Source organism: Ruditapes philippinarum, unplaced genomic scaffold (assembly GCF_026571515.1).
Source record: "Ruditapes philippinarum isolate M1 unplaced genomic scaffold, ASM2657151v2 ctg2663_1_1_1_1, whole genome shotgun sequence".
In the NCBI taxonomy this organism is placed as follows: domain Eukaryota; kingdom Metazoa; phylum Mollusca; class Bivalvia; order Venerida; family Veneridae; genus Ruditapes; species Ruditapes philippinarum.
Window position 1 is genome coordinate 51,072 of NW_026852429.1, and position 72,089 is coordinate 123,160.

General features: G+C 33.0%; 4 protein-coding genes and 1 non-coding gene across 5 annotated transcripts in view; 2 read left to right on the forward strand and 3 right to left on the reverse strand.

The window, feature by feature from the left end:
* The first annotated feature begins 18,468 nt into the window (after positions 1–18,468).
* On the forward strand, positions 18,469–18,540 carry Trnae-uuc (transfer RNA glutamic acid (anticodon UUC)). The gene has a single exon. It is a non-coding gene; the product is annotated as a tRNA-Glu (tRNA).
* Positions 18,541–30,138: 11,598 nt separating this feature from the next.
* Positions 30,139–33,574, reverse strand: LOC132760195 (hairy/enhancer-of-split related with YRPW motif protein 1-like). The gene is made up of 4 exons (XM_060752115.1): positions 33,065–33,574; positions 32,587–32,682; positions 32,272–32,359; positions 30,139–31,988 (listed from the first exon to the last, which is right to left on the reverse strand). The coding sequence occupies exons 1-4, from the start codon at positions 33,113–33,115 to the stop codon at positions 31,219–31,221; spliced, it is 1,005 nt and encodes a 334-aa protein (XP_060608098.1). The 5' UTR covers positions 33,116–33,574; the 3' UTR covers positions 30,139–31,218.
* Positions 33,575–43,234: 9,660 nt separating this feature from the next.
* On the reverse strand, positions 43,235–45,912 carry LOC132760159 (uncharacterized). Its single transcript, XM_060752073.1, has 2 exons — positions 45,816–45,912; positions 43,235–45,567 (listed from the first exon to the last, which is right to left on the reverse strand). Exon 2 carries the CDS (start codon positions 45,559–45,561, stop codon positions 43,699–43,701), a length of 1,863 nt encoding a protein of 620 aa, XP_060608056.1. The 5' UTR covers positions 45,562–45,567; positions 45,816–45,912; the 3' UTR covers positions 43,235–43,698.
* Positions 45,913–62,422: 16,510 nt separating this feature from the next.
* On the forward strand, positions 62,423–70,260 carry LOC132760217 (uncharacterized). Its single transcript, XM_060752142.1, has 6 exons — positions 62,423–62,443; positions 64,556–64,883; positions 65,473–65,653; positions 68,549–68,790; positions 69,110–69,350; positions 70,056–70,260. Exons 1-6 carry the CDS (start codon positions 62,423–62,425, stop codon positions 70,258–70,260), a joined length of 1,218 nt encoding a protein of 405 aa, XP_060608125.1.
* Positions 70,261–71,142: 882 nt separating this feature from the next.
* Positions 71,143–72,089, reverse strand: part of LOC132760165 (uncharacterized) — a 7,710-nt gene continuing 6,763 nt past the window's right edge. The window contains exons 7-8 of the mRNA XM_060752085.1: positions 71,969–72,089; positions 71,143–71,389 (exon numbers count right to left, since the gene is read on the reverse strand). The exon at positions 71,969–72,089 is cut by the window's right edge and continues 99 nt beyond it. Of these exons, the coding sequence (XP_060608068.1) occupies positions 71,185–71,389; positions 71,969–72,089 (326 nt within the window). The 3' untranslated portion in view covers positions 71,143–71,184. The remainder of the gene's footprint in view (positions 71,390–71,968) is intronic.

Below are 72,089 nucleotides of genomic sequence, written 5' to 3' on the forward strand. Positions count from 1 at the left end.
CGCGAGATCGACCGATAAGTCGCAATTTCCGCTGTCAGTCAACGGGTAATGAAAGCGGACTCACGTGCCCATGTTATTGTGCACTGGCCTGCTATCAGTATGGGAAAACCACGCCTCCAATACGTTTTTGTTGGTCGTGATCTCATTCCGTTCCACTTGGGCTAGTCACTAAATAATCTAACTGATACAACCGTGGTTTAACAAAAGCTCTGATTACCGCCCGTGACTAGCTTATCGCAAGATGTCTATCGGTATGTGAACACTATTGTATAGCAGCGTGGGAAATTCGTCCAAAACTGTTCAAAATGCCTAAAGTGTCTTCATTTAGCGGTGAAGAGTCAAACCGATTGTCATCAAATACGGTCACGTGAGCTAAGCAACCTGTTGGAATACAAACAGCGCATTGTGGCGTCTAATCCCGGAAACGGTATCTTTAGTCGCTGGCTATAGACGGTACGGTTAATTATACCGAGTGGCACTTTATTGATTAGGTTTCTCTAAATATTTGTAAAAATTGTGAAAAATGATTCTGGTTTATGGGAATCACAACCATTGTTAAAACCATTTAAATGGCTTTAAACCTCCGGGCTTAAAGAGCTCTTTAATACTGCGTAGAATGTTTATAAGGGTGCATAATGATATGTTCCTAACATAGATAGATAGATATACCTAATCAAGGAGATATATTTTATATCTGTTATATGACCTTATATAATGAATTTCTTGAGCAGTAGTTCACTTGTGCTCTTCAAGATTTTACACCTTCATAAACTCAGACCTGCAACATCGGTCCACGCTCTTGTGGCAATATTTTCTGCCACTATGCATCCCTGGCCTTGAGAAATTCAATAGTTTGGCAAAGTATAAGCCGGACCAGAGTTGGTGGCACCATTTCTGTCAATCCGTTCAATCAAAAATATTCAATTAATTTACGTTGAAACAATAACAAGTGTAAACTATTAATCAAGCTATCACATGCAATTTTTGTAGACTTTCCCACAGTTGAAACTGGCGCATGCGTCACAAACATTTACATATGTTGTCACTATCGAATGTTTAAATCTATGCTGTCTTGCGTAATTGCCTGTCATTGATATAAACATGTCAACGGGCGGCTTTTAATTGATCAATGTCTTAGATCAATATTTATTCGGCGCACTTCAAAATCGATTTTTGATATCTTTACCCCAGGAGATTTAACGCTGAAGTAACGGAATATTCTTATCGCGTAAAATCACGTCTGGGATTGATTATCTCGTGTGTAGGTCACATGATAGTGTCAAAGGCGCGTGCGGGAACGAACGCTCGTTGGCAGTATTCATGTATTTGTGACAAAACTAATGCTCTGCGAGAGAGATTTTTAGTCATCAATGCTTCGTCAGAAAACTGTAATATGTGTTGTATTGAGGGTAATTTATAATACAGAAACTATAAAATAAAATTATTATAAAAGTTCATAAATTTATGAAAATACTAGTATTTACGGTTTTTAAGGTCAAAGATTTGAGTATGTTATTGCATACTAAATGTCTACCACCCTATGGCATAACTATGCAATGCTTTAGAAATCAGTTCACTTAATTAATCAATATAATTTTCATTAAATTGAAATAAACGCCTGGGTCCGTCTTGTCGGGGCAGTGTGATATATGAGATTATATTTAAGTAAATTTAACAAGTGTGTCAAAAATGCACATACAAACATCATGCTCTTCAATTCTGGAGGAAATAAAAGTATCTATCTACGTGTTTTTTTTTACATACAAAGCTTTTAATGCTATAAACCTGAAAGAAATAAATGGTAAGCACGGAGATTTTGAGCAATGTTTATCGTATTGTTATTTAATTATATGTTTGCATGATATACATAGAATATAAACTGGCGCTCTTTGTACCATCATATATTATACCGCTTTAAAGCCTACTGTAGGATCATAAATGGTAAATTATATTTTATACGTGGTTTATTAGTTTTTCATTTCAACATTATTTGAATAGATAAAATCTGATGAGTTCGTGGATCTATGAAGCGTGGCCCTGAGAAAATCTACCTCGCCGAAAACTAAACTTCAAACAGGTGCCCCGCGTATCAGACCAAGCGATAAACGATAGGATAAAAAGAAATGAAAATATTTTATCATAATATTGTGTAATAAAGTAATAATGATAATTAAAAAATACTTGAATCATGAAAATAGAATTCCCCTTTAAAACTATTATTAATATAGCAGGAAGAGAAAGTTAATGTTAATAAATGGAAATGTATATTGTATTATTCTGGTATATTGTGACTAATTATTCATTTTTGTATAACTTATAGCTTCTAAGTTTAGTTTTTCAGAAATATGAAATGCATAATCCGTAAGGTTAATTGACAGATACGTTTGACGGAACTTTATGTTATCACTATTTTAGTAAAGTATTATAATTATGCTGATTGAATAAAATATTTCATTTTACCAGGAACATAACATTATTGACTATATCTCCGATTTTTGTTTCTATAGCCTTTAATGGGACAGTACTTTACTGTGAAATATGTAAGATTTTATAGGCATTTTATAATTTAACAGACTAAAAAAATGTTTCTTTTTACAGTAAGTTACACCCCGCATATATCTCATCTAATTAAACGTATACGTACCCGGTAAATTACAGGGAAAATTAGTGGAGACATGGGTTTAAGACTATTTAAATGAACCAAATAATGTTGCGGTTTTCAAAAAAAATCAGTTTAAATCCATACAAACCAATTTTCTCACGTCTCAATCGTTATAAATATTACTGTAACAGGTGATCAATTGAACGGTCCATATTTAGAAAAAGAAAAGAAAAAAAATGACAGAAAAGAATAATCAGAGGAAAGATTATTTTTTACTGACTTCCGGCATTTATAATGGCACGGCACTGTACGGCTTTTATCATACTCCACGTGCGTTACGCAAACCAAAGTTCGTATCAAAAGCTCAAGTGCTGTTAACATTCCTTATAGCACGTGCGCATGTAGAACCAAGGTCCGAGAAATACACTCAAGTATCATTGAAATACTTTGTAATCATGTCAGATGATAAAGAAGCTGAGAGTTATATCGAATTCGTCACGTCAACAGATTTCTGTATGCTTGTGAACTTGCAAAAAGAAAAAAAAACTGGTTTGAAAATGTTCAGATTCTATGGTTATTTAAGATAACATTTAAATGATCGTTTAAATATAAGTTGTGGGAATGTCCACAATTTATTTTTGTAACTTTATATGGACAAAATTGGATATACGTACACTGGGGAAAGAGACATTATAAAGTATTAAAATCCATACAATAAAATACATAAATGTTCATTGTTTCTCATATAATAAACGATAACGTTTTCTTTTACTGATACATGTAATTAAAGTACTTAAAAACTTCGGACAGTTCCTTTTACAATGATCCATGTTAACTTCTAACTTGAGATATAATCATATATGGAGCACATGCAGTCAAGACTTTAGATTAGATTTACGCAAATAACAATTCATTTCGCAATAGCATCGCTCAATTCAGAATCAAATTTATTACGAACACGTGCACACGTGCAAATGTTACCACCTCTGCGAAGACACTAATAGCCACTTTCATTTTTTTTCACTCGGATGCGACTTCCTTGGCAATAATTTTGAAATGCTCCGCTCAGTCGGATTATCCTGGTTGTTCTATTGTTCTTTTATTTAAAGAGGACGTCCCTGTAACACTTGGAATTTCCTGAATGGACCTCACATGGCTACGGTAGCGTTAATTATGGCAAACCTCTCGCGAAAATTAATGACCTAACAAGTAAAATGTCAGCTCGAACCTTATGGTCAACCGATCGGACAGTATTTGTATTGCAGTAAAAATGCAATTAAACTTCTAATTGTGAGAATAAATTTGCAATGAATTTTGCATTACTGCCCTTCAATAGAGAATAAAGTACACTGGTATTTCATGAGACAAGAAGTTTAAATGAAACTAGTTTTTATAGCATACAGTATATGTTTGATGTATATCAACAATTCTCTTTCCCTTTTAGTAAATATGTGCTTTGCACGTGCGGTATGCCAATAGTTAAATATAATACTATAAAAATGTCTTAGAGTTTGCCACATAACGGGTAATTATTTGAATTTTCTTCCTAATTCGTTTTTAAAATGATTTCAGCTCTTTCATACACTAAAGCACAGCTATAAAAGAATATATTTATTCGCCTTTGCAACATTGGCACTACTTTTACACTTAAATATAAAACCTTGAAGAATATATACATCTCCAATATGGCTTCATGAACCTCGTGCTGAGCAAATAACCAATAATACTTACAATACAGTCTGGTCAAGCCGACATTGACCATACTTTATATTACGGCAATAAAAACCGTAGCATGAAAATTACATAAATATAAAACAGTGAAAGACCACCAAGCGGGCATGTCTCACAACTAGCCGTTAACGTGATATTTATGTCTTTCAAATGACCACATGTAAAACTTGCCTTATAATCAAAACATGGAATTCTTCGATGTTAATATTCTCCCTAGCAAATGATGAGTAACTTCGGACTTTGATCCAAAACTTTTATCATCGCGTTTTATTATTTTTATTTCATTTTTATTGGGCGATCACACTTTCACATCTTCGCTCGTTAACGGTCAGTGATTATCTTTATCTGGACAAAGGCTGGTACTTGGCGTGATAGGTCACCGTAAGACCTTGCCTGGGAATGTGGTCAAACATTAAAGACTCCGGCGGAATGCGTAGTCCACTAGCTGGAATACTGAACATCTGTAGTGATAAATCTGATATAAATCTGATATAAATCTGATATATGTTCCATTAATTCAACATAACAAAATAGATATCCGTCAAAAACTATCAGAGAAAAATAGATAAAAATTTGCTATGCGAAGTCTCTGGTTATACCAAATGTACGTTTATCGTAACTTGCTGAAAATGTCTAAATGACAACAAAAACACAAAAGACTTTTAATTTCAAATAATTATATTTTAAATAAATGAGAGACTCGGCCAATAAGGAAGTTATTGGTTGATGATTGGGACGAAAGGTTCTGATTTTATAAGTCACATTATAAACAAGGATGTCATAGATACTTGATTTCTCTTCTTTTTTATTTATCACTTTTTGCTTTTCTATACACGACAATGAAACAAGTCATGAGGGAAACAATTATTTGAAAGGGTCGAATGTCATGCAACATGAAAACAAGCAACATGCCGACAGGAGGGCCCCGGCTGCAACAGGAGGGCCCGGTGCCTATACCGTATACCCATCTCACTCAAAAGGAAAATGTCTTCAGAATCATATAAAGGATTATCTCTAGTAGTAAAGCTTGAAAATAGCCAACTTAAATTGTTTGTGATAAAAAATAAATACATTTTTACATATAATAGTTGTAGTTTGTTACAGTTTAATACATGAATAACGTGAAAGCGAAATTCCAAAAGTTATTACAAAAGCGCAATTGCAAACCTTAAAGCGGCATGCCTCCAGACGAGCGAAATTTTTTCAAGAAAATCAAACTTGAGAAAACTATATTCAGATTTTAAGGAAAGTAAAAAGGTTCAAGATTCACATTATAATTTACATGTTATGTGCGATTAATAACTGATTTTGCAGTAATTTTGCACCATATTTCTACTGCGTAGTACTGTTTGCAATGTGTAAATTATTTTCTTTGTTCACATCACAATATTTTACCTTAAAAAACATTTGTAGAATTTTCATGAAAAATACCATGGCTATGGAGGCATGCTGCTTTAAAACAAAAAGCGGAACTGCAAAATCTTTAACAAACGTTACAGAGTTCCTTTCTTTGTTTTGTAAAACCAAGACATGTACATTGCATTGCAAAAATATATCTCTGTAAAAAGGTAACCCATTGGTCGTATCAGTGTAAGGAATCGAAGAAACAAAACCGTGTGTCATAGTTTGAAGTTAAGTCTAAAACTTAAGGTTTTAAGATCGAAAGATTTGTTAATGCCCCCTAGCATCCGTCCTGTATTTTAAACATTAACATTACACTATAATATATATATACGATACGATACTTTTTATTACAAAACTATTCGTGACAAGAAAAGATAACATAAATAAAAGTTTGCGCCACGCGATTACATAGATAACAAATATATTTATTTCAATTTAATTCAAAACTAAGATACTATCAATAAAGGGCATGGGTTATCATTTACTTTGTATGTTAATATGATATCATTATATACATAATTAATTTTGTTTATGTTATATAGGTTAAAGCCAGTGTCCGCTGGTGGTCCACACAATACCACAATATGTAATATACAGCCTAACATTACCCTTTTCTTGTTACGAGTTTACAAAGTCAACTTCACTAGCAATAAAACCCAGTTGAGCGGACTTCAAAAATATCTTTTATATACATTTTAGTACTAAATTAGTATAAAATGTATCTCAATTTTATTTGATACTGATTTTCAAGTGATATTAAAACGCTATAAATTGTAATTAATTAAAAAACGGTAGAGATAGTGGCACGAGATTCAGCTGTCCTCGAGAACGTTGATGTCAACATGATGAACAAAATAAAATAAAAATTATAGCTCTACATAGGCTATGATAATTTAATGATTTTAGTTTAAAAAAGTAATTATCACCACTGCTTAAGTCTGTCATTTTATTATACAATCATCTCAATATATGAAGGATAACGTTTAATATTGAAAACTTATATGCACTCATATTTGAATACAGTCATATTTTTTGTTCCTCATATTTTCCATATTACAAACAAAAAGATGTTTAACTGTACCTAATCATTGTGCATGATTTGAAATGATAAAGTAACATATTTTGATCGGTCTTCTTTAACCTGCAGAATTTGTTTAATGTATTTACCCTGCTTTGTATTTGTAACGGTCTATTCAAATATTAACTGATTTCGATCTGAAAATACAAAATTGAGCCGTCAACAGTATTAGAGCATGGTCAAACTGCCCGGATGTTAAGGCTGGCTGGAAGGATCTATACTGGTAGAGAAGGCTAAACACTTCCGGTTCTAGCTGGTAATGTGTTAAACAGATCAAGAGAAAACTAAAACTCTAGGCAAAAAGTAACTGTGTTCATGCTGTGTTTAGCTAAGATATTGTCTATAAACGCGTTTTGCTATATATATTCTTTTATTTAAATCAATATTGCGTGATCAATACTTTCAAAGACCAAGCCCAAAGTATATTAGGAATTTAGGAATACAAAAAAGACTAAACATGGGTCCTTAAAACAGATTGTCACCTTCTCCCCTTGCGAAATCTTGTCCAACAAACGTTTGTTTATACTCGTTTCATTTCGATATTGAACGTGCACCCTTCCTGTACAATAAATAAAACATTTAGAATAAAGTCGATGATTTGTGATTGCGTCTTGACCTTTCCTTCCTAGGAATATTTCACTTTTCGTAAAATACTGCTCCTAGTCTGCCAGCTGCTTGTTTTTCGCCGCCAACGCGTTTGACCTATTTCTAACGTGAAGAATAACAAATTTCCTTTTGTTCCCGATCTTCTCCATTCACATCCTCATGGTTGAGCAACATTTTTTCAAAATCTGAAATCAGAAGCATGAATGAAATAGTTTCGGTTTCATTATCCGAATAAATTGAAATACTTTATAAATTACGCATCCCTTTATGTGATCACTATCAACGTGTCAGCTGCGGGCTGCTTGAAAAACACACCAAAATACCCAAAAACAATCAACAGGGACCAATCCCAATGACGTTCATACCCTGAAAGATACCATCTAGTTATAGTTAGAAAATATTTTGAAATACTTTGTAAACAGGTTAATGAATATGTTGTTTTTTTATTTCATTTTTTTTCGAGTCACTGTGACTTTTAAGTAATAAAAAATATTTTGATATTTTTGTTCTATTATCGCAATGCGCTCATCTTAGGTTATTTTTGAAGTCTTGTCTATATAAATCCTCTTGTTTTTTGACAACTGTCAAATTTTATTCTCAGAAAATAAAAATATAAACCCAAAATGCATGACTTAAAAAAAGTGTTTTATTGGAAGTATAACTGTTAAGTGATGATTTGTTACGTTCAAAGAGGGGGGGGGGGGGGGGGTATTTTAAATAATCACCAGCTCCCATCCACATTTATTCTAAGACAATTGTGTAATGTTTTTTTATATAAAAACAGAACAGTATAAGATAAAAGCTTTAAAATTTTAAACAAAGTCAATATACATGTATATTATAAACAAATGATTGTGTTCTAACCCTTAGTGATTGAGACAGAAAAACTGTTGTAAAAAGTTTGTATTTGTTAAAAAAAGCGGCAAAAACCCAAATGAAATAGCAAATAATGTGTTCCTAAAATATTTTTAATAAAGTATTCCTACTTTTTAAATGTACAGTACAGATCACTTTTTCAATAAAAGTTCTAGAGTGAAATTAAGTATAAGAAAAGGAAATAGTATGAATGACTGACAAGTGGTGTAGATAGCTTTCGTTTAAAAGAAAGTCACGTAACTCTTGAAGATCAAATAAAAATTTTAACATTTTAATCAATTCTTTGGGTTTGAAGTAAACGCAATATTGCGCAGGGCAATGTTTCGCAAGGATGCCAATAGGGTACTTTTAAAGCGTCCCGTGAATGAATAAATGACGTTCTTCTAATCTTACGTGAAATTGTACAATACACGTTAATGGTGACCAAGTTTTAATCAAAATCTAAATAATGGGATAAACAGATTTGATGGACATAAAGTTAACGATTATACATCATTATCATCACCTCAAGTGTTGTCCGTGTCGGCTACTAAAGACGATGCCGCTATCGCCGCTTTGATGTCCATTTGCCCTGAAACAAAACACGACAAACATGTCCATCACGGCGTTAACACGGTGAACGTTATTACGTAAGACGTCAATTACGATTTTATTCAAATACAGCGTTCTGAAAAGTCGCTTGAATGTAACAAGTATGGTACTGATAGTTTAATTTTGGCGGTAATTTCTCCGTGAAAATACACTGATTGCTCCAGTTTTCATTTATTTAAAGGGAAGATCACACGAACAATCTGAAATATACATGTAGTTTCATTAAAAAATCTTGAACAACAAAATATGTAAATGATTAATCTTGCATGTTTGTAAAACATATTTTGATTGGACAATCGTGATGTTTATGTATTTCATATGTACAAAATTGCAGCAAATTTTATGACTTTCTTTCATTTTGCTTTTAAAGTAGAGCAATTATGCAGTACTATATATATATATTCGGTTTCAGGTTATATGACAGTATATAAATGTGTTATAAATGTGTTATATAGGTGACTTCTCGGTCATATAACCTGCAAAAAATATATATAACATATAATGTATCAGTGATTTTGATATACATTAGAATTCAATTGCACATTTAATGGTCAACTAAAATACTAAATGAATGACTATATCATGCATGATAAATAAAGTACCTGTATTTAGAAAAAAATTCTTGATATCGAATAAATCGTAAAAATTGTGAAACGCTTAGCAGTATATTAAACGCGCATTATGCCCCAGAAACAATTTTTCCTCACATAAGTTTTGTATTGTTTAATTTAATACATGGTATAAGAACATGTTAGATGTTTATCACCTGAAGAAAGTAGCGTTGAATGTGGAATTATTTGTCAGAAAAGTAGAAAAAAATATATACCAAATGACCATATCTGTACTTATTGCCATTAAAAAGCAACAGTTGCAAAAGATTGTTCAATAACACATATTGCAATCTTATAATAGTGGTAACTTATTGAACTTGATAAACAGTTCTATTCTCAGTAAACAACCTATACAAAAACGTGATATTGTCCGGATATCGATTTAAAAAAAATGTTAGTAGAGATCATAACTCAACCCCGTTGTATCTTTTGGAACCATTCCCAGACAATGTATTTAGTCTCTTCACAGGAGAGTCTTACATTAGAGTTTCCGGATTTGTTTTAGGCTGCAAGACTTTGTTAATAATATTGCTTTATAAGTAAAACCTTAGACCTTTAAAAACAGAGTTTTTCGTCTCTTTAAAAAAAAGACTGACAGAGTTTGAAGAGGTCTTTTGATGTTGCTCTTCCTTAAACGATTTGGAAATAAAAGTATATAATTATTATCAACATATTTTTGTCTTCAGTAAAATGTACCATGATCATGATAAGCTACATGTATATGCTTAAAATCGCAAACATATTAACTACAAAATACATGTTTTACTTGTCATGGATAAATGAAAGTTTCAAAGCTATACTCTTGTTGTATTTGCGAGATTAGTTACTCTAGCAGTGTCAAGATAGGAAGTACCAAGTTAGACCATTAATTTAATAGCTAGTGTATAAACGATTTAGTTTCATTAAAGGTTACCATACAATTCCCACCGAACTTCCGTTAATGATATTTTTCACTGTCATCATGGAAAGGAGTGTTCCTGTAAAACATAAAAGGGATCTAAAAATTAGGGAGGGGTCCGGGAGAAGAAGGCCCTTTCAAATTTTCTACGCGTGGCGCAGGTTTTATTACGGAAAACGATTATCGCGGAATCTTTGATTTCGTTAGAAAATATAGGCGTATCACTTTCACTGACCACAATAAAATCCTCGTCCGATAATACAAGATTTTAAAGACTTCCATACAAATTCCAAATTGGAAATAAATTTGAGCAGGGGTTTATCGAAAGTGATAGAGGGCCAATATTGATACATGGAAGCTTTCAAACAATGATAACAAAAGGAGATAATGGCCGACGATTGAAGGGTGATTAATGACGCGTTTCATCATATTGGTCACTTCAAAGGGAAGCCGTTGATTAGTTAACAGGTGTTCCGGAAAAGTTTAAGAAAATAGAAATTCTTCCCCGGAAAGGTCATTAACTATTTCGGACAGTAGCGGCGACTAAATGTAGCCAATACATTCCGAAGCATTGCACTACCTATGTTAGGTTGTCAATAACTGACAAGGCTACATACTGTACGTTTGTCATTTGTCAGTTAATTATTTTTGAGCTTATTATCTATACATGTTGAATCATGTGAAAAAATCGAATATTGTTTTTAACTGACACAAAGTTACGTCAATTATAACATTGAAACACGCAATTAACCCGTGCGGCGAATACACACCAAGATCAGCCGACAGGTCCGTGCCCACTGATCATGGTCTGCACTGTTCTGTTCGATTTTCAGTCAGTACATATTTTAAAAATTCCTCTAAAGACTGAAAGATGTACAAGACCATTTAAGATATTTAGCGTTATTCTTTCACTACTTAAGGGCGGATTTGTTCAAATGCAATTCACTCATGCAGTTTTCTCCATAATTTCTATGGAAAATATATTAATAAAGAATCTGACCAAATGTTTTGCTTTTTTACAGGGAACTTTTATAAAGACTTTACTAAAGCCCTTTCACGGGAAAATGTTTATGTATAAATTTCTATGAGAGGATATTCACAATAATTTTAAAGAAGAAATCAAATAGCCGTTTTCTCTACAAAATCATTTTTCTACAGAACATTTTCTCAGAGATGCAACGATATATAGGTTATACCCTGAAGGAAATATAACCGAACAATATCATACAAATATCAACAAACCAACTTAATCAATTAAGATAAAAGGCACTTCCTGTCCCCTTAGGTTGGCTCTCGGATGTAATGTACATTCTTTAAAATCATAAGGAATGACGTGTTCCAATTCAATTTATTATTTCAACACTGCATGCTAGTACAACACAAAGCGCCTCTGGCAACACAACAAACATAGAAATAAAACAAACACTATGAAACAATGTTAAAACAATGTTTAAAAAATACACACGTTTTTGGCTATTCTGTAAGTATTTGTCATAAAATAAGGGTCACGTTGAATCTGTATATATTGCTATAGACATATAACGTAATTGTTTGTAAATGTTACTGCGTGCAGGTGATGTTTTATTTATAAACGAGTGGAGGGGATTTGGGGGAAACATAGCAAAGTTCAACCAACCAATCGTTCTTGGGCAGACTGTCAAGCAGTTTACCAGTACAGTTGCTTCACTTTCACAGTTGCTTCTTCTCAAATTCCAGAGCGAGTCACGGGGAAGGCACACGGTCAGGCGTGATCAATTTTGCTTATTATACAGTAGCGTGATGGTTGACCTGTCGTGACTAATCTGGATGGCACAAATCTAGCGTTTTGATATTCAACTGTCGATTTAGTCCGATCAGAAACTTAAGAAAAATCACGGATTGGCTACCTACCGAACGAAGAACAGGCTAGAAATCGCATAAAAGACGTCTACTCTATTTAGCCGTAATCCGGGCACGGCTTCAACACATCCATATGATGTAATTCTTCACGCAGACATGTCCCAAGTATCTACTTTTGTGGGGTTTTTTTATTAGTCTTTTACTATATTTATATTAAAAAAAGAGAATAATGCTAAAATCCCTTCAATTTTAATTAGACTCTTCGAAATTAAAAGCAGGACAAATCCATTTTGCACATTTGAGAAGTTAAGGGTTAGAGAATGCCACGTAATGCGTTTGTCTGGTGGGTGGGCAACTGTTATAATAAGAAATGATTAATATTTTGAGAGCCGTTTCTTGTCTCAGTCAAACTCTATGAAGTCTGGGGCGTTTTTCAGGATTTCCGTGATAGTCCTATAAATGCCATATTCGTGTAACACTTCCTTCACAGTGAAATTCAAAGATGTTATCTATGTCTCTGGTGAAATTAGTACGCCGTACACACGTGGGCTCAAACACGCACTGACACCTTATAAATCTCTGACAACCACTTAGTATTTTGCTTTTCGCTGCAAAAGAAAATAATAGACTCTTTATATGAAAGCAAAACATTTTATTTAGATGTTTTCAAATCACGTTCTATACGCAACTGTGAATTTCAAAACTTCAAAAAGTTCTAATGTAAATAAATAGACAATTTTATAGATCATGTGAGACTTTAAACTTGACAAAGTATCATTAAGAGATTTTGTTCGTGATCAATTTTATTCAAAATATTTTAACTACAAACACAGGTGCATGGGGCTTAAAATTTGTTCAACATTACAAAAGATCATTAAAACTGTTTAATTTAAAAAAGTTTTTTTTTCGTAAATGAAGGTCATTATTAAATAAAATTCAATATTTCAGCACTAGATGCTTGTTTACAGGTGGGTTAAGGGCTCTTATTAATTTGTTATAAAGTTTTGCCTTTTTGTCCAAATTCATCCAAATGAACCCCAACTTTCGTGTGATTCTCGTTTTAAACGCTGTGTTCTGCACGAGCGAAAATGTTTAAGTATGAAAACCCTGATATTTATTTATGATAAAAGTTTATAAACGTGCTCTGATATGTGTTATAGTTATAAAATACTAATGAAATTGTAACCTTATATACCAAATTGTGTAGGTTTTGAACTGTAAAAATAATTAACCATCATATAAATGTATAATTGTACGTAAAAAGTTCGATATTCCGCCAAAAATGTTAGAGATTCACGCGGTCTGTTATGTTACAGATTCTCGCCGTCTGTGATGTCACAGTTTCTAGCTTTATATTTTCTCTACATAACACGTGCGCATGATGAGACACACGTGCGCAACATGAGACACGTGCGCTACTAGATATTATTTGTTATGTCTGTTTACTCAATGAAAAAAACCCATTCCATTCTTTTTACATAGGAAAGTTGCATGAACAAAGTACTGGTACTGAAATATAAACATTTAACGTCTCTTTAATGTTATTAAACATGAACACTTAAACTATAAACAACTCGACGATTCATCAAACCCTTGATTTACTGTGTTACTGTTAGAAGCATCAAGATGCATTATGCATTTTTATCTTCATGTTTTGTGAATAACATAAAAAGAACTCATGGCATAAATGGAGGAAAACTTGAAATTCCTTTTTTTTTTTATTCTGTTTTTTGAGAATTGTATGAATTCTAGTTGCTGAGTGCAGTATGTAAGAATATAACTATGGTTGCAAAGTGCAGTATATAAGAATAAACTCTGTTTGCAAATGAAGAAATACGTACCAATGAACTCTTGTTGCAGAGTACAGTATGCAATTATGAACTCTGGTTGCTGAGTACAGTATGTAAGAATGAATTCTGGTTACAGAGTGAAGTATGCAAGAATGTTTGCAAAGTGCAGTATGTAAGAATAAACTCTGGTTGCAAAGTGCAGTATGTAAGAATGAATTATGGTTGCAAAGTGCAGTATGTAAGAATAAACTCTGGTTGCAAAGTGCAGTATGTAAGAATGAATTATGTTTGCAAAGTGCAGTATGTAAGAATACACTCTGGTTGCAAAGTGCACTATGTAAGAATGAACTATGGTTGCAAAGTGCAGTATGTAAGAATATAACTATGGTTGCAAAGTGCAGTATATAAGAATAAACTCTGTTTGCAAAGTGCAGTATGTAAGAATAAACTCTGTTTGCAGAGTGCAGTATGTAAGAATGAATTCTGGTTGCATAATGCAGTACTAAGAATTAATTCTGGTTGCAAAGTGCAGTATGTAAGAATGAATTATGTTGCAAAGTGCAGTATTTAAGAATAAACTCTTGTTGCAAAGTGCAGTATGTAAGAATAAACTCTGCTTGCAAAGTGCAGTATATAAGAATAAACTCTGGTTGCAAAGTGCAGTATGTAAGAATGAATTATGTTGCAAAGTGCAGTATGTAAGAATAAAGTCTGGTTGCAAAATGCAGTATGTAAGAATAAACTCTGGTTGCAAAGTGCAGTATGTAAGAATGAACTATGGTTGCAAAGTGCAGTATATAAGAATAAACTCTGTTTGCAAAGTGCAGTATGTAAGAATGAATTCTGTTTGCAAAGTGAAGTATGTAAGAATGAATTCTGGTTGCAGAATGCAGTATGTAAGAAGTAATTCTGGTTGCAATGTGTAGTATGTAAGAATAAAGTCTGATTGCAAAGTGCAGTATGTATGAATTAATTCTGTTTGCAAAGTGCAGTATTTAAGAAAGAATTATTGTTGCAAAGTGCAGTATGTAAGAATACACTCTGGTTGCAATGTGCAGTATGTAAAAGTTAACTCTAGTGGCAAAGTGCAGTATGTGAAAAAAAGTCTGGTTGCAAAGTTCAGTATGTAAGAATAAACTCTGGTTGCAAAGTGCAGTATGTAAGAATAATTTCTGGTTGCAGAGTACAGTATGCAAGAATGAAATCTGGTTGCAAATTGCAGTATGTAAGAATAAATTCTGGTTGCAGAGTGCAGTATGTAAGAATGAATTCTGTTTGCAAAGTGCAGTATGTAAGATTAATTCTGGTTGCATAGTACAGTATACAAGAATGAACTCTGGTTACAGAGTGAAGTCTTTAAGAAAGAATCCAGGTGCATGTAAAATTAATTCTTATTGCAGAGCGCAGTATGTAAGAATGAATTCTGGTTGTGTTATGTTATTGTACAATGCATATGCACTAGATCTATGCCAATAAAATTCTGGTTGCGTAGACGATTTGTTCGGCACAAGAGGGGAGTGTAAAAATGGGTTTTAGGCAGATTATGTAAGTATAATTTATATGAATACTCATGTAAGCATATGAGAATAAACCAGGTTCATATATACCAAAAAAAAAATAAAAACAACAATAAATATATGACCGAATTATTCATTTCAAAGCGTGCATAGATATGTTTCTTTAAAAAACAACGTTAAAGGCGGATATTTTTTCAAAAACACTTTCATTGAAATTCAATAGCAAGTACAAAATCTAAGCACTAATTTATCAAAACCCTTCAGCTTCTAAACACGCGGTCGAGGCGTATACCCAACTTTTCGCAATTAGTACAACAACGATATTGAGCCGGTGTGACCATATTTTGTAACAAGAGTATTTAATCCCAAATAAAGCAAGCCTATTATCTAAAACATAACTTTCCCACACTTTCAACAGGAAATTGTACAGTTCGAATGACAAGTACTGCTTTAGATCCCTTTTCCGCTACTTTGGTGTAAGTGGGAGCATGATTCAAAGTCATTAAAATGGTGACCAGATTGTTATCTCAAGCCTTTGTAAAAGTCGTGTGACACTGGTATATCCATTATATCTGAAATACCAAAACGTGCACACCTGCGTTCAAAACTTAAACGCGATTATCCAATCAATTCAAAGTTAGCAGACGAAAGGCGGCCATTTTGTTTTTTGCGACATTTGGGATTGGTTTATGGTAAGTGTAATAGATTACGGTATGTCAATCTGATTGAAAATGACTTCGAGCACGTGGCCATATAGGTTTAAATTTCTCTGGGAAAACCCCGCCTCTTTTGCGCATTTTAAAGGTAGGATAAAACGCCTAGATTACATTGTAAACATTTACAAAGATAAAATTGAGACTTGACAATAGTTAAGTGTTGTGTACGGTCCACAGGTTATCAACGCATCACCGTCGCTATGTCAAATATATTGTAGTGTCGCGTGGGAAAATTCCTCAAGTGGGAAGCGAAATGATTTGCAATTTATCTTCTTTACACCTGTGTATGGTGCAAATTATAAACAGCTAAAAGGATTTAAAAAATATGTGGCTATCTCATAGGCATTAAAGCTTACAGGTGGCGCTATTATTAGGTATATAAGGAAATCCTTGTGACTTTCTGAAAATACTGTCCGGTACGATACGTTCGCTTTTAGCTCAATTCAAATTTAATGCACGCCTTTTTATTGCAGGAAACATTAAAATTCGGAATAATTTAGTTATATATTTTGTAGGAATAACCTAAAAATCAATTATATATAATATATTATCTAACAGTGATACTGTTCATACTCATTAACTAATGCAAGTGAATTATATCAAACAATTGAGGCTATACCAAGTCCTAATGCCAGTATATTCTAGAAACAATATCGGGCTATCAAGTCATTATACTCTAGAAAAAAATCAGGCTATTAATTTAAGTCCTAGCGCCAGGGTAGTCTGTTAAGCAATCTGGCACTAAAGTCTACCGCCAGTGAATTTGAATAACAAGTCCTTATAACATTAAATTCAAATAAACCCTATACCTACTGAGTCCTAATGCCAATGAGCTCTACAAACAAGTCCTTATAACTAAACATGCTATCAGGTCAACATTTAAATGACTTCTATTTATAAACAATTGAATTCTCTGAATCTGACTAATCATCAAGGAAAGCCGTGCTTCCTGGTATTTGAACCTTCGCCCTTATAGATCTGCTGCGTTTATTATTGGCTTCTGAAGAACAAACATTTTTTGTAGTTCAAGAATAAGTTTTTTGGTTTGATTGTTTTTTTTCCAAACAATCAGACAAATGAACACTGAAACTTTACTGCACGAAAATGGATGTGAACCGGCCTACCATAAGCCGATGTCCTGATCTTCTGCTCTATTCGGAATAAAACATGTTTAGCAATTTGATAATAATTATAATACCTGTCTTAATAAATTATCAAAAAGACCTTTAATTAAACTCTTTGCCGATTTCCTAAAATAATCCCATGATACAAAACTGGATGGGTCAATATGAAGTGAATGTCAGTCAATCTATATATCGGCGGTATTGCCATGTTGTACATGTAGTCTGTAACGGTTTAGAATTGAGAGGGTTTGGGTTGTATTTTATAAATAATATGCAATTTAGTCACTCATACGCCTAGTTTGAGTTTGTTAATCATATCATATATATGTTTAAAAACAATTTAATATTGTGCGACCAAAGATATTGAAATATGGCTTTGTTTTGACGCGTGTCAACAAAGCAGACAAAAGCATGAAGGCATTTTACATATTATGCAGTTTTACGTTGGTCTACATGTAAACTGGCACGCCAGTATTGTAACATCCTATATCTTTGGCATTTGTTGGCGTAAATATTATTATACCCTGAGCGTTGAATGATCTAAACTCAATATAGTCCGCGCTACGCATTTAATAGTAGATCTTTTAACATGTCAATATTTCATAAAAATGTACACGCGTGACCTTGACATTATTGTCGACAAATGAATTTTACAACCGGTGAAGTCACCCTGGGACCAAAAAAGAAAGTTATTATACAGGGACGGGTATATTTTTGGTCCCAGAGGCATTATACGTAAATTCCTATGTTTATTTTCAAGTTTTCAATGGCGCAAAACTGTATCCATTCATCGTATTTATAGATATTAATAGTTCCTTAAAATTAAACATCACATTGTATCGTTTTTATGTTCGTATCACGTGATCAATAAAGCACTTGCTCAGGACTATAAATAGAACAGTCAGTAAATTAACCGTCAAAAACGATGTAAACTCTCTTTATAGTTGTTTATTTTTTCCTTTTTTGAAATATTTTCACGTAAATTTCAGAAGAAAATAAGTTATAAAATCATAAGTTATTTGAATGGTTCAGAAGATTACTTTACAAGATATATATAGAAAATTTATCTTCCTTCAAATATGTAATCCGGTGTGGTCTAGTGGTTAGGATTCCTGGTTTTCACCCAGGCGGCCCGGGTTCGATTCCCGGCACCGGAACACATTTTTTTGAAAAAAAACGTTTTTTTCTATAAGACGACTTCTACTCAATATATGCAATTCTTTTTTAACGATACGTATGCTGTGAATTTATGATTTTCTTTTCAAAAATAAAAGAAGTTTGCTGTATAGTGAATTGGTTATAAAAATTATTGACAGGTTATATGACCATTTATATTTAAACGATTCTTTGCAATATAACTATTTATAAAGATTAATATAACCTGTCAAACAGAATAATAATTAATAATATTAAAAACATTTGTAAAAATGCATTTAAATATGAATATATTCATACACACTTATTGATATTTGATAAAAGAGAATTGGCGCATAATTTTTTCATGAATCTACTTTAGTTTATAACCCCAAACGCAATTATATGATACATTCAAAAAAAATTGTAACAGAAAATAATAAAAAAATAAAACATATAATATGGCTATATACTTAAAAAAATATGTAATCTTTTCTAATATATTGAAGGGAAAATTTGCTTTGTAGATTGTTACTATATTGTCTGCCTCTCAAACCAGAAGTCATTGGTTCGAGTAAGACTAAGGTCAGCACCGTGTTTTCTCATTTTACACCAACACTGGTAAATCCAAAACTACGGGCTCGAGATTAAAAATAAAATAGGCCCCATGCCATGCTAAGATAAAATTAATATTTCAAACCAGTTGTAAAACAGTATAAGTTAGTAATTTAAGGCAATACATAGTATTAAAAGTGACCGTGAACTCGCACGTAATCTGGCCACCTGACGGTGGTTGATCCTAGAGAGCCTGAAATAAATAGATTACTAAAATTGCTTTTAAAATCCGGAAGGCTTTATCCCGTATTACGGAATATTTCCCGGTCGAAGGCAGGTGTCAAAGTTCCCGTATTGTAAAACATATTTGCTTAGTTGAAATACTTAAAGAAAAGGTTACATAATCTTGAGGACTTGAGGTTGCATGGGACGTGTGAAGTTAGATGTTCGTACAGTTGCTGTTTATTTCCCGCTTCAAAGTTTTCTTAAAATAGAAATATAGGGCTTTTTTTCTTTTTTTTCTGGTATGCAATGAACATCTATACTAAACCGACCGCCATGATTTCTTAATTAAGTATACCATTTTTTTTTATAAAGCAATAATTCAATCTTCTGTAATAAGCAGAGAGACAAACAGACGAAACATACAAACGTGTGTTACTTTTTATAGCAAGGCGCTAGGTTCATTCTTTTACTTATATCTTTGTCTTTTGAAAGCTTATATATAATATGCAGGCTTCATATAAACATCTGATTCCTCCTCGAAATTCCATTTCATTTAGTGTCGCCTATTGTTGCGTACGCAATTTTTTACTTGGAGACCATACACCACTTTTCATGGAATGGCGCGAAGGTGTCGCATTGAAGGTTCAATGGTACCCGCCGTATGTACACAGCTGCAGATGGTTCTATGTTCTGCTTAAGCCGGTGCTAGAGAGCCTGGACGGCAGCACTTTCCAGTGACTCAATCAAACCGAGTCTGCATAATTTTCATTTTTTTGCCGTTTTGTGCTTCAATAAATTAGTGCTTTTGCTTATACAAAAATTGCCTAACAGTGAATAATAAAGGGTCTAGGTCAATTAATCTGTAGTTATTGTTAGTGGCGTAGGAATTCACAACAGATTTACACGTCGTGTTTGACATTATGTACGGATTACGTACGGGGTTCGTAAATTAGCATTGTATCAAGAAAATACTGTGTATTCAGTCCTACGCATAAACCCTTCCAGCCTGCTGAATCTCAGTAAGGGCTTATCAGCTAGTAAATCACTATTAACTGTATATCTCCCATTAACACGTCCCCTGAGTTGAGAGTTTTGTCATTATTTATTGCCCCTCTGTATTCTTATCTAATGGCCCCAACTTTGAAGGATCAAATTTCTATAGAAGATACACTCACTAAATTTATGTTTTTTTCTCCTTTCTTTTGTAAATGGGTCTGTGGTCCAATTGAATTGTGAAACTTAGCAATTATTTGTAAATATACTTTATAACATAAATTATGATAATTTTTTAAATTAATAATAAATAAAGTTCAATAGTTAAGTGTCACTGTTACTCATGTTACTGACTGAACCCCCCTCCCGGCTCGCTAAAAAACAAAAACAAAAAACTGTTCATAGATGTAACTTTTACTGCAAAGTGCAAGACTCTTAACTAAAATGACCAGGTAAGTATTAGCTCGACTGTACTAAGAATGTGGTGAGTTGTCCTACTCACCTCGGTTTGCAAGTCGACGTCAGCGTCCATATTTATGCGCCTATAACTTCTTTATTTCTTAAGGTATCAATTTCAAATATACATGTATATTCCTAATCATCATCCACATCATTTGATAAGGTGCAAAACTCTGAAACCAGTATTTCCAGAACTATATCCCATTGAACTTAAAATAATGTTATATTTTACTCTAACATCTACATTTCATATTAAAGTATTGACTTTAAACTTCAAACATGTGTTCCTTATCATCAACTACATCATATGTGACAATGTTTTTTTTTACTCTAACACCAATTTTTCCAGGATTATCTCCCCATGAATTTTTTTCCTCTCAAAAAATGTTACTTTTACTTTCATTTTTATTTCTTAAGGTATCAACTTCTAACTTCAAATATATTTCCTTATCATGTGTGACAAGATTCATAACTGTAGCATGAATATTTCCAGGATTATTTCCCCCATTAAACTTTTTTTTAAAATAAAAATTGATATTTTATAACTTTAAACAATAACATGGCAAGCTTCATAACTCTAGCATCAATATTTTCAGAATCATTATCCCTTTATACTTAGAATTTTCCTTATTAAATTCGGACTTTAACAAGAGCTGTCACACAAGATTAGTGGCGAATGCCCCCGAAAAAGTTTCTTAAGCATGCAGGACTGGTAGTATGAAAAGAAAAGAGGATGAAAGTAACTAATTGCTTAATATTTTTCTTTGTATTATTGTACCTATAATCTCTTATTGTGATAGCGTATAAGTGTAACCCTGACCTTTGAAGAAGGGACGTGGTTCCTGGATACGACAGAATGTTGTCATGAGATAGACATTTGTGCCAAGTTATTTCAAAATCCCTCAATGCATGATAAAGTTACATACTGGACATGATTGTTGTGTAAGTGGGGACACACAAACAGACAGACGGACATAACCCTTTGCTGCGATACATTGTCCTGATGTGGTAGGCATTTGTGCAAAAGTTATTATAAAAGTTTTCCATGCATGCCGGACATGAATGTGTATCTTCAAACTCTTCTCGAATGAATGAATACCTTCAAACTATAAGTATGACCTTAACCTTGAAGGTAGGGACATGGGTCGTAGTCGCGACATGTCGTCTTGATGTGGAAGATATTTATGCCTAGTTATTTTGTAATCCTTTGATGCATGACAGTCCGGACACGAATGTGTGTAACTATAAACTCTAATTTTGATATAGTGAACTTTAATATGGTAGTGTGACCTTGACCTTTGAGGTAGGGGCGTGATAAGTTGACGCGTAACACATCGTCTTGATGTGGAAGACATTTATCCCAAGTTATTTTAAAATTCTTCCATGCATGACAAATTTACATTCCGGACACAAATGTGTGAACCTATAAACTTTTATTGTGATAAAGTGAAACTTCAAAATGTTAGTGTGACCTTGACCTCTGAGGTAGGGACGTAATTCTTAAACGCGACACATCGTCTTGATGTGGTAGACATTAATGCCTAGTTATTTTAATATCATTCCATGCATGACAAAGTTATAGTCCGGACAGGAATGAAGTGGGAACGCACAGACAGACGGACGTCCAGATAGACAGAGGGACGGTGCGATTTTAATATGCCTCCCTTCGGCGGCATAAAAATGTTTTTTATCAACACCTATATGGGATTAGATTTATAACTCATTAGTCCTGTATTACTAGAATTATCTCCATTTCATTTTTGAATTAGGGATTTATTGAAAATTAATATATTTCTAACAATTATCTTTGTTATTATAAATGACATCAACTCTAGACTTAAGATAAATTTCCTTTGTCATTACTCACATCATGCATGACATGGTTTATAACTCTAGTATCCTTATTTCAAGAGATATTTCCTCTTTGAACTTAGAATTTTACTTTACAAACTTTATTTACTTTTTGCTTGTATCATTTTGGTACCTTTTTTACAAAAAAAAAATCACATTCATCTCTTTCCCTACTAGATTGAATGATAAGCTTCAATAATGCTTTGAATCCATTATTATCATTACTAAACATTATTTTGCTCCTTCTGAAAAAAAGAAAAAGAATGTAAATCACTGAGGTATGATATGCCTTTAATATGAAAGTAATTTACAAAATCATTTTCATTGTGAGTTGTAAGTGATTAAAAACCTTTTTTTTACTGTAATCCAATTTGTATTTGTCTTCTTTACACTAAAAAGTTAAATATTAGAGTTTCGTTACATCTAAAATGTTCTCTATGTCTTCCAGCTTAAACTATACATTCTTGAAACATGATAGGATCATAAAACATTCAATGGTGCTGCTATCAGTAATACAGTGACAAGCTGTGTAATTATAATTAAATGCTCATCACTGGCCAGAGATAGGAAATTTTGGGGAAAACTAGAAATCTTGGGCTTGTGCGTAGGACTGTATTGTGGTGGAAACAACATACGGAGAAGATGCGCAAAGATTTCAGACAGACTAAAGAAATGTTACGTAACTAGTCACGCCATCTACCGTTGATTGAATGACTTGTTAAGTACTTACACTAAGTATATTCTACATTTAATCAAAAGAAGTTTGTTCGAAACTGTTATCTCGAATTCCTTTCTATTATAGTTGTTACCTAAATAAAACCTTAATATACAGTTGTCACTTTCCATTAAACACCTGCGTACAATTAGGATTTGATCTAATGTGGATATTTATTCCGAAACTATTTTGTTTTTGCACGTATGACAGTCGTTCTGCACGAAAAGTATTCATATGTTGTTGTTGTTTATTTTCTTTTTCAAGTGCCAATATATAAGAAACATAGATCTTGACTGAACATTTATTTACTTTGGTACATTTAACGAACAATGTACAGTATACACCATGTATAAAAGATTTTTTTTAAATGAATAAATTTTGTAAAAGTTGTTTATGCATTTACAGATATTTTAAGCCATGACGCGACATAATATTAACTTTTAAGGTATGATCGCCGTAGAGAAATATATAAAATGATGTTAAAAGAAAAAAAAAAGAAAAAAGTTGACCCTTCTGGGGTTTGAACCCACGTCCCTAAGTTTCAATGCAGTTAACAGTAGTTCAAGCCTATTTGAATACATGAATACACTTCAAAGCGGGGGTAATGCATTAGGATGGTCATATACCTTTTAAATATGTCGAAGCGAATTAAATGGATTCCTATAATATGAGAGATGTATGGTTGTTACGTAACAAGCACCATATGGTGTTACATGTAGCACAGGAATGAGAATGGGGATAGGCCAATATAATGTCTTTATTTTATGTAATAGCACATGTTGGTCTGAAAGTCGTGCACGCGTAAAAAACGCGGGAAAAATGAAAACTATTATTCCCGTACTTTATGCAAAATATTTCTCTATCAAAATTACTTTTAGGGATCATTTTATACATGTAGGCACGAATTTATATTTTATAATACAATTAACATCAGTGATGTAGAGTCCATTTTGGTGAAAAAAAAGTATTTAGTTTAACAGTTAAAACGCACAGGAAGATTCTTAATTTGTCGAAGCTATCGCTAATTATAATAATAAATAAATAAATGAAGATCACAGTCTGTACATAGTATAATAAAGACTGTCTCACATGTATCACCATTTTGAAAACGAAAAGAACTTTAAATAATGTAACAAAGTTATTGCATAACTCGTGCGCAAAATCCATTTTAGCGACCTTAATTCAATATATAAATAGAGAGACGAGAATATATTTAATACTATTTTTATTGAACTTAATGGTCCTTTTTTTTCACATCCTCAAAAAAAAAAAAAAAAAAAAAAAAAAAAAAAGAGAAAAAAAAGAAAAAAACGGTTTACAGCAAAAAAGAATCTTTTTTTCTCATTGACGCGCTCATATGTTGCCAAGATTTTATTAAAGTAACTTAATTCTTATTTCAAATGAGTTCTTTTTTAAAGGCATAGTATATTCCTCATAAACGAAAATATTTTTTCTTCTTCTTAAGTCATGCTTGGAACAATATCGGGAAATTACAAACAAGAGTTTTATAACATTTAAATACGATTTATGGTTTCAGAACATGTTAGATGCTTTTCACCTGAATTTGAATGTATGTGAAAATATTTGTTATAGCAGAAATAAAAATTTGATTTCCATTGTAAATACTAAATACTACAATATTTTACAGAAGCAACAGAAACAAAAGATTGTTAAGGTAATTGGCCAATGAGTAACAATTTGGAAAAAAATATATTTAGAACTAAAAATTAAAACAATATCAGGGGCATAATGGGATTTTAAGAATAGAACTTATTGAAAATTAGAATTAAGTCACCTTAAATAACATTAACTACTCACAATTACTATGAGTAAGTGTTTTAATTTAAATGATAATTATAATTTCAACAAAGAGATCGATTAACTTATAATTTGCATTCTTAAAATACCAAATCAATAATAAATTATAAAAGTCAATGGTAACTCTCATTGGGGGAGACTCTAGGGTTCATTTCCTCATAGTAACGACTTAGTTATCAGTATTTATGACAATAAAACGATAGCTACTAATTAGTCATTATTTTTCTGATCAATTTTGACGTAACGTAGGCGATATTTTTATTGTCATTAATGTCTAACGTTGTAACTATAAAAAATACCTTCACACTTGTCCGGAGATAGATAATAAATATAGAAATGATATAATTGAAAAAGTGAAATTAATTACGTAACTTTGATGGCTGGAACGTGATTCCCCTAAGGGATTTATTTTTTATTGCTGCAGCCGCCTTCGCCTGTTTTTATAGGGGTTGTAAATATATTTTAACATAACACGGGGGAGGAAGTGTTACACGAAGGATGGAGTTCTTATGATAACTTGTTTGGAGTTCTTATGATAACTGTCACGGAGTTCCTGGAAAACGTTACGGATTTCTGTGGAAAACTTTTCTATATACTTGGAGAACTCACTTAAAAAATGGTTATTTTTAACTTTAAATGGGGAGTTTGAGGTGCTAAATTAAACTTTGATAATTAAGCTTGCCCTACATATTGTATTATGTTTCAGAAAAAAATCTTTTAGTCCATATTTCGCCGCCGTTTAAAAAAAAATCTGGTAGTTTTGAGAAAAATTTTCAAATTACTTGCTAATTCGTACATATTGACCTTTTCATTTGTGATCTTCTTCGTTGCTATACATAATCACCTAATTATAGTGGAGATTTGCAAACATAAAGCCCGGGCTAATACATGTATACCCGATTTTTCAAATGTTACGGAGTTCTTGTGATAACTCAAAATATGTCCTGGAGTTCTTATGATAACTTTTGTTACTGCCAGTGTGTTTCTTGTGCTTAATTACGACACGTTTAAGCGTATTTTATTAGTCAATAAGTGTGTAAATCATTATTAAGCATAGTACGCTTATCATTTGCACAAAAATTTGGTTATATAACGATGGTTTTGATCCTAATTAAATTTGTGCGAAATCATATTGACATTATAAAACCCAACGAATGCACTAAATGTTTCTGTGTATACTGTCCGTCAACAAAAGTTTTATGTCATAAGTTTCCGCAAATGCAACATTGAGGCCATGTGGCAAAATTAAAACACGATCATTCAATATATCTGGAGAAGACATGAAACTGCTTTGGTGTACAGTCTACATAGGATAAACATGTGCTAAGCTATCTTCAGGAACGACCGCCTCCGTGGTCGAGGGGTTTGAGTCGATGACTTCTAATCCAGTTACCTCTCTGGCGTGGGTTCGATCCCGGGAGATGCTTTGGTAGTTTAGCACGGAGGAAGGTAGTCTAGTACTGGTGTAACTCTCCAGGAACGATGGTTAGGAAACTACCCGCCCATATGACTGAAATACTGTTGGGAAAAGGCGTTAAATGAAACAAACAAACAAACAAACAAAAATCTTCAGGAAAACCTGAATCAGCGGTCACCTGTATTCAGCAGTAACATGGCTTAAACCGCCAAGGAAAAATTGTTTAAAACTTACACCTTTTTTCTCAGTTACATGTTTTAAGTAACCGTCTTTCTAAAGCAGACAATAAGTAGTTGGGCTTCCCTCAAGAAGCGGCTAAGTAAATTGTATCATTATATACCATGTATCGTATATAACCGGGATATCCTTCACACCCATGCACCCGAAATGTATGATCTTTTTATGCATAAAAAATCAACCGATTACTACCGATTTCTTCGACAGATTTGCACGTGCCCAACGGGTTCGAGCGAAAGAAGTTCGACAATATATTTTTGTAATCAATTACAGCAAAAGTTGTTGCAAAATTTCCACTAGGACTCCAACTTTGATAAGAAAAATGTATGCAGTAATTTTCCGAAATATGGAAATTGCTGTACGTCACGTGATGCTACATTGGATTTAATAGAGAAAGAAACAAGGTCGATAAACGGCATGAACCTTACGGTGACTCACATGTCTTATTGAAGACTTACTTTCTATCGTCATATCATTGTCATAGAACTTTATACGTTTCTATGACAAAAACTGATACCTTTTAGAAATTGAAATACCCGTTGAATACATAAAGACGACACCCACCTCATTAAATTTAGATAAAAGGTAGTGCATACAACCTCCTATTTTGCACATGCATACCGATAGCATAGTTACTTAATGTTCTCTAAAACTGCCAGGAATAATGTATATATGACGAAATCGTGCTTGAGTATTAAATTCAAAGCGTATTTTTATCCTGTAAGTAAATGCTCTACATCAAGTATGTTTACAGTCATTCCAATAAAAAAAACACACACACACACAAAGACCAAAACAAACACAAAAAACACAAGAAACGGAGGTAAGAAAAATATCTCTTGAACTGAAAAACACGATCAAAACCAACGTTATATAACCAAATTTTTGTGCAAATGATAAGCGTACTATGCTTCATAATGATTTACACACTTATTGACTAATAAAATACGCTTAAACGTGCCGTGATTAAACACAAAAACACACTGGCAGTAACAAAAGTTATCATAAGAACTCCAGGACATATTTTGAGTTATCGCAAGAACTCCGTAACATTTGAAAAATCGGGTATAAATTTATTAGCCTGGGCTTTATGTTTGCAACTCTCCATAATAATTAGGTAATTAAGTTTAGCAACGAAGAAGATCACAAATGAAAAGGTCAATATGTACGAATTAGCAAGTAATTTGAAAATTTTTCTCAAAACTACCAGATTTTTTTTAAACGGCGGCGAAATATGGACTAAAAGATTTTTTCTGAAACATAATACAATATGTAGGGCAAGCTTAATTATCAAAGTTTAATTTAGCACCTCAAACTCCCCATTTAAAGTTAAAAATAACCATTTTTTAAGTGAGTTCTCTAAGTATATAGAAAAGTTTTCCACAGAAATCCGTAACGTTTTCCAGGAACTCCGTGACAGTTATCATAAGAACTCCAAACAAGTTATCATAAGAACTCCATCCTTCGTGTAACACTTCCTCCCCCGTGCATAAGGAATGGCTAATTGATAAGTAATGGTTGATCACTTAGTGATAAGGCTATATTTACGTCATTTTGATTGAACAACGTGCCGTGCGCCGGTGCCGTTAAGATAAATCAAAACCCTGCGGACGGTCCGTGGAAAAATGAATTACAACGCCTGTTTAATTTCCTGGCCTATCTTGATCTAAAAATAATAAAAGGGTAGGATGTATATACTGCATAATTAAAGACAGGGTATATAGCGGCGTCAAATGTCCTTGAGAAAATTGTATGTAGATTTTATCATTGTTTTACTAAGACGATGACACCCTGGGGTTTTAGTCTGGAAAGAAATACTAGTTAACAAAGATTGCTATCGATTTCTTATCAATATTTTTTTTGAAAACACCCCTAATGATCAAGCATACATTATTACGCAACAAAATGGTGTATTCTTAACTACGACAGTATGATTTAAAATTATGCAGCCTGTGGTAATAGATTTTTTATAAAATATTTTGCGGTTGACAGCCATTCAAAACCGCGATGTTATTCCAATGTAATAGGTGGTTGCTTTAAGCGCGGATTCATACCGAGTAAAGCCGATTAGCTCAGCGGGGATAGAGGAAGCTGAACGAGTATTAGATTTTATTCAATTATTTAAGACATTTTAACCTTTTGCCCTTACGTTGTCGATTTTTCTTTATATAAATAATTATTATATTGGAACTCCGCAGACATGTACATCTTACAGAAGTAATTTCAAATAACTCGACAAAAATATGATAAAGAAAAAAGAAAATTATTTAGGTGCCTGTTTTTAAAATTATAGTAAAAGTTTTTTTGTGTCTCTTATTATATTGGAGAATGACCCTGATATGGCTAGTTTTTGGTGCCAATAATCTATTGTATTTAATGGCCCGTTATGCTCTTAAATCTATTATTGTTATTTCTCAACAATCTTTTATTTTTGGTGTTCTGTAAAGTTACAGTAGACAGTATTCTGTACACAATACCATTTTATTTACGATTTTACTATGACAAATTATTTCACATCCAACGCCACGTTCTTCACTACATGCTCTTAGTTTTAATAATTAATTAAAATATTATAAAACATGGACTTGTATTTTCTTCAGAGGAAAAAGCGTAGTTATTGCTTAGACTGAGTGTGCCTTTAATGCCCAACAGTTTCAAATGAGTTAGTTTGTAGAAAAGTGGTTAAAGGCACATTATGCCTTAGAAACGATTGTTTTTTTTCTTATTTAGAATGGACACGCACGAGTTTTACAGTGTTAAAATAATGGTTTTAAAGCAGGTTAGATACTTGTTACCTAAAGAATGTAAGATTATGGGTAAAAAAAACGTAGCAAAATGTAAACAAAATAGTATTTTGACTTTCGTACAAAATCACTATATCTGTAGCAACAGAAGCAAAAATCGATTCAAACAAATGGCTAATTAGTTATTTTCTGGAAACTTTGAAAAGGCAACACAAATAAAAAGCTTTTGAGAAAATAAAATGAAACTATTTTGGCTCATAATGGGCCTTTAAGATCAAATCCAGAAACACTGGCTATCTTATTACCAATCAGCAGTTCAATCTAAACCTTAAAATGTAATGAAGCGGTGGCCTTGTTGTTCTGGCTAGGGTTCGAGCATTATAGGGGCCACATCAATGTTTCTTCACATACAAAATTAGTTCTGCTAAGTTGCAGGGAGCGGACTCTTCACTAGTTCCAATAAGTTTGTTTTTGGTGCATACTTTGCTCCATCCTAGAGCCGTTCCACGTAGGTCTGGTCTTAAAAAAAATGATGCAAGTCTTAAAGTAAGACAAGAATTTTGTTTAGAATGTAGACGCATTTTTTTCAAAATAACAAAAGTCTGTATTTCTTTCATATATTTTAATACTTTTATCACATGAGCAGTTCATAAAATATAACACATGTTTAAAACAACTTTTCAAAATAACATTTTTCTTTCTATAATATACTCAAAGAAATCGTCGATACTATTACAATGTAGTAAAAAATAGCTACATAACAGAAAACAAAGATCAGTTCTTATTTAGTCATAAACATTATAACTAATTAAAGGGACAACATTTAAGAGTTTAATATTTTTCTTTGAGATTTATGTTCCATTTGCTGTTCTTCTGGACAAATAACTTGCATGCAGAATTTTAGATAATTCACTCACTCTGTTTTTTCCCCAGAATTTTAAATTTAAATTGTGAAAATGGCCCAGACATGAAAAAACGTTAAAAGAATGCCTTTTGCTCAAAAAAGCTTAGAGTCTCACAGAAATACGATTTTCAATTCATTCTTAGTATATTTCTTTATTATTTTTGCAAATAACTTAGTTCTAAAATGTCACATTTTCATGTTTAAAAGGTCTGTCAGACCTTAAAGTTATTAATAAAGTACGGAATCCTGCGCATGCCATTGTTGCAAACATTACATTCATTGTTCTTCTCGTGACATTTTTTATTATTCAGCAGCTTTATAAATTTATAACAAAAACAACGGTGCGCATGGTTAAGTTATTAAATAGTCACACATATTGGTGAAACTTAATCACTTAACAATTTCTGCAAAGACGTCACGGTGCATGTATTTAAATAGTGAACAAATGTAATTTGACGGAAAGGTAAAAAATGTGAATGAAATGAATTGATAGTCTTTTTCAAAACATAGCGATATCAATATAACTATTTAACATATTATAAGAAAAGGTCCAAAGTGCACATGAATTTTCAAAGAAGTCCAAACAGTTTATAAATTCTCCTTGTAAATTATTTTCCTTGTAAAACATGTCTCATTGTTAAATGTATCAACAAAATATAATACTGTTTCCGAATTTCTCATCACACTTAAAGCACTACAGGGAAGTCACATACATAAAAACGTAACTATTAATTCTTTAACAATATAACAAAAGTAAGGCACGTGGTTACATATCATAACATATCACCAGGGACGCCACATTGGGTCGTTTTCACGTGCATCACGTTCAGGTTTTACTGTCACATTTTCCAATGTCAAGTTTTCACTGGAGCGGAATCGTTTTTGAGCACTTTCATTGCACACATTTTGTTTTCGTTTCGGACTTAATCTACTATGGTCATATTTGTAACAAGGGACAGCACGGTTACTTTCATTACTTTTGTATAACTCAGATTGCCTAGAATCGTTTTCATTTCGAAGATCTTGGTTAATATTGAATTGAGAATAATTTCCATTTTCGTCATGTGAGAACGAACTATCACTTAATCCACTGTCAGAGTCACAAGGGGAGGGAATATGCCTAATAGGTGACGTTGTTTGTGACGTAACACGTGAAGGAAACTCAACGTTGACGTTCACTGGCGTTGATTCTTGTTTGACAGAAGTTTCTATGTTGTGGGAGTAAGGGAGATAATCACGATTATGCTTGTTTTGGTGAGTTTGAGGATGTTGATGTTGCGAGTTGAAGACGTTGTTTCCGTATGGTGGCATACAAAATCCTGCATGTGACGTTGCTGGTGACGTCATTTGTACATGATACGGTGGCACGACGCCCTGGTACACCGGAATGACGGGAAACTGCATCATACTGTTGGCCAAATAGTTCATTACACGTCCCTTAAGTTCTGGATTGCCGCCGTTCACGGTATCCAAATAACGTGAAATTTCAGCCGCACACTCATTGAACCCAGCTCGATATTTGCTGATTACATTTGGATCTGATGCCATAGCAGCTAAAAAAGGCAAAAAACAATGACATTACAATAATGCATTTATAGAAACACAAGCAATACAGCTTTAAATATTACCAAGCGTAAACATTATATTTTTGCAAATATTTACACGAACAGATATTAAAATACAAATGTATATACTTCGGCTTCATGCACTTTGCATTTTAAATAACACAAGCGTAACATTTATATTTTTCCTTGTAATGTCACGTGACGTATATCAAATATTACTTTGTTTTAACTGCAAATATGAATGTATGTTTTAACTTATACATGTACATACCCGTCATCTGCTGACGCTGGACCAACTTCAGATGTTTCACCGTCATTTCCAATATGTCCGCCTTCTCCAACTTAGAATATTGTGTCGTCTGCAAAAACGAATGAAAATATTTTGTATAAAAATCAGTGCACTTGTTTTTTCTTTAGAATTTAGTAAAATGGAAAATTATATTTAAAGTACATAAAATATATTTCAGAGAAATGATTTAAATTTCATAAACACATTGATTGGCTAAACTGTCAAATGAAGTAAACTTTTAAAAAAATTCTCGTCTGCAAAAAAAACAACTGTCAAGGTGTAAGGGAGGTAACTTACGTCTTTATTCATTGCTTGCAGCACGAGACTTTTCAGTTGCACGAGACAATCATTGATTCTAGCTCGACGTCTTTTCTCCATAAGTGGCTTATTCGTCTGTAAAAATAAGAAATAATTTGATAGTTTTAAATAAGTGCAATGCCACATTAAAACGTTCCATTTAACATCCATTATATATATAGTTTTAAGTATGATTTTAAGTTTGAATTAATACAATAATAGAGAGTTCTTTAGGATATCATAATCTTTAAGATAAAACAATAATTTTGAAACAAAATTCAAAGCCTTTGAGACAAAGTTGTGCATCATCACAGTTGTATGGTGTTTAAACAAAATAAAAATTAAAAATTATATATTTAAATCATAAACGCTTTACATCAGACTTATATAAATTTTCGAATTAAAGAATGCAAAGAGAAATATAATATTTTGTGTAACTGAATAGGATTTTTTTACTTGTTAAATAAGCTGTACTCACCCTACGTGTTGGGGTCACTTTTTCTTTTTTCTCACTAGCCATTTCATCCATAATTGAATAAATGTTGTTTAAGATGATTATTTGTTAATAAACTATTGTTTTGTGTATCACAAGTTCTTTATCTTTATAAAATTCCCAGAATCTACTGACAACCTGTTGCTCATGTAGATTGTTGCACTTTTGAAATTTCACTCATAAACGAAACGATTTATTGTAGCAATGAGAATTTTCTCAATTACTTTTTCCCACGATCGGCTACCTTATCATTCACCAATCAAACGGTTTCATTTTCAATTAACAAGTGGTCGCGCGAATTTCATTGGACGAAATGCGTTGGGCACCGCCTTTTCTCTGTCAATTATAATTAACAACAAACGAACTAAAGTGACCGCACGCGCGCCGATATTTGGTAAGACGTGTTGGAAACATTCCGAAGCATGGGAAAGGTACGCCTATTTTTGAAGTATTTTGCTAAACCATCAAAAATAGCAATTTTCCTGACCAAAAGAAAACCACCGTGCTAATACCTACTTATGTTAACAATAATGTTTATCTTTCGGCGGTCCTATAATTATACGAAACGTATTGTACAAGGCCCGCGCCAGTAACGTGAGCGTATTCAAGTATTTATTCGCGAGCGTGGGAAAAACTGTTTAAACTATAAACTTATTGTCGAAAAGGACATACTAGTATAATACGACATTTACTTAAATTACAAACACATATGGTTTGAATTTTGTTAGCAAATAATACTGGCACAATACCGAACTATTTTGAGGGCATGTTATTATTTTTCAATAAAAGAACAGCGATTTCCAGCCCGTATTTTAGTAAAGAAATTTACCGTATATTTAGATAACGGATTTTGGTTCTTTTGAAGTTTTCTGTGCCTTTTATTTAATCTGATAAAACTCATGCATCCACGTTCCTGGGAAACTCTGAGAAAATCTCAGGTTTTTGTAAAACATTAGACAGTCCCCTTTGTTAAATCATTACAAACAAATTGACTTTAAAATTTAGCATACATGTAAAATTGTGAAAACTGAACATTTAAATTGTGATGATCTTAAAAGTTCAAATACCGATTTTTATTTCACCCGTGGGACTTTTGATTATCACAAAAGATAGAAGCGAATGTTTTGTTTTCTGGCACGTTTAATGAAACAAAAAACCAACAAATATTTATATTAATACAAAATATAAAAGAAATGATTAATAAATAAATAATGAAAGAAAGAAAGAAAATAAATAGATAAAAACAGCATAATTGTTTTAGCAGAAATCGGAAGTGACCAGCCTTTACCACCAATCTGACCAGGCTCTGGTAGGCAGGTTGACCAGTGCATTTAAGAAATTCAATGTGTTCTTCTCGGCCCTTTCCGTCAAACTTCGGATAAGGATAAGTTATTATTGATAATAGCCGAGATGTTCCGATTGCAGGTTCGCGTGTCGTGAGATCACAATTATTTTACGGATCATAACGTCGTGACTAAAATATTTTAATGCATCTCGATTTGACTAAAAGCAAGTTTAATTACTTGTAACAAGAAGTATCTTTAAAAAATACTCAGTCGAAGTAAAACTGGTGAGCATAAAAAATTATTTCTTTCTAAGTTTTCAATACAAAAAAGAAATGTTAGCAAATGCTTGCATAACAATGACATAATATAGCATAGAAAATGCCCATTTTGTAAACATTGGAATTAAATTAATAGCATATCTGTATTGATGATTTTCATAGTATGATAACTTCTATTTTAGGTGTCTCTTTAACTTGTTTTACGTTTGACTTTATAAATTTTGTAATCATTTACAAATTTAACAAAAAGTTAAAGAATTGTCTTCATTCTTGTACATTTTATTTTAGAACTATCCTTTATTTATAATATTTTGTTTTATAGTGGCAAAAACTATCCCTTACACTTTATTTCAGAGCTGTTGATAAGAACTATCCTTTACATTTTATTTTAGAATGATCTAAGAATGAGCGATTTCAGTTTGCAATTCTAAAATGGCCAATGGAAATTCTTTTCGTATTGAATGCAACAACAACAACGACAACAACACCACCACCACAGAATTGAAATCAGCTTAGAAAGTTGGTGGGATCTTTAACGAATTTTCAACATGAATTTGCTTACATTTTATAATTATTACTTGTTTCACATTTGTTTTAAGTAAACTTCTTCGATATTTAAAGGAACCCCAATGAGGTCCAAAACAGCATAAAAACATAAAATTTTAATTTATTTACATAGATCACTGGGGTACTTAAAACAGAATGATATTATATACTCAGATTAAATTGAAAATCTTGTAATTGCGCTATTCTCGGAAAACGTTGCAACGCTTTAAATTTTGGGTCATTTTGCACAATAAGAATAGTAATTCTGTTAAAACATTCGCGGAATAGTACGTTCTTTTTATTTCCTTTTTTAAAGTTCTCCATGCTTACTTGCCAGACAAACATTCACGAAGAAAGAACTTCAAACTTTGATACTGGGTGACGAGCATAAGAGCATATGGTCTTCAAATATGACCGGCAGGGTATCTGACTCGCGACCATTTACCCATGCGACCAGTGGAGAGCCAGATCACGATCATGGTCTGCATTGAGCGCTATTCAGTTAGTAATTATTTTAAAAGGGTCAAAGGCTTTCCGTGCGCTGAATATGTTGACATGACAGTCATTTATTGATGTTTAAATGACGGTTATATATATATATATATATATATATATATATATATATATATATATATATATATATATATATATATATATATATATATTTTTTTTTTTTTTTTATAAAACCACTTATTGTTGTGTTTTGTTTTACTTTTTGTTAAATGTTTGCCGCATACATTACCCACTGAAGGTTTTTTTTTTTCGGAAACCATATAAGGCGTATTTTCTATAACGCGTATTTAATAACATGACAACAAAATCACACTCTGCACGTATACCACTTCCGGTTTTGACTCATCAGTTACATTCTATGCATATCATGCATTTACAGTAAATATGAAACATTTAACGCGTATGGGCAGTTTAAGAAGATAGCTTTCAGCAAAAAGATACTCAACAAAACTGCGCTGTAACAAAACGTTGCAGGTATGGGATTGTATAATATAACTCTGGTTTAAAGCTAAAGGCAGTTTCAATTTTTTTTAACTCACTTCAAGTTGCTCAAACCCCCCTCCCCCCCAACAAAAACAACAAAAAACAACAACAGCAACAAAAACAGTTAAAACAGTTTAACCCCGACGATCCGAAGAAAAAATATTCCCAGAATTTACCAACGTCGTCTTTACTATTCAAATATCGCGCAATATCGAGAATATCACCATTAAGGAGATATTTTTCTCCTAACTGAATAATTTTATACTTTTCAAAGCTTATTTAATTTTCCTTTTAATCTATTTAAGCGGATACAGCATAGTGTATTATACTGTAGTTTATATTGCATACATTTTAATAGACAAATGCTATTTTTTTATTAAAGCGAATGTATGGAATTGTTATATTCCTTGATAAGGCTTCCAACATTTTTCTAAGAATAAAATATAAATTCACTTCAATAAGATGATTGTTTTAAAACAGTTAAATAAAATTCAAAGCTTATTCTTTGCTGAATAATGGGTCTTCATTGTATTTTCATTATGAGTCAGTGAAATATACTCCATATCTCACCGGTAAATTCGGCTATTTCACTTATAACACGTGAATTTTTCACCCAGACGATATTATGAAATGCACTCGATTCATCAAAATAATCAAGTTAAAAAACAAACTGTTTTAATCGAACAAATGAGTAAAAAGGCAACCAAGCACACCCACTAATGGAGCCGAACTTGTTGTGTGCCAAGTGGGGTCAAGATGAAGTGGAAATTACAAAAAACGTGTTGACAGTATCAGTTATACAAATCAAAGTACTTTAGACTTATATAATTGGCCCTGATAAGTGCTTCATACGGTAAAAAGAATAGATCGTGTTACTAGATTTAGTACTCAAGATTTTTTTCTTCACATATTTTTGCCCTTATCTTGATTTTGTAGATTATCGATAAAGAAATTTGGACTGTTTTAGTTATCTTATATATGTGGTCCATTTCTGTCTCAACAAACATAAACAAAAATAAAATATGACAGAACGAAATCTTTGATTCATTCATAAAAAATACTTTAGCACAAAATATATAGACAAATAAGTCAGTATAGTATTCAGCGAAGAAAAATCATGTAATTATCTCCCTTGTAACCGAATTTCAAGACAATAATAGCTTTTCTATTATAAGTGCGACACAATATATTGGGGGTAATACGACACAAGTGCCACTTCTGCTGTTGTTGCAGCTCGAACGTGAACATACATTTGAGAAGCGACACGACAAAACCAACAAAGTGCGTTTGCGACCAGCATGGATCCAGACCAGCCTGCGCATCCGCGCAGTCTGATCAGGATCCATGCTGTTCGCTATCAGTTTCTCTACTTGTAATAGGGTTAGTAAGCGAACAGCATGGATCCTGATCAGACTGCGCGGATGCGCAGGCTGGTCTGGATCCATGCTGGTCGCAAACGCACTATGTTGGTTTTGTCGTGACGCGGCTCATTTATAAATACTCAAACAATTTCTGCAAATCTTCCAGCAAAGTTCACTCAAACTAGCAAAGTCGTTCATTTCAGAAATAGATCCACAAGTGTTTACCCGGTGGACCAAGAAATGGGTAGTAATCTACTAAGTACGAAAGACCGGTAGGGACATTTCAACTTTATGAATTCCCGATTTCACTTTCATGAATTCACTATTTCAAATTCACGCATTCAATATTTCAACTTCACGAATTCACGATTTTAACCTAATGAATTCAATATGTTAAAATTGTGAATTCACGAAGATGAAATGTTGAAATGTCCCGTAACTAAGCTCAAGTTGTGCATCAGCGTACTTACTCGAAATTTGCACCGAGGCTATATCATTTATGTAACCTCGTTATGCACTATTAAAATGCCAACGTTATCTCATTGTAAAGTTCTCAAGACAAGACAAGTTGTTACACGATTATACATAATCAGAATACAAGCATGATAATGATAAAAGAAATGTGCCCATCAAATTAATAAAAAAATAATAAATGCAGGCTATATTTTAGTTTATTTTGGTACAAGTATGTTTGTTTTACAAAATGTATCTCTTTAGATAAGGACTAATAAATCATTCAAATAGTTTCAGGTTCAACCTGTCTTGAAACGAAAAGCTGTAAATGATGGGTATGAATGTAAATGTAATCAGGAAAGAAATCGTTTGTGCAAGAGCTCACATATAGAACATTTGAAATGGAACTAGGTTTTCAGGTAATATATAAATGCTTAATATGTAAGTATCAGTGTACCAATACTTCAAGAAAAAAACTTTTATGTACACCAACGATGTTGATGTTGACCAACATATCAGATGGAAAGTTCAAAGCCTCTAAGGGATGGTATATTAGTACCTCCATGTCGTTGAGACAATACACACTGCGTAGGATGAAGAAATAGAAACTAATTGTCAGGAGACTGTTGACGAGTTCCAAAATTCACAAAGGATCATACACCTTGTGATGTGTACAATATGGACGAGGTAGAACTGTATTTCCGCAACCATTATCTGTACGTGGTCAAGACTGCAAATGAGGGAAGAAATCCTAGGAAAGAATAACCGTGATGTTGTGTTTCAATATGGAAGAGGATTTTGTGACGTCTTGAATGAAGCAGCCATATCTGTCTAAGAAATTTAAATATATATATAATCTACCAGTAAAATTGAAACACAACAGTAAGGCGTGGATGACAAGTGCATTGTTCACAGATTGGATACAATTATTTGTCATGAAAATGAAACGTTCTGGGCGCAATATTCTCGTGTAATTACAAAATGCCCCATCTCATTCACATGAACTGAAACTTTACAATGTTAAAGTTGTGTGCTTGCCTGCCAATACAAACTGCAAAACTACAATCACTTGACAAGTGGATATGTAATAAAAAACACTATAAGAATCTTACAGTGTCTATTCTAGGATTTGAAAAAAGGGGGATTTTTATCGAAAAGTGAGAATTTATTACATTTGTTGATTTTTTCCTTCTTTCTCTATGTAAAATTCCCCCCTGCCTCTGAAAATATAGGGGGGAATTCTCCAAAATAAATAGGGGTGAATCCCCCCACCCCCCTGCTTGAATAGAAATGTCCTCTCAGAATAATTATTTCCAAAATAGACGATAAAATAAATCGAAATACTAAAAAAAAAAAAGATATTCAATGGCTGAGTGCCTCTGTGAGAGACACAACGTCAAAGGTTATGAAAAGCGCTTCGAAATACGTGGAATAACTTTCCATAGAAACACTGATTGGTGTGGTACTGAGGAATTTGATGATGATATTCCAGTAAGTGAACTTGTGAAACTTATGAGAGTTTTCAATGGAAAAATTGTACTAAACAAAGAAATGAACGCAAAAGAATACGTCGATGTGAATGCTGACATACACGTTTGTGATGACGTAGATGAAATTTGGGAAGGTATTGATATTTAGTTTGTACTTAGAAATGAGGATGTTCAGGAAAATATTGTTGTTCATGATGATAATGATGGTCGTGATGATGATGATGATGATAATGATGATGATGATGGTGGTGGTTTCGATGATGATGATGATAATGATGATGGTCTCCATGATGATGATGATGATGATGATGATAATAATGGTGATGGTGATGATGATGATGATGATAATGATGATGCTGATGATGTTGGTCGTGATGATGATGATAATGATGATGATGATGATGGTCGTGATGATGATGATGATGATGATTATGTGTGTGATCAAGAAGTGGATCTCACTGTTGAAAGTATACTATCTGTGTAAAGACCTAAATGAATTTGTTTCAACCTCTGATAATGCTCGAGGAACTACATGTATCAATGTTATTACATGTACTTTTTTAATGTTACATTAAGTCAAACCAAACAACAGTGGACAGATTCTTATGATGTTTTGTGTATTGAATGTGTTAAAAATCATGCTATTACATTTGAAGTGTAGACAAACATCAAGAGAAACAAATTTTCAAATAAGGTTGATAAATATGTATGCAGTACATGTATTAAGATGCAAATTAAAAGTAATATGTGTAAAAATCTGTTTCTAAAAATGGTAAAATAAATATATATAGAAAAAGAACGTTGAATTTGTTTCCAAAATACATGTACTCCAAATTGTATCACATTTCAATTTAGAATAAACATATCACAATCCTGCCAATGAGTTTGAAATCTAAGGGTGTCATCCAGGCAGCTTACGGAGGTTCGGTGGTTCTTTTGACGTGTCTGCTTCTCTATCATCGATATCATGACTCCAGGTAGCTGTTGACGCCAACATATAGTTTGAAGACGATCCGAAATTAACACCATTCACTTTAAGATCATTGGTTTTTCAGAACTACAAGTGTTCCCATGAACGGGGTTTAAATGTATTATACTCTTTCTCGAAATTTTAACATCTAATCTATTCCAAATAGTCTGCTAAACACACGACGATATCCCAAATAACCGTTTCACTTCGCCACCAGTGAAGTCTACTTAGGTGCCCGCTTGTGGCTAAAATAGTGCACAAAAGTCATTACGTCACAAGAACAGCTGGAAAGTCGCTATACTGCAGAAGCAGCAACAACAACAATAACATTAACATCATCGATCATCGTCATCAACATCAATAACAACAATAATTGCAATAGCAAGTGCAGCAATATCAACATCACCATCAACAATAACAGCAATCACAACTTCAACAATAAAAGCAGCAGCAGTAGCAGTAGCAACAACAACAACAACAACAACAAAACAGCAGCAGCAAAACAATAGTAGCAGCAGCCCACCGACAACGACGACACCAACAACGATAACTACGACGACAACGATGATGAGATAGCATATAGGCACATTGCATGTTATTGTACAAGGTTTTGTCGCCTTTTCCCAACAGTATTTCAGTCATATAGGCGGGTAGTTTACTAACCATCATTCCTGGAGAGTTACACCAGTACTAGACTACCTTCCTCCGTGCTAAACTACCAAAGCATCTCCCGGGGATCAAACCCACGCCAGAGAGGTAACTGGATTAGAAGTCATCGACTCTAACCCTTCACGGAGGTGGTTATATTGTACTAGGTAACTTGTTAATGGTTCTCCTGAGGAATAAAACTGAACAAATAAAGGGAAATAATCTGCTGGAAAATAATGGTTTTAGTGAAGATATTATTATTTCCCTTATTGAAATGGGAAAATTTGATCTTGCGAGGAATGTCGTAAAGAGATAATAATTATACGACTGAAACTATTGGGATTTACATTTAGCTTTTAAAGGAGCTCCACTGAAGGGAAAAAGCCTAAAAATATAAAGTTTGAAATTCAGATTCAGTAAAGCACTTAAATTGGAGAAGTCTGCAAAGAAATATAGAGAAATATACTCAAAATTAAATTGAATATCGATTTTTGTGCAAATGCTAGCCCGATTTTAGTATAAAAACGTTGCAACGCTTTTTAGTTTTGGGTCATTTTGGACAATGAATATCCTAGAAAACGTGGCGTGGGAATGATATGAAAAGTTGCACAATATTTATTGGTCAAGGACTCTAAATCTACATTAAATGGATCACAAAACTCGAAAAAAAAAATCCAGTCCAACCACGTAAAAAAACTTCAGTGGGGGCCCTTTCAGCTACAATAATTGCACGTTATTAACGGTTACATAAGCAAATTAAAATCTGAATTCCTAAACAGGATACCTACAAAGTAGTGACATACCAAAATAATTATTTGATTCGACTAAAGCTTTATAAATTTTGTCAAACACGACAGGTTTAACAATTATGTCAATCAACTAGCTTTTATATCTGTATATTTTTTACAGAACAGCAAGCCAACGTTCGATGGTTCTTTTAAGGTGTCTCTTTTTGGCTTAAATGCACACTGGCACTCCCTCCACCAGTAAAAGCAGAAAGTCGACATGCGACATTTAAACCGTACGTGTGCTAGTCAAACTCACTAAGTAACAAAATGATTCTGGTAAAGAGGTCATTTATATGTCATGGTTGCACTTTATAGAATTCAATGCCACGCTATAGAATATCCTGGTTAAGCCTCTTTGGAAGAGTCTTAGGGCTACTGCAAATATGTTTACCAAAAGTTTGCAGCATTAGCTATTCATTTTTCAGCAAAATACATGTATATTCCTTTGTGTCATAATTTCATGGGACACACATTTAATTATTGTTATATTGTGTTTATATAATACCATGGTTTTGTTTTATGCAAAGGACTAGAGTAGAAAAAAGGGTTAAATGAGCCGCGTCACAACAAAACCAACATAGTGGGTTTGCGACCAGCATGGATCAAGACCAGCCTGCGCATCCGCGCAGTCTGATCAGGATCCATGCTGTTCGCTTACCAACTCTATTACAAGTAGAAAAACTGATAGCGAACAGCATGGATCCTGATCAGACTGCGCGGATGCGCAGGCTGGTCCGGATCCATGCTGGTCGCAAACCCATTATGTTGGTTTTGTCATGACGCGGCTCAAATGGCTTTTTGTGTCAGGAATTGTTTAAAAAACTAAGGTACATCATATCATTGTCAAATTTGTGAACGCTTCCACAAGGGTTTTGTTGCCTAGTTTATGTATTACAATGAAAAAATAAATAGATAAAGAGTGAATGAATGAATGAATGAATGAATGGATGAATGAATGAATGAATGACTGAGTGGGTGAGTGAATAAATGAATGAATAAATGAATGAATGAATGAATGAATGAATGAATGAAAGATAATTTTGGTACATTTGAACATGTTTGTTTGTATCACACTTTGTAAAAAACAGATGCTGACAAAACACAAGTTCACATTCCAGCGATATGTACAATCATGACGTGATTTTTTTCAATTTTTAATTTTAATTCAAATATAAAATTTTACAAAGATATATAAAGAAAATACAATTAACATCTGGCACATATATATAGACGTGAAGGCAGTGTCAACATTATAATAACACAATCTCCCCACCCACACACTAACAAAGTACTGCTATAGAACAATAAACACATGCATCTGAACATCTAATTATGCCATGTCAAAATCATGTCATTTAAGGCACAGTATTAGTGCAGTATCTGAATAACAAAGCACGTGTTATGAACAGTACACAGACTTGTGGGACTGCTCGTATAACATTTCACTTGTGACACAGCCTACACCATCAACGCTAGCATTATAATATTCAAACAGGTTTAACTTAAAACTCATTTACCAAGGTTCTATTCAATAGATTGTTTTAACTATATATAGAAATATTAGAAATGTTTTGATTGGAATTGTCTAGATACAATCACATATGAATAGGCTTGATTGCATATTAAAACGTTGTTTGATTTGATTTGACACTACCGAAATGGATTGATTTGATCCTGGTTGAGATACAACCAGTTTAGATACATAACATAACCAAATTGATCTGATACAGAAACGTTATTTGATTGGAAATTAAACGTGATAAGACTGATCTAAATGCTCATAATTATAATAAGGGATTTTCATCATTTTAACCTAAGTACGCATATTGTGTTGTCTTCATACGCGGACACAAACAGCTTGTCACCAGTTGACGATACGGCTATAGCTTCATAATATTCCGTATCCTCTCTTCGTCTGTATATTTGGAGCAGCTCGCCGGTAGATGAAATTCGAAATATATTTCTATTGTCCATACCGGAGACATAGAGCACGCCCTCTTTGTCTACGGTAACGCCTTTCGGTCCTTTCAGGTCCCGGTGAGTGAATACGAACGCCGGTTTGTTGTCAATCTTATTTGGTAACAATTTCAAGCCAGTAACACTATGACGTTTATAGTCCGTGACATACAAAGTAGTTCCCAATTTATCCGCAGCAATGAATTCTGGGTTAGTAAAAAGCCTTTGACCAGCCGTATTCTTGTCGATGACGGCTACTTCCTGACCGGATATGTTTAACAGATGAACGCAACCTTCCCAGCACGTGGCAGCGATCAAGTTCCTCGCGAAACATACAGCCAAACATCTGTGGCGCGTGTTGATTAACTTCCCGGCTTCCAATCCGCTTTTTGAAACGTTGATAAGTTGTAACTGTTTCCGGTCGGTGAAAGTGACCACGGCTAAGGAGTCATTGTACACTCCAACTGACCAGGGGTTTCCATATAATGTGCATTCGGCGATCATGTTTCCCAGTGAATCCATCATTTTCAACTTGGTATCATAAAGTTGGAGCAGTAATATATCACCGTTTGATAAAACAACCATTGAAATTACCCAGTCGTTTTCAAACGGTGAATCAACTTCTAATCTACCTTTCCGTACATCCATTCTTTTGTCTGCAATCTTGATTTTTGCAGCTACTTCTTTCTTACTCTTTTCTACAATTTCTCGATTTGTGTCAGCACCTAATGTCTTTCCTTTGTCAAGATCCTTAACATCTTTTATACCCCAGGCATAGGAAACTCTTTTTTTATTAGGTTCTTCTTTAGGTTTTTCCAATGGTTTGCTTTTTGATCCGGATTCCAGATTTGTTTTGCAATAAACGTGGTCGGATAACGCACAGATAGCACAGCATGATGTTTGGCAACGTTTACAGAATAGACTTAATGGCTCTTTGTAATGTTTGTCACATTTAAGGTCCAAGCTATATTGTGATTTTTGTTCACACAAAGCATCTTTCACGGACATCAATTTGTGTGATTTTGACATTTTCATACTTCTATGACATTTTGTACAGTCTTCACACAATTGTTCACTACATACTTCACATATGTGTTTTGCAACCTTTGTTCTATTTCTAGAATTACATGGTTCACAGTACAACCGGATAGCATCTTTTGGAAACGGATGTCTGGCATCTTTTGATGTCCTGGCTGAATTGGGTCGTTTCGTTTCGTAGATCTTTGTTTCAACATGTTCATACCGCTCCTTGTCGCGAATTGTTTTAACCACGTGACTTTTAGACATTTTCATCGCGCAGTGATATTTAGCGCAGGTTGAGCACATATATTCGGAACAATTCTGGCACCAGAATGTCGCGAGCTCGTAATGTGAGCCATCTGCGCATGGCTGGCACCTTTCTGCCTTCCGGTCGCCAGCCACTTTGGTTTTCGTATCAGACGACACATTTGGTCGACTGGATTTACACCGACGCTGGCCAGTTTGTAGGAAGCTTATAGAAGAAAGAAAGAAATCACGGCAGTATGGGCAAACGATTGTCACCTTCTCTCGTGCGTCAAGTAGCATAGATAGTCGCGAAATCTGACGATTTATACAGTCGGAACAAAACATGTGGTCGCATGGCAGTTGTTTTGGAGATTTCACGGATTCTTCACATATTGAACATTTTACAGGTTTCGATGAATGCGACTTATAGGCAAAAACCGACATTTTGTCCTGAAAATCAAATAGATGGAATTAAAGATATGAATTTTAGATCTTTATAATTATATAGCTAACACATTTTACATTTAGTGATATCGAAAGTGTATCAAAATATGTAGCAAACGTAAAGCTCATTTCCGATTAAAGGTATTTGTTCTTTCACGAAAATTAATAAAACAACACAAATATATACCAGAATTAAATTAATATTCGAGTATAAATAAGGAAAAGCTTTTAAGAATATACTGTTATGAACTTACTTTAGTATTAATTCATTCCTTTCCAAATGTATGTCTGTTTGTTTCCTAATTACTTTAACTATAGTAACATAGATATAACGTTACATTTTGATTAATTGATCATTTGTTCTTCTTAAAACGTTATTGATATTCACAAGGGTGTATCTAAACACGTTGGACAAACATAAAGACATACATACGTGTTCAAACAATACTGCCATATAGTCCGCTAAAGGAGAAGAATTCTATAATACTTTTCTTTCGTTCTCATCCTTTTCAATTGTACAAAAAGCATTTGTGGACTACTTTTATGTAAATATTCATGTATACTATTTGGAACAAAAATGATTAAACTAGAAAATAGGTGTAGACAGTGTTCAACAAAATAGAAAGTAAACAAAATGCTCCGTCTATTCACACTGTTTTGAAGAAATGTATCTCTAAATGGATTAATATATAAATTCATATAACTTATTTTAAAGTCAGACTGTGTTTTTATGATGCATATTTCATTTCAACAACGATATTGTTTTCACAATGCGATTCACAGAAACTTTCTTTTTCTTAACACCCTGAATGGAAAGTTTGAGGCGGGTTATACGTTACAGACAAATAGCAACGCAAGTAACCCATCCGTGTGACATCTGACTCAATATCTGGAGACAACTGAATAACTAAAACAAAGTATGATGTGATGTATGAATGGTTCTAATAAAAAATGTAGTTAAAATCTATAAAAGCCCGGCTCGAATCCGTTTTCCGGCATTAATTAGTACTGGAGTGATTAAGTAAAAAATGAACGTGGCCCGAATCTAAGGACTCGAACAAACCTTGCTGCGTTGAAAGACAGACACACCTAAACCGAACCATCCTATGTGCGTTGAGAGAAAGACGCCTTAACCGAACCAACATATCTGCGTTGAAAGAAAAACGCCTTAACCGAACCAACATATCTGCGTTGAAAGAAAAACGCCTTAACCGAACAAACATATCTGCGTTGAAAGAAAAACGCCTTAACCGAACCAACATATCTGCGTTGGAAGAAAAACACCTTAACGGAACCAACATATCTGCGTTGAAAGACAGACACCTTAACGGAACCAACATATCTGCGTTGAGAAACAGACGCCTTAACCGAACCAACATATCTGCGTTGGAAGAAAAACACCTTAACGGAACCAACATATCTGCATTGAGAGACAGACACCTTAACGGAACCAACATATCTGCGTAGAGAGACAGACACCTTAACCGAACCAACATATCTGCGTTGGAAGAAAAACACCTTAACGGAACCAACATATCTGCATTGAGAGACAGACACCTTAACCGAACCAACATATCTGCGTAGAGAGACAGACACCTTAACCGAACCAACATATCTGCGTTGGAAGAAAAACACCTTAACGGAACCAACATATCTGCATTGAGAGACAGACACCTTAACCGAACCAACATATCTGCGTAGAGAGACAGACACCTTAACCGAATTAACCTGCATACACCGTAATCGCACAAAAGTTAACCTTTAAGTATTAATACCCTTGTTTTGCCCATATTAATAAGTTTTTTTCTTTATTTTACAAAGAATGTTTTATCGCGCACATTTATTAAAATGCTATTAATGAATACATAAGTCAGCGTTTTCAAGGGTTAAGAATAAACAGTCCTAATCTTTAGTTTCATATCTTATAGGATCAACAAAAAGCAATCCGAATACAAAAGACTTAATCACCTAAAATTTAGCTGAATAAAGATACGCTGACAAAGATTTAATTCATTAGGAAAATGAACAAGCTAATAATTTGGGGGATATACGTTACACATTCGTGTACATTGTAAAACTACAGGACCGTTTAATGTTTCAATAACCTAATGATCGAATACGGAGTCCCGATAGCACCACTTATTTACCGTCTCTTCATTTTTTCTCATTTTGATTTGTAATACAACAACAACAAAAACAACAACAACAACAAGAACAACAACAACGACAATAACAACAATAATAATAATAATAATAATAATAATAATAATAATAATAATAATAATAATAATAATAATGATAATAATAATATTGATGATGATATTGATGATGATGATGATGATGATGATGATGATGACACTTTATTTCATGAAGGAAACGTATAGAAAACATGAAGGAAACAATAATCAAAACTGGACATGTCAAAGGAAACTTGATTTAACAGTAAAAAATATCTACATGTATGTATCTCAGATTTTAAATGTATATATCAAGGGTCTTTCAAATATTTGAAAGACCCTGATCTATCTTATTGAATCAGGCCACTATTGTAAAAATAGAATTGAACAAAATCAAAGACATTGCGCAATATGTACAAGTAGTGATCTAGAAGATGAATATCATTTTATTTGTATCTGTTCAGCATATAATCAAATCCGAAAACGTTATATTAACAAATTCTTTTTTTGCAGACCAAGTGTTGTTAAATTTATAGAACTTATGAAGTCGTAGTAATTAAACTATGCAAATTTATACGAGAAGCATTAATAATAAGACAAAATATTGTAAACATCTATACTTAGTCATATCTAAGTTTTTTTCCTGTAATCATTTAGATGATAATATATTTTTAATACTAATTTTCAAGGAACATATTATATAATATAACACTTATTTTCTATTGCATCTTAACCTCATTATTTCTTAAGACGTTTCGAATTGTTTTAAGTAGCATTCGTCACAATCATCACGCAAACTTGAAATGTCATAATATTCTAAGGTCAGACAATTTTTTTTAAATTTTGTAATTCTTGACTACCATCTTCTTCTTTCTTGCCCGTTGTACGAGTTCTTCTTATGTTCCCCATACATATAGATTTAAAACAATCTTTTTCGAAAACATATTTTTAAGGGAAAAAAAGCAAAACAAAAATACAACAAAACAAACACAACAACAAAATTCATCTGAAAACGTAAAAGAGTAGCACATGTTTGAAAAAATAATTTAAATGCTGATCAGAAAATCGTTGAAATTTAGTTTTATCAGGAAAATCTCTTACTAATAGTCATTGGCTAGTTCTTAAAAGAACTTGAAATACTTTTTCTATACGCTGACAAATAATCGTCAAAAATTGCTTTATTTTCGAACGACAAATATAGTGCAGCGCTACGCACTGAATAGCTCTAACGGGACGATATAATGGCCCTGGTCAAATTTATTGATTAACAAAGACACTGTGTTTTTTGAAGGTACTGAACACTTTTGATATTTCTCTGTCATTGTACTTCTTTGTTTTTGTATGTAGGAAATGATCAGTATATTTGTGTATTAACCCGAAACTAAACATTTTGGTAGCTTTAAATGTAATTAAACTCTCCGAATTGAGGTTAAAATGTTGAATATCAAGCATAAACAAGTAATAAATTTTGAATTAAGTTTGTGAAAAATCTAAGCGTATGTCTGACAGGTTTTTTGAAACTGCCATTGATTGCACTGTGTGTGAGTAACATTTTTTTAAAGAAATAGGGCAAATTCTGGAGTATCAAGATGGTCCATATCAGTATAAATCAGGTGGGAATTTTGTTAGGCGGGGGGAAATATGAATTGTTATTAGGAGCAATGCATGCAAACTGTAATTATTTGTTTGGGTCGTCGGACCAAACAAATAATGGTAGCGAAATTTCAGACCCTGATGCTGTTAATTGCAAATGCCGAAAGTAGTCGGCTTTTTTGAAGCGGTTTTTTCCATTTATATGTACACTAACGCCGAAAAATTCAGGGGAGATCACTGCGTAAAGATGGCCAAATTACACAAACAAAATAACTGTTCCCGAATGGTCGAAGTTTTCTAATATTGTTTTATTCTTGATAGATAGATATACGTGCTTATAGTAAGCTCCATGATTTTTACATCTGTGTTAAAGTCGAAATAATAAGATTTACAAACCCTAATTTAGAATAATTTGGTTTTCTTTAGGCCGTATAACTTCACCGTGGCTGAGGGGTTTGCGCGCTCGCTTAGGAAGCGAGAGGTCTGGAGTTCAAATCCCAGTTAAGGCAACTCTTTTTCAAATTGTTTAAGTCAAATAAACATTGAATTGAATGAATATCAGTGTTGCAATTAGTCTTATAGCCAATTCACAACAATTAAAACGTTGGAAAGCATTAGTGGCACTATACAAAAACAAATTGGTTTATAATCTCACAACCTTCACCTTTCTGACATTCTGAGACCCAAACAAATTCAGCGCCTTCTGTGCTTTGATTTTCTTAATGTATGTCACATATCCTTGAATAATGCTGTGCAACTGGATCTCTGCCTGTGTAAAGATTTTGAAATATTTGGAATTTTGCTTTTGACCACACTGAAGTTTAAAATTGCTCATTTTTAGGTCAGCTGCCCCCCGAATTATAGTGATTGTAGGATCAAATGTTGATCAAAACGCCATATTTCCGAAGTCAAAAAAATAAAAATTTCCCCATTGTTTTGTTTTTTTAAAGAAATTTACGTCAAAAATTTTCAAATTTTTTCGGGATTGGTTTTTTTTCCAAAAAATTTTCTTTTTAAAGTTTTTTAATATAAAAAGTAAAAACAACAGGGACTGTTTAATTTAATCATCCCTTTTGCCCAATAACCCCAGAAACTCCAACCAGTAAACCGGGTTAAAAAATGCAAATTTTAACCATAAATTTTTTATTTAAATTAAATTTTTCGGGGGGTACCCCAGGTTGCTTTTAAATGTAACATGGGGGTTTTGGGGTTCGTGGGGTTACCCCGGCGATTGCAACCTGAATAAAGGGGCGGGGTAGCAAAAAAGGATAAATTATATATTCAAATTTCCTTTTGTTTTAAAACTGAATAAATAAAAAAATCTTTTATATATCGTTTTGGGGTCACCGGAAAAAACTTAAAATCGATTCTCTCAAATCTTTAACAAAACCCCCCTTTTTTAACCCATCAACAAATTGGGGGAACACGGGGAAAAAAAATGAATTTTTAAAAGGGAAATTTGGGGTTTTGTTAATGGTTCCCCCCAATGTACTATAATGTTTTCAAAGGGGATAAAAAAAAATTTTTATTAATGTTCACCCTCACCCGGGACTATGAAACGAAAAAACGGGAATTGGTTTGAAAAAAATTTTTTTAATTGGGGTTTGGGTTTAAAGATTTTTTTGAAACATTTGAAAACATTTAAAAACAAGATTAAAAGAAAAAGGAACAAGTGGTACTTTTTTCCCTTTAATCATTTTTTTATCCCTTAATTTTCAATAAAAATAACGTTCAGGGGGGCAATATTAAAAATAATTTTTTAAAAATTGAATTGAAAGAATTTTGGAATTTTTTTTTAAAATTTGACGCTTTTTTAAAATTTTTTTTTTCTTTTTCTTGGGGGAAATGCGCATTGAAAGAAACTTTTTTTGGGCCGAAATTTTTAAAATTTTTTTTCATTGGAACGGGACTTTACCCGGGGATTTTGCAAAAAATCTGCAAACAAACTTAACAGAAACAAAAAATATTGATAAAAAATTTACAAAAAATACACGTGACAGCCTGGACCTTATCCTCCAAAATACATTACAGATTTATAGATAGGATGTTATTGGTCACGTTTTCTTGATATATGCCAACGATGAAAGTACGGAAAAGCTATCGGATCCCTTTACCTACGGGGTCAAAAAGATTTCAAACTATCTGATGGAATGAAATCAAAAACCCTTTAAACTCCCAAAAATGTGGAAATCCCGGGGGCTTTCGACCGCTTTTTGGGCATTTTCCCCGGAAAATGGTTTGAAAACAACACCTTGTGTAGAAAGTCCGTATGTCAAAAACATAGACAATTATTACGATGGACAGTGCGCTGCAATCAAAAGAAATGAATCTGAATTCGTAAAAGAGACTGTGGTTGTTCAAAACTGCAACCAACATAATCCGTTTGTATGCATACAGTATATTGGATGTATTGAATTATTGGCATTTGCTGGATTTGATGCAAGTGAAACACCAACGGGAGCAAAACTAAGTTATCTCTATAACATGTCGTCGGAGATTTGTCAAGTAAAATGTACCAATGACACAAATTGCAACTCGTTCACTTATTCAAATACGTCCGGAAGCTGTAAATTTATCAGCAGACAATATGGGTATGGTGCATTGAACTATACAATATATGAAAAAAAACGTGGGGACATTACTCACTATTGGGGAAAAAACCGGGGGGCCTCTTTTATTGAATTATAAAATAAGGGAACTTTAAAATATTTCAATTTTAAAAGGGTCAGGGGGCGACCTCCCAGACTTTCTAAAAAATTGATTTTTTTCCACCTTTTATTGTTTCCTTTTTGTGAAGAAAAAATTTAATGTAAAAAGGAAAAGAAATGGCCAAAAAACCGGGGGAGAAAATTTTGACAAACATGGGGTCACAGAGTTTGCAAAAATTTAAAAAAATTGAATAAAAAAGAAACGTCCCTGATTAAACGCAAAGGTATAGTTCATCGGATAAACGTGGTGTGTAAAAGCTTTTGGAATACCGGTTTGTTTTTTAAAATTAATTGGGAAATCTTATCATTATTTTAAATTTAGCTGATTTTTGGCAAACTTTCCCCAATAAATTTCCCGGGAAACCCAAAGAAAAAGAAAAAAAAATAAAATTAGTCAGATTAAAGGGGGGTAAATTTCCCCAGTTTTGCCCAAAAAACAATTTTAATTAAAAACTTTTTTCCTTTCGTCTGTCTGGGTTTGGTTTAACCTTTTTGGAATTTTGGGAAAAACTTAGGGCTGAAAACAAAAAATAATTTTAATTTCCCTTTGGAAAAACACAAAACCTTCTCAAAAATCAACAACATTTGGCCCGTTAATGGGTTACTTTCCAAATTAATTTTTGAAAACAACTTCCCCCAAAAGAAATGGAACTTTTTTTGTTTTTTTTGGGCCCAATGAAAAAGACTTGGGCATTAAAATACTTTTTAAACATCTTTAAACGGGAATTTTTTATTTTGGGGAATTAATTACATTTTTTTGAAAAAATTTTTCAAAAGGTCAATTACAAAAACTTTTATTTTTTAAAAGTGAAATGTCAAAAAAGAATTTTATGAGTTTTTAAATTATTCTTTTTTCCGGGTAAAAAAATTCTTTTTTTAACAATAAAATCTGGTTTAAACCGTTTTCCTTTTTTAATTTTTTTAAATTTTTTTTTAAAAAACCCAATGCCGGCTAGTGCTTTAAACAATAAATTAGAAATTTAGTATAGAGATTGAAAAAATAAAAACACAGATGACCAATTTTTGCCGGGGCCCACCATTTATTTTTCCGGTTTTTTTTTGTGCCTATTTTTGGTTTTTTTCCCCGGCCCTTTTGGGCCCCTACTTTGATGTTTCCGAAATAGAAAATTTGTTTTTTTTAAAATTATATACATTTTGAAATGACTATAAAACTTCGGATCATTTTTCCCAAAATTTTTGACTCTTTTGACCTACCTTTCTTTTTGGAGTTTTTGAAATAAACATTGAACAAACATCACATTTTTCAAATGAAAATTCCCTTTTAATATCGTTGAACCTAGTTTTCTGACCAAATTTTAAAGCTTCTCTTATTGTGTTTTTGTATGCGCTCTTTAAACAAGGATACATACAATTTAAATCTGTAAACATTTTACAATCACGTTGATGCGGGCAATTCGCAAAGAAGGCACACGGCAGGTCAATTTCAAATCATCTTAAGTAACAGGGATGACTGCCTCTTGACCTGCCGTGCCTAACTCTAGAGGTTGTGGCCCTAAAAGAAGTGCTGCTTGAAAGAACGATTCCTTGATTGTAAACCCTCCAGATCGATTTCCGGTACGGGACGAAGGAAGAAACTTTACGGCAAAGAAAGACTAAATATCCAGATAGCCTTCTGACAGACGGCTTTTCTATACATGTGTCATAGTCGATGTAGAGGCTACTTAAATCTTCCTTTTAGAATAAGCAGTGTTTTCTCTCGGACAGAAAGTCCGATTCGGCCATTTGTCTTTTATTGCTTATTTAGAAATCGCGAGTTATCAGAAGTCGGTGACTTGCAGAGAAATTGTTGCTTTTTAGTTTATTATCAAGGAAAGCCATTTATTTGACAAGACAGAAAATCTGTGAAAGAAGACAACAATCAAACATAGAAACAAACAAAGAGTTATAATAATTCACCGTTTGATTTTAACCAAAATCGATTATAGCGTACCAGTTCTAAAACAAGTGTTTTCACCCATTTTAAATTAATTGGTATGTCTTAATAATAACCAAATCACTTTTTTATTTATTTTACTGTTATATTTCTTTTAACCACTGAAAAGCATGTAATAAATGTAATTACACTATGCTATTTGGAATGAAGAAAAGCATTTATTCTCACGATGGAATATTCACGAAGATGTATGTGAAATAATGTAGATTTGTTACAGTGGGACATTGTGCATAATACTTAATAATGAATAACTATGTACAACTTCAACACAATATTTAAGACATTCAGGGATAATTTATTGTCTTTTAACAACTTCACGTTATTCTGTCGTGATTTTTACAGAAATGTTTAATAAATTGGTTTGAATAGTTGACTATAATTATACTTTATATTACCAACTTCTCAGTTTAGTATTTTCTTTCTACAATTAAACACATAACTATTTTTTCAATAAAGATTTTTAATAAACTGGCTTAGCCATTGACTTGGTATTTGCTTTTCTTTTATATCATTATCAAACATCGAATAAAAACACATGGCTGCCATAGTGAACAGTTGGGAACTGGTATATAACCCCGATATGGGGAATATTTATTAGGAAATCTCCAGTGAGTGTACAGGGAATATGCCCAACCTCATTATTACTTTAGACGTTTCAAATTGTTTTAAGTAATATTCGTCAATTATCAGTTCATCACACAAACTTGAAATGTCATAATATTCTAAGGTCAGATTTTTTTTTTTAAATTTTGTAATTCTTGACTACCATCTTCTTCTTTCTTGCCCGTTGTACGAGTTCTTCTTATGTGACCCATACATAGATTTAAAACAATCTTTTTCGAAAACATATTTTTAAGGGAAAAAAAGCAAAACAAAAATACAACAAAACAAACACAACAACAAAATTCATCTGAAAACGTAAAAGATTAGCAAATGTTTGAAAAAATAATTTAAATGCTGATCAGAAAATCGTTGAAATTTAGTTTTATCTGGAAAATCTCTTACTAATAGTCATTGGCTAGTTCTTAGAAAAGAAACTTGAAAATACTTTTTCCATACGCTGACAATTATTCGTCAAAAATTGCTTTGTTTTCGAACGACAAATATATAGTGCAGCGCTACGCACTGAATAGTACTAACGGGAAAGGGGACATCTTCGATATATGATCCCGGTCAAATTTATTGATGACACAAACATCGTGTCTTGAAGGTACTGAACACTTTTGATATTTCTCTGGCATTATACTTCTTTGTTTTTGTATACACATGCAGGAAATGATCAGAGTATTTGTGTATTAAGCCGAAACTAAACACTTTTGTACGCTTTAAATGTTAATTAAACTCTCCGAATTGAGTTAAAATTTTTGAATATTCAAGCATAAACCCAAGTGGTAAATTTGAATTTTAAAGTTTGTGAAAAATCTAAGGTATGTCTGACAGTTTTTTTGAAACCCTGCCCATTGATTGCACTGTGTGTGAGTAACATTTTTTAAAAGAAATTGGAAAATTTTGGAGTATCAAGATGGTCCATATCAGTATAAATCAGGTGGGAATCTTTGTTAAGCGGGGGGAAATTTAATGAATTGTATTAGGAGCAATGCTGCAAAACTGTTAATTTTTTTTAAAAATGTGAGTTCACATATCCTTGAATAATGTTGTGGAAACTGGATCTCTGTCTGTGAAAGATTTTGAAATTATTGATTTTGCTTTTTGACCACACTGAAGTTTTAGAAATTGTGATTTTAGCAGCTCCCCCCCGAATTATTTTTTGTTTGGGTAGGATAAAAATTTTGACCCAAAAAGCCATTTTTCCCGAAGTCACCCAAATTGAAAGTTCCTTATTTTTTTTTTAAAAAAAGTAAAGGGGGTTAAATTTTTTCAGATTTTTTCAGATTTGTCTTTAAAAATTTATACGTAAAACAAAAGGGCTGATAATAAATCATCATTTGTAAATTTAACACCAGACTAAACCCAGTAAACCAGTAAAGGGCCCAATTAAACACTATTTTAAATTCCCCGTCGGGTGCCCCCCGGTTGCTTATCAGGGTAACATGGGGTTTTGGGGTCGGGGGTACCCGGGCCCCCGATGCAACTGAATAAAGCTAAAATAGTGTATAAAATTTTAATAGGGTGACAATTTTTTGTTTTGTTTAAATTGGGGTTTTTTAACGTCACATCGACACATTTTATGGGTTTCTTTATCGCGACTTTCCCATTTTTAGGGGGAGAAGACCTCGGGTCCCCTTTCCACATAGAACCACCGACTTTTCCGTAACTAGCTGGATAGCTTCCTCAAAATTAAAGAAACCCAAAAAGCCCTGTCGGGTTTCAAACCCCACAGCGGGGGGGGGCAATTTTTAATCAACGCCCTTAAAACCCCCGGGAAACGGACCCCCCTTTATATGTGACAAGCTCACGTTTTTTGGCCCAAATGTGATATTTGGGAAAAAAATAGTTATGACTATTTTTGGTGGTAAAAACAACATTGCGGGAAATAGCTGGAAAAAAATTTATTTTTTTAAAAAAACTTGATATTTTAGAAATATTTTTTAATTTGTATGACATCACCCTACAACAAAAAATACCCTTTAAACTTTTTAAATTGGGGATAAAATAAACTGAAATAATTCCATTAGTTTACCCATAAAAATAAACAAAATATTTAAAGTGATTATTCAATATTATGCAACTAAATTAAAGCTGTGTAGCGTATATAACTTATTTATTATATTACCTATAAATTTTTCTCCCTTTAAAATACACAGCCCAAATATTGAAGCGCAAATACGCTTCAACGGGATAGGAAATTCTCCGTATTTATGTTAGTGAACAAATACGGGTACCACCCTATATGGGAATGTGCCGGGACTATTTTGACCGGGTTGGGTTCCGATCTTATCTTTGGTATCACGTTGCATTTGGAAAGGGAAACCAAAAATTATTAAGGCGTGGCCCGGTTTGCAAGAATTACGTATTCATCCGTAAGTCATGAATTAATTTTTTGACAAACTACATTTCATTTTCTGAATAAAACGAAAAAGGTATATAATAATAAAGAGGAAAATTTAGTTATAGTAGCTTTCTGAGACTATGTATTTTTTCTACTCGCAACGTTGGAAAATTGATATCTCGCTCGACCTTTTCGGTCTCGCGAGATATTCAATTTTCCACCGCTGCTCGTAGAAAAATACAAAGCCCTCAGAAAGCTACTACAACATAAAAATATTCCGTAATATTCAATCCTTTTGTTGTTAAAACTGAATGATAAAATATTATTTATCTATTTTGATTTCAGTCCACCGACAACTAATTTGATCGATTCTCTCTACGATAAAAAGCCCTTTTTTTAACCGTTAAAATCTTGAGTTACTTAGGGTACGTTCCTAGAAAAAATGAAGTTTAAAACGTAATTGATTTGTTAATGGATTCACCTCAATGCTTACAAACCGAAAAAAAAGAATGTTTAAATTTACATGTTCTCCCCTTCCACCCGGGGCAAAAAATAAAAAAACGGTAAAAAGGAATGGGGAAAAATTTTTTTATTACTTTTGAAAAAACATAAATTTTAAAACAAAAGAAAAAACATTTCAAAAAAAGATTAAAAGATTAGAAGAGTTTTTAATCCTAAAAATGTTATTTTCCCGAATTTTCAATCAAAAAGCGTCCCCGGGCAATATTTAAAAAAGGTTTTTACAAAAATGAAAATTTAAAAAAACTTTGGATATTTTTTTAAACGTAAAAATTTAAAAACTTTTTGGGTCTGTTCCCCAAAAGCCCCCAAAGGGGCATTGGGGGGAAACCCCCTTTTGCCGGGGGGTTTCAAAGTTTTCCAATTTCAGGGCAACATTTATTAAAAAATTTGTTTCAAGGGGGAACAAAAACAAAAAAATAAAAATACACAAAAACCACGTGACACCTGGACATCCCCCCTTTTTAAGACATTACAGGAAAAATTTTTAGATATTGATGTTACTTTGGTCACAAGGGTCTTAATTTTATTCCAGAAAAATGAACTTCGGACAGCTTTAATTCCCGGGGGCATTACCTGGCTTTTTGGGGAAAACAAAAAATCGGAAAAAATTTCGAAAAATTTTCTGGAAAGGGGAATTTGGGACAAAACCTTTTAACCTTAACAAATGTGGAACGGGGGTTTTCGCCCCCCATTTGCATTTTAATTTGGGGATTTTTAAAACCCAAAAACCCTTTTGTTTGAAATCCCTAAGTAAAAAATAGACAATTATTCGATGGGGCCGTTGGCCCTGCAATCAAAGGGGGTGAATCTGGAATTTTTGTTTAAAAGAATTTGGGTTGTTAAAAAATGGGGGCCCAAAATTTTTCCCGTTTGTTTGGGTTAAAACCCAAGGGTTTATCGTTTGGGGGTGTATTGAATTTTTTTGGGGAATTTCCCCCCGGATTTGGGTGCCGAAACCCAAAAACCCCAACAAAAAAAAAAAAAGTAATTAACCTCTTTTTCTTTTCGGGGGGGGGAAAAACCCCCAAATAAATGAACCCAATGGACCCCCAAAATTTTGCCCAACTGGGGTTCACTTTAATTCAAAATAGGTTCCCGGGAAGCGTAAATTTAAAAAAAAGCGAAAAAATGGGAAAAGGTGCAATTGAAAAAAAATATAATGGAAAATTTTAAAACGTTCAAAATTTTAAAAATCACTATTGGGGGAAAAAAAAATGGCTCTTTGTTAAAAAAAATTTTAAAGGGCAAAAAGGCCCCAAAAAAGAAAAAAAAATTTTCAATTCCCAAAATTAGGCAACTCCCCAAATGGGAAATTTTTAATTGGACCCGGTTATCTCCTTTGAAATTTTTAAAAAAATTTTGGCCCACCGGGAAGGGAAATTGGGAAAAACCGACATCCGGGGGAACAGAATTGTTCAAAATTTACCCCTTTTTTATAAAAAAAACCTCCGGGCTTTAAACCAAAAGTGGAAAAAAAGTTTTCCCCTCCGGAAAAAACGTTTTCCGAAAAGGCGTTTTGGAATAATTTGGTTGCTTTTAATAAACCGGGTCCCTTATATTTTGTTAAAAGTAGAAGGGGAAATTTTACCAATAAAATTTTCCCGGGGAAGGGGAAAAAAGGAAAAAAGAAAGATAGTTAGGGAAAAGGAGGAAAAAATTCCCGAATTTTTACACAAAATTTAAAAACTTTTTTTTATCATGTTGTTTTTGTTGTTGTGGATTTTTTTTCTTTTTCCCCAAAACCAAAAAATTTTAATTATTAAAAATTGGAAAACAAGAAAAAAAAAAATTCCCAAAAAAATAACAAAGTTTTGGGATAGTTAAATTTTAGTTTGGGTTTCTTAAAAACCCCCCCGGAGAAAAAGGGGGGGGAGTTTCCCCGGGGAAAGGTAATTTTAAAATACCTTGGGTTTGTAACCTTTTTCAGGACCGATTTTTAAAAAAAAAACTACCCGCCCAAGATTTTAAAAAAAATTTTTAAAAACGGTTTTAAAAAAAAAATTTGGGGAAAAAAAAAACAAACAAACCAAAAACAAAAACCCAAGTTAAAAATTTTTTAAAACAAATCCCAAGGAAATGGGAAGTTTTTTTTTTTTTTGCCATTTTAACAAATAACCCTTAATTAAAATTTCATCTTTGAACCTGAAAAAAAATTTTTTCCTAAGGAAACATTTTACAATTTAGTGGGAAAAAAAAAAAAAGGTTTTTAATTAAAAAAAAACTTTAATTTGGGGTTCCATAAGTTTTTTAAAAAATTTTTAAAAGGAAGGTAAAATTTCTGAAAAATTTTTTAAATGTTCTTTGGCCCTGTAAACCCAAAAATTCTTTTTAAAAATTAACAATAAAATCTAGTTTTTTTAACCGGGTTCCTTTTTTAAAATTAAAAATTTTTCCCCTTTAAAATTTTTAAACAGCCCCGGGGCTAAAAAAAGCTTTAAAACCCCAAATTTATAAAAAAAATGAAAGAAAACCCCGGAAAAATTTAAAAAAACCTAACTTTTGCCTTTGGGGGCTTCCATTCAAAAATTTCCCGGCTTTTGTCGCCTACCCTTTTATGTTTTCCCCGGCGGCCCCCTTTTGGGAATTACCCCTTTGTTTTCCGAATTAAGAATTGGGGAAATTGATTTATTAATAATTAGAAAATGGAAAAATATTTAATTCGGGAAATTTAGTTACCAAATTTTGGGCTTGAAAGGGCCTTTTTCCCCCAAATTTAAGCTTTTGAATACAAAAAAAAACTAAAAAATGCACAGGGGCTTCTTTAAAAATTTTCAGGGGAATTCTCTTTGGAATTAAATCAAAATTTACCTAAGGGTTCTTTAGCAAAAAATTAAACTTTTCCTTTAAATTAAAATTTGTTTGGGAAAGGGCTTACAAAAAAAAGGGTTTTTAAACCAAAACAATTTTTTAACAATTACCAATTGAAATTTTTTGGAAAAAAATTTAAAAAAAAAAAAAAATCAACGTCCCGAAAAAAAGGGGGGGAAAATTCCCCAAAGAAAAGGGCCCCCAAAAAGGCAGGTCCAAATTGGTTCCAAAAAAAATTTTTAAAAAAAAAATTTTAACCAAAGGGAAAAACTTTGCCCCCCCCTTGAAAAACCTGTCCGTTCAGAGGTTGTCCGGGCCCAGGAAGATTGGTCCCCCCAAAAAATTAAAAGTTTTGGGGAAAAAAACGACAAAAAAATGGAAAAAATAACTATCCCAAAATAGAAAAACCCCCTTTTGAAAAGGTAAAAATTTTTTTGGGTTTTCCATTTCAGTTTTTTCTCATAGTTATTAAGGCTTAACTTAAAAAATTCCCTTTTTTAAGGAAAGTAAAAAAAAATTTTTTTTTCCCCGGAAAAAAATTAAAAAAATCCGAAATTTTTTCCCATTTTAAATTTTCTTTAATTTGTAACAAAAAAAATTGGCCGAGGTTATTCAAAGGGAAGTTCCCCGGGGAAATTTGCAAAAAAAGAAATTTTTTTTCTTTTAAGGTATAAATTTTAATTTCCAAAAGGAAAAAGCCAAAAATTTAAATTGAACAAAACAAAGAACAATTCCCGTTTTAAAAGAGGGGAACAATTTTTAAAAATAGAAACAAAAAAACTAAATTATTCAAAAAAACCGTGTTTTTTTTTAAAGCCCAAATTTTGGAAATGGTCCCCAAAAAAACTAAAAACAAAAAAATTTCCAAAACCCATTTTATATGAATGGATGTCTTCAATAAAACCCAAATTCCAAAAAAAATTGGTATTTTCCTTAAAACAAAATTGTCCATTTTTCGAATTCCCTTTTTTTTTTGATTTTGGGGTTTTTTCCCACCAACAAAAATCCCTTGTTTTTGTATTTAAAGGTAAGAAAAACTTTTTTTTTTATAAAATTAATTCCAAAAATTCCTTAAAAAGGGGTAACAAAAACAAATTTTTTTAAAAACCCCTTACAAATGTTAAAAAAAAAATTAAAAATTCCCTTTTTCGGGAAATATTAAATGTATTTAAACAAATATGAAAATACAATGAATTACACTAAAAAAAGGGAATTTTAAAATTTGCTATTTGGAACTCACAGAAACATATCCATTCTCATGATTGAATATTCACGAAGATGCACTTGAAATAATGTAAATTTGTTCCAGTCGGACATTGTTTTTTTTTTTTTTTTTTTTTTATACATCATACTTAATAATGAATAACTAATGTATAAATTTTCAAACAGAATGTTTAAACATTTAAGATATTCATGGGGAAATTTATTCTCATTTTAACTTCACGTTATTCTTGCCCTGTTTTTTTACAGGGAAATGATTAAATAAATTGGTTTGCATTGTTGACTTCAATACCCCATATTATCCAAATTCTCAGTTTTTATTTTCTTTCTAGAATTAAAAAACACATCACTGTTTTTTAACAAAAATTTTTTTAATAAGCTGGCTTTTAGCCATTGACTTGGTGGGGAATATTTATTATGAAATCCCCAGTGAGTACGGGGAAATGGATGGATTTCGATTTTGAAAAAAATTATCAGTCTAAAAAAGACTTTATTATGGGGTTTATATATTATTGAGGGGAAAAATAAAAAAAAGTTCCCACAGACCCCTTAAAATTTAAATCTGAAGAAATGAGTGTTCCCTAAACCCATTGGGTTTAAAAACGCCAGAAAAGTAAAACTTACCAACCCGGGCTTAATGATTTTGAATGATTTATAATGACATTCCGTCCGTGATGTGCCGTGTACCCTGTATTGATAGGTGCCAGCTGGACTCCTTGTCGGTGAGGATGTGTTGCTGGATTGTGTTAGGGATGCGTTCATTGAATGCCAACCATCCTTGGTGGTCTTGCTTTTTCATATTTTAAAGAAAAACATGTAATCTATAATACCTTAGGAGGCATGCTTGAGATTTCATGCTGAACAAATACAGTTTTATTATTGGCACCTAAGACTAGAGTAACTGTCTAAGAATAAGCCTATATAAAACATGGACAAACTAGATTATAAGGTATCAAAGTATGCTATCGTTCTTCAAAAGATAAGATGAGAAAGTTTAGACTAAACACCACACTAATATCTGGTTTATATTACAAGAATATACTGTTTTTTTTCTAAATTAAATTCATTATTATTTTGTTTCACTGGTGGAATGGAAAACGAAACAGCTTTGTTTCAATGTGCCTCATTTCCCTTTCCCTTTTTTTTTCAAGGGGAAAATTTTTTGTTGTTTAAAAAATATAAAGACAATTTTTAAGGGCAAAAAAACCCTGGAAAACAAATTTTAATTTTCCCTTTTTAAAAATTTTTAAAATCAAAATTTCTCGAAAAACGGGAAATTTTTAAAAAAGTTTTTTCCTTTATTTTCAGTTAATTATTAAAAGATCAACCTTTTTTCCCGCCAATTGTTTTTCTTCAAACAGCAGGGTCAAAAATAGGTGTCAAAAAGAAAAACGCTTTAAAAACCGGTGTGAGGGACGTTGCTCCTTTTCATTGTACCTCATGTACAGACTCAATCTAGCCTGCAATTTACATGAAATTCTGTCGTGATTAATGCTTCCGAGGGATCACACTTATCCAGATGTTTTTTTATTATTCTCACATACATGGATTCTCCAGGCAAATTATCGAAAACAGCCAACAGGTACAATGAAGAAAAAAAGGGAATCATTAAAAAAGTTCAAAATGGAAAAAATGAAAATGTTGTATTCTCGGTTTATGGGCGGAATAAGTCCCACACCCGGGGCACTGGGGGTTAAAATTTTACCTTTTTTTATTTTAAAAAAAACTTATCTTAAAAGGGGAAAAAAACATAAATATCAACTTTTTAAAATTAAAAACTTTTTGAATTAAAATTTAACTTACCGGCTCTGGGGTAATCAAATTAAAGTTTTCAGAACGGGACAGTTTTTAAAATTTTAACCCAAAAAATTATTTTAGTACAAAAATATGACCAATAACTTTTCACCCTTTCAGGATTTTCAAAGCGACATTCAAATGCTTTCCAAAAGCTACCAAAAAACCATTTTCAAATGGGATGAGTTTTTTCATATAGTTTAAAAAACATTTATCTTTGTTTTGATTGTATAAAAAGGGTTTAATTTTTCTTAATGGAAAAAGAAGCCGACCCAAAACCCCCCAAACCACAAAAAATGTTGAGGGTCGGTTTGTTGAGCAGAAACAACCCCTTTTTAAAAAAGCTTCTCTTCATAAACAAAAAAAAACTAGTGTCTGGTCAAAGACTCCAGCAATTTAAAAAGGGAAAACAACTTAAAAAAATACCCCCCACTAGGGGGAACTTTTTTTCACTTGGGTTTTTTTTCAACTTTTGGGAATTTTTTTAAAAAAATTAAATTTTGACCAAAATTTACATGACCTCTATTTAACGCATATTGAAATCGTAATGCTAAGTGCTTTTCGTGTATAGTAATATTCAATACCTTAACAAGGACACGCAATGGTGCCACTGACTCTGTTACGTTCCGATTTGGATATAAGCTCCAAAAATGGTAGGATATCAGAAAATCAGTTTTGGTGTATTCCCAATTTATGACCTGAATTTATCCCCTTAATATATAATAACCACCACTCAAAGTAACAATTTTTGCCTGCTTTTTCGGCACTTTGATTTGTTAAAAAATCTTTACCAAGGTTTTACTGTAGAGATAATGTTGCAATATTTCAATATTTATGTAATAGAAAGAGCACCGAAACACGAGGCTATCTGATTTGTACGAGGGGGCGTAGCCCCCGAGTATAAATCAGATTGCCGAGTGTTTTGGTGTTCTTTCTCTTTTGTATCATAGTCAAACATAAAAGCACGTTCCCTGTATCACAATATGAAACCCCGGCAAAAATGAACCAATGAACGAACATCTGGATATGACATTTCTGTCGCTTTCCCTTTCTCTGCCGTCAACAATATGTAAACCCCAGCAAAAATGAGCCAATCAATGGGCATGCTCTGGAGTGCGGGTAACTAATACCGCACTCCAGTTAACGCACTGTGCATGTATATGTATACGATTTAACCCTGACACATTTTCTACAGAAAGGTCTCCAAACTATGATACAAATAATATTTATATATTGATACCTTATTGTTAAGCATATCTCTTCATAGGTGATTACAAACCATCATCAAGCAAATGTGAATGCGGGGGAATTTACTTGCACGGAAAACGGACTGTACAAATTTCAGGTTTACTCCCTCACAAAGAGCAATTCTAGCCTGTTCCTCGAGTTATATGTTAACAACAAACTCCTTGCATCACTTTGGGGACACACAACGGGAGATTACGCTTCCGCCGGAAATGCCGTCATAACTTCACTTGTTGAGGGGGACGTAGTCAGCGTAAAAACACGAAGCCAACGTGCCGTAAATATATTTGGTAAAGCTGGACAAATTTATACTACATTCACAGGCGTTCAACTAGGATCACTTGAAATAGGTATCATAAAGTTCAAATAAATCAACTAATAATATCAGTAAATTAAAAACCTGTTCAGATTCTTGTTTCAGTCAGGCTAGCTAGTTATCATATAACATTATTATACTGCTGGTCTTGTTTAAGTTTGCTTGCATTGAGTCAACGAATAATACTGTTAAATTAAGGTTGATAGAAAAGATCAGAGAAAACGGCAGATTTGAAAATGTTGCAAGTTCGTTTTGATTGATCCTGTGTATAGACGGTAGTGGTACTTGGAAGCTGCCATCCACACCTCGTAGCATGTTATAAGTAACTAAAATAATAAGTTAGTTATTTTAAATGTCAGAGCCAATGGCAAGTTCTTTTAAAATACCAGTGCTCTGTACATACAGTGTATAATAGACAACTTCAGTTTAATCGTTTCTATCTTTCTCAAATAACATGTATAATTAGTTATTTGGATATGTACGTCACAATGAAAATAATATACCGAGTCATACTGCAAAGAGGTGAATGTTAGCCTGAGGCAGCAACACGCTATATGCAGGATATATTTAAATGATTACCTTTTACCAGATTCATCACGTGATCTTATCGTTATGTTTATTAGATGCAGAGCGATACGGCCCTATGTCAGTATTCTCTGTTGGACTAACACAACACCAAGAAGTCCACACAGGCCAAAATGTCTTGTATAATAACATTTTAACCGACACCAACACAGCTTATAGCGCTTCAACCGGTGTTTACACAGTTCCATCTAGTGGACTCTATATATTTCACTTCTTTAGGTAAGATTGGCCTATGTTTTGTCACTTAGCTGGCTTTATGATCAACTTGCAATCTTGATAATATATATTTGGTGACTGAAACATTGTAACCTTACATCTAATAATATTAATTCATTAAAAATAGTGTATCTATATAACAGGGTTGGACATATTATTTTCATTATCATTCTTGATCAGTGCCCTTGTGGCTGAGGCGTTACTTTTAATGGTTTAATTAAAAAAAATGTGGAAACAAAGTGATCCCTCGGAAGCATTAATCACAACAAAGTGACATGAAAATTGCAGACTCGGTTTGATTGAGTCTGTACATGAGGGATAATTGTAGCCACCATTCATCCCTGTATGATTGTTATAGGCGACTAAATGCAAAAAATGTAAAGTCGAATTCCTGAAGTCTATGCATCTTTTAGCTCCAGCAGGTGAGGTGGTTTGACAACTGGTGTTGCTTTTAAGTTGGTAACACCCGAGGTAAGCCAAAGTCATCTCTCCTGTTCCGGCGCCATATGATCTAAATCGTGTTGACGCGCCTTAAAACCAAACAAAACTTAACAATCAAACTTTCTTGATCAAACTTAAAAAACTGAGTCACTATACTTTTTCATTGCTTGTTCACATACCATTACTAGGTTTACTGCTTCTATTGTAGTTTTTATCCAATTTTGAGAAATTAACCGTAACATACGACGAGTAACTATTATATCATAACCATCACAGCTAAATAGCGAATTAGGTTTTGCCTTTTTAGCTCACCCGAGGACAATGTCCTCAAGGTGAGCTTTTGTGATGGCCCATTGTCCGTCGTCCATCGTCTTTCTGTGCATCAACAATTTCTTTAAACAATTTTTCCTCTTAAACCACTTGGCCAAATCTTTTAAAATTTTGCAGGAATATTCCTTGCATGAAACTCTACCAAAACTGTTCAAACAATTGAATTCCATGAAGAACTCTGGTTGACATGGCAACCGAAAGAAACTTTTACAAAAAATCTTACAAATTTTCTTGTAAAAACCGAAGAAACTAGAGCTTAGATATTTGGCATAAAACATCTTCTAGTGGATGCCTTCTAAGTTTGTTCAAATAAATGCCCTAAAGTCAAAATAGGCCCCACCCCGTGGGTCATTCATTTTCCTTATTTGTATATATTGGAAACTAAAAAAAATCCTCTTGTTACAATCCAAAAGCGCTATAGATTAGATATTTGGCATGAAACATCTGCTAGTGGATGTCTACCAAGTTTGTTCAAATAAATGCCCTAGGTTCGCAATTGGCCCCGCTCCAGGGGTCATTCATTTTTCTTATAATAATGTATATAGTAAAAATCTCATTGTGACAATCCAAAAAAGCTAGAGCTTAGATATCTGGCATGAAACATCTTCTAGTATTTGTCTACCAAGCTTGTTCAAATAAAATCCCTAGGGTCAAAATTGGCCCCGCCCCTGGGGGTCATTGAGTTTCCTTATATAAACATGTATATAGTAAAAACTTAAAATATCTTCTTGTGAAAATCCAAATAAGTAAGAGCTTAGATATTTGGCATGAAATATGTTCTAGTTTTTGTCTACCATGTTTGTTGAAATAAAGCCCCTATGGTCAAAATTTGCCCTGCCCTGGAGTCATTGATGTTTCTTATATGTACGGTTGATCCGGTGTTTTTTGCGATGATTTAGTTTTTGCCATTTTTTTTTGGGGGGGGGGGGGGTGAAAAGGTGCTCAACTTTGACCGTTTGACATCAGGTCATAGGAAATCGAGAACGGAACCGCAGATTGCGGCGCATATTTTCGATCGTGTAACGGTTTTTAAAAACGTTTCTTCTACATCTAAATATCTTTTAGTATTATCCGAGTATATGGCCTAAAAAAATATTATCAATTGAACCCAATCTGTCTCTTTTGAAACTGGTCAAATTTTACGCTATTATAAAAAAGCCACATTCGCCGCAACGTTTCCGGCATGAGTTTTTCCCCTTTGGCTACAATTGATTACTATTTTTCAGAATTTTGTTCCCGTTATTTTTGTCAACTATGGGGTATCGTCCGGATATAACGTTCACGGTTTATTGTTTACACATGTTGACATGTATAGGCGGCATTATAACGGGCGTATTCGTGTTTTGATTTGTTAACATGGAGAAAACAGACACTCTAGTAATATGGTCCAACTGATTTTGCCTAAATGAAAAAAGGAATATTAAAACATGATCCATAGATAAATATTTTAGGCACTCATCTGGTATTCATAACTAGGAAATGTGAAAGTTTTCCATGTATTGAGTGACATAAAGAGAGTACTAGAAAAATTAAAATAAAAATCAAGCATATCAAGGGGGATAACTTACGCCGAACGTTACGGTAAATTAATGGCGGATGTAACGGATTTATAAATGCGCCGCAATATGCGGTCCTGTTCCAGAGTTCCTATGTCCTCAGGTGAGCGATCTAGGGCCCCTTTGCTATAGCAAAGGAGATCCATGGTTCCTTCGTTTATTGTTATTTGGACTCATTTGTCAATTTTTGGTGTTGCACTCATAGCCCTTAAGCTTTGTAGACACTTGTCCTTTCCATTCTAAAAGCCATCCGATCAGCTTGTAAGGTACTCTTTTAGGTGTGTTTCTGATTCTGGATATCAAACATTTTTGCTTGAGCATTTACAAAAAATCTCTGTGCATTTTGTCTTAAACCTTATGCCATCTGTTTCAAAATAAAATGTTGCAGCCTTAGCGGGTCTGGTGATATTTTCATGGCTCCACTCGCCGTGATCACATCATCTAAAAGCAAAAAACAAAGTTGCAAAAATGTTTAATAACTTAATCATTGTACTTCCCGTTACATTGACATAATTAAGCTTATGGAAGCCAGGCATTACATTGTTTAAATTGTTCTGCTTACAGTTTAACCCTTCAAAAAAAAAGGTTTTTGGCAAGAACTCTTTCACAACAACATATATGTGTGCTCTATATACGGCCTTGCCAACCAGGATTATGCAGACGCTGGTAATACCGTATTACTCCATCTGAAAGAGAATGATCAAATTAGTGTGCGTGCGCATAGGAACAGCAGCTTGTTTGGAACTTCCGATCAAATTTACTCGACATTTTCTGGAACACAATTAGTTAGAGAGGCTGATATGTCGTCAGGCCGTAAGTATTTTTAAAATATACTAGTATATATTATCCACCTGACCTATATTTTAAATATGTATCTGTTGTTTCAGAATTAAGACCCTTGATTGATTGATTGTGCGCATCATAATAATTGCTGACAATCAGGATATTGTAATATATACACGTGAACTCCTTTTTTATTCATATATTTCTATTAAAAATTATTTCTCTACAGAATTATAATAGTAAGTACATGAGAAGCATTGCTAAAATGGTAAAATATGTTGTTTTTTTATTTGATAAATGTGGTTAACGAATATCTTTTTACCCTGCTGATGTAAATTTATTTTTCTAGAAGAACCAATTGTAGCGTTTTCTGTTGGATTATCCCATCATGTAACAGTCACCAGTCATACTAAAGTCATATTTGACCGAGTATTTCTTGACCTTAACTCTGTGTATGATAAAAAGACTGGAGAATTCACTGCTCCAGTTGGAGGTCTCTACGAGTTCAACTTTCACGCCCTTGGGAAGCTAGATTCGAGAATTTGGCTTGAGCTTTTCCATAATTACAGGTTTGTGATTTTTTTTATTCAGTAAATATGGCTGAATATTATCATACAATTGAAACAACGCAACACAAGTGTTTAGATAAAACTTTTTAATACCCGGTATATGTTTTATACGGTATCCCGTACTTTCGACTTTTCATCATCGTATTTTTACCATCGTTGTTTCGTTATTTCGACTTTTCACCTTCGTTGTTCCGTGTTATGTTAGTCGCGATGGCTGTAACAGGACACCGTATCTTCAGGGTGAGATGAGCATTAACAATGTTGCATTCTTATTTATGATTACAACTTATTTAAGTATTCAATTAAAAAAACTCAATTTTGGAAAATGTACCCATTGTAGACAAATTCACTTTAAAATCTTGACTTTTAATTCAGGTTATTCTTTTATAATGTCACTTGAAATCACGTCTGGCTCGCTACTATTTCATTTAGTACCCTTCTCCACATTTCACAAACTGGTGTTTTAAAAAAATCCAAAAACAACAAATGCAAAGGCAACATGCAAATAGAATTTCTCTACACTGTGTCGATTGGTTCAAAGTACCTTTAAAAGGATATTCCCGACATGGAATACAATCCAAATAAAAACCAAAATGGAATCGTAAAAAAGTACATTTCTACCTTGACTATGAATAGACACTTAGATATTGTAGATTTGTTCTGTCATTTATTTTCAAGGTCATGTGATAATTTTATATATTGATATAACTTTTTTGTATATTCTAGGTATGTTTATTCACTGTACAGTCATACTCCCGGCCACTATGCCACAGGCGGTAATGCGGTAGTGTTAGAACTTGACGCTGGCGACGTTGTATACGTCAACGCCAATGGTGACGTGAACCTTTTCGGCGGTCATACCCAAATTTACTGCACATTCACCGGCTACTTGCTGTTTGCTACTTCTGGTCCGACAGAAATTATAGGATAAACAAAACATATAAATATCAAAGTTTTGAGTTAAATATGTTTGATTCTGTATGTAATATCAGTATCATTGGATTTAAACACGCGGAAATTGACTTAATAGATATATCTATTTATTTTATATTTTGTGCTTTAAGCTCACCTGGAGAGAAAAGAATATGTAGACGAGTTATTGCGGTCGGCCCTTGTCCGTCATGTCTGTTATCAACCTTTGCTTTAAACAACATGTCCTGTAACTAATTGGCTCATTGTGATGAAACTTTACAAGAATAATCCTTGAGTTGATTCCTTAATTGAAAATGTAGTTAAAATTGTTCCATTCTGCATTTTCTCATTAACCACCCGGTCTATTAAAGTTTGGTTGTTTGGGTTTAAAGGCACAATGACACATTACTGGTCCTACCGCACCGAACATTAAAAAAATATTATGTTATGGTTATTAATCCTAATGAGACTTAGTATAAGTTAATAGAAATAAAATTATGTTAATTTAAACTTAAAATATCTTATTAATATCTTAATTAAATTAAACAAATTTCTTTTAAGTAGTCGATCAGTGTTTTGAGTATCAAAAAGTTATGAAAGTTACTCCATCATATCAATCGTGAATTCATGCATTGCAATTAAAAATGTAGCACCATCCCCAATTTAAAGATGGAAATGTGTAACTTTAGTGTGTATGGAAAAAAACCAAAAAAAACACACACACAAAAACTACGGGATCATGACGGTTTACACACTGTTTTACCAGTGGGCAGAAATCTAAAATTTACTGATTACTACATGTAGGTTATAAATTTGGTCGGTATATACCTGCTCAAGATTCTTGTCTGAACAACCTTTCATTATCGGTCACCTGTGGAAATAAGTAATGACACAACACATGTTAACATTTTTGTTGTGTTTTTATTCTTCATATAAATTCTCCCTACCCTATAATTTCATTACCACTACCCACCGGGTGAAGTAAATATCCAGTGAACGTACAGTAAACCTCATTACTGGTGCCATACAGGTCCACGTCATTATGAGCTTTAACAAACACTACGTCACCAATGTCAAGGTCAAGGACGGCTGCATTTCCGGCAGTTGCATAGTGACCTGGAGTGTGACTATAGAGAGAGTCCACATACCTGTAAAATGCTTAAAATATTTAAAATACATCTCATTTCATAATAAATGTGGATTTTCTAAAAATCAATTGTGTCGCAGTATTTTCTTGTAAAAAAAGACTTGAGCTCTTGACTTCATTGCAAAAAAACGTATTTTTATTAGGATTTAATGACCAATCAAAAGACATCAAGTAGCTTTTACGTTTCTACAGAAGAAAGTAAAATATATCTCTATCAATTTCCTTTTTCTATGCACGTAAGAGCAATAATAAAATATACTAGTAGTAATAAATTTAAAGGTAGATCTAATAATACTAATTACCGAAGGCAAACCAAATCGAAATCATGCTTGACATCCTGGAAATTTGTTAACAACTTTCCTCATAAATGAAACTTTGACTGTCAGGCAATGAAAGTGGTTATATTTTTAGGAACAACATATTTTTCAGTTAATGTCTAAAGGTAATATATTTTTGACAAAACAACAACAACGACAACAACAACAGCAGCGAAACAATGCGTTTAAACACTTTAAATGAACACTTTTTTGAGTTTTTAGCATCATAGACAACATTCAATATAAATAAAGACAAAACTTACTTATAGTTGTGATAAAGCTCGAGCCACAGTTTACCATTTTGCTTGCCGAGAGCATGATAGTTGAATTCGTACAGACCGGAAACAGGTGCGACGAATTCTCCGGTTTGTGGATTATACACTC

Bases quoted from the DNA above. Each gene is read 5' to 3' on its own strand.
- LOC132760217 (XM_060752142.1), top strand. From the start codon at position 62,423: ATGGACAAACTAGATTATAAG. The intron at 65,654-68,548 runs GTAAGATTGGCC...TACAGTTTAACC, and splicing joins TATATATTTCACTTCTTTAG to CTTCAAAAAAAAAGGTTTTT. The intron at 68,791-69,109 runs GTAAGTATTTTT...TTATTTTTCTAG, and splicing joins GGCTGATATGTCGTCAGGCC to AAGAACCAATTGTAGCGTTT.
- LOC132760195 (XM_060752115.1), bottom strand. From the start codon at position 33,115: ATGGATGAAATGGCTAGTGAGAAAAAAGAAAAAGTGACCCCAACACGT. The intron at 32,683-33,064 runs GTGAGTACAGCT...TTATTTTTACAG, and splicing joins AAGTGACCCCAACACGTAGG to ACGAATAAGCCACTTATGGA. The intron at 32,360-32,586 runs GTAAGTTACCTC...TCGTTTTTGCAG, and splicing joins TGCAAGCAATGAATAAAGAC to ACGACACAATATTCTAAGTT.
- LOC132760159 (XM_060752073.1), bottom strand. From the start codon at position 45,561: ATGTCGGTTTTTGCCTATAAGTCGCATTCATCGAAACCTGTAAAATGT.